General features: G+C 40.6%; 5 protein-coding genes and 1 long non-coding RNA gene across 12 annotated transcripts; 1 reads left to right on the top strand and 5 right to left on the bottom strand.

Moving 5' to 3' along the window:
• Positions 1–4,298: 4,298 nt before the first annotated feature.
• On the bottom strand, positions 4,299–6,908 carry LOC107276663 (transcription factor BHLH156-like). Of its 2 annotated transcripts, XM_015778852.3 has the most exons (3): positions 6,062–6,908; positions 5,513–5,968; positions 4,299–4,733 (listed from the first exon to the last, which is right to left on the bottom strand). In XM_015778852.3, exons 1-3 carry the CDS (start codon positions 6,545–6,547, stop codon positions 4,617–4,619), a joined length of 1,059 nt encoding a protein of 352 aa, XP_015634338.1. In that variant the 5' UTR covers positions 6,548–6,908; the 3' UTR covers positions 4,299–4,616. The 2 variants fall into 2 exon arrangements, with proteins under 2 accessions (XP_015634338.1, XP_066165363.1); XM_066309266.1 differs by having other exon boundaries at positions 5,513–6,908.
• A 12,445-nt stretch (positions 6,909–19,353) lies between these two features.
• Positions 19,354–24,708, bottom strand: LOC4335637 (small ribosomal subunit biogenesis GTPase RsgA 1, mitochondrial). 2 transcript variants are annotated; one of them, XM_066309961.1, is made up of 5 exons: positions 24,016–24,708; positions 22,439–22,660; positions 20,722–20,937; positions 20,366–20,559; positions 19,354–19,785 (listed from the first exon to the last, which is right to left on the bottom strand). In XM_066309961.1, exons 1-5 carry the CDS (start codon positions 24,613–24,615, stop codon positions 19,650–19,652), a joined length of 1,368 nt encoding a protein of 455 aa, XP_066166058.1. In that variant the 5' UTR covers positions 24,616–24,708; the 3' UTR covers positions 19,354–19,649. The 2 variants fall into 2 exon arrangements, with proteins under 2 accessions (XP_066166058.1, XP_015634817.2); XM_015779331.3 differs by having other exon boundaries at positions 20,722–20,910.
• Positions 24,709–28,603: 3,895 nt separating this feature from the next.
• LOC136356352 (uncharacterized) lies at positions 28,604–29,330 on the bottom strand. The gene is made up of 2 exons (XR_010741087.1): positions 29,037–29,330; positions 28,604–28,865 (listed from the first exon to the last, which is right to left on the bottom strand). It is a non-coding gene; the product is annotated as an uncharacterized lncRNA (long non-coding RNA).
• Positions 29,331–32,335: 3,005 nt separating this feature from the next.
• Positions 32,336–36,491, bottom strand: LOC4335635 (uncharacterized). 2 transcript variants are annotated; one of them, XM_015779632.3, is made up of 8 exons: positions 36,063–36,491; positions 35,278–35,322; positions 34,691–34,805; positions 34,267–34,336; positions 34,136–34,184; positions 33,564–33,661; positions 32,858–32,996; positions 32,336–32,719 (listed from the first exon to the last, which is right to left on the bottom strand). In XM_015779632.3, exons 1-8 carry the CDS (start codon positions 36,447–36,449, stop codon positions 32,570–32,572), a joined length of 1,053 nt encoding a protein of 350 aa, XP_015635118.3. In that variant the 5' UTR covers positions 36,450–36,491; the 3' UTR covers positions 32,336–32,569. The 2 variants fall into 2 exon arrangements, with proteins under 2 accessions (XP_015635118.3, XP_066165353.1); XM_066309256.1 differs by having other exon boundaries at positions 34,267–34,330.
• Positions 36,492–46,004: 9,513 nt separating this feature from the next.
• LOC4335634 (probable sodium/metabolite cotransporter BASS1, chloroplastic) lies at positions 46,005–51,153 on the bottom strand. Of its 2 annotated transcripts, none has more exons than XM_015778207.3 (9): positions 50,810–51,131; positions 50,037–50,483; positions 49,255–49,343; positions 48,785–48,878; positions 48,676–48,709; positions 47,766–47,820; positions 47,597–47,680; positions 47,235–47,522; positions 46,005–46,506 (listed from the first exon to the last, which is right to left on the bottom strand). In XM_015778207.3, the coding sequence occupies exons 2-9, from the start codon at positions 50,458–50,460 to the stop codon at positions 46,354–46,356; spliced, it is 1,221 nt and encodes a 406-aa protein (XP_015633693.1). In that variant the 5' UTR covers positions 50,461–50,483; positions 50,810–51,131; the 3' UTR covers positions 46,005–46,353. The 2 variants fall into 2 exon arrangements, with proteins under 2 accessions (XP_015633693.1, NP_001406181.1); NM_001419252.1 differs by having other exon boundaries at positions 46,006–46,506; positions 50,037–50,495; positions 50,810–51,153.
• Positions 51,154–57,154: 6,001 nt separating this feature from the next.
• Positions 57,155–67,618, top strand: LOC4335633 (dynamin-related protein 3B). 3 transcript variants are annotated; one of them, XM_015781667.3, is made up of 20 exons: positions 57,155–57,581; positions 58,248–58,530; positions 58,614–58,642; positions 58,725–58,826; positions 60,025–60,093; positions 60,193–60,252; positions 60,727–60,840; positions 61,490–61,538; positions 61,923–62,029; positions 62,787–62,879; positions 62,988–63,080; positions 63,153–63,290; positions 63,926–64,039; positions 64,675–64,779; positions 64,892–64,916; positions 65,958–66,079; positions 66,170–66,316; positions 66,714–66,766; positions 66,878–66,977; positions 67,047–67,618. In XM_015781667.3, exons 1-20 carry the CDS (start codon positions 57,228–57,230, stop codon positions 67,281–67,283), a joined length of 2,394 nt encoding a protein of 797 aa, XP_015637153.1. In that variant the 5' UTR covers positions 57,155–57,227; the 3' UTR covers positions 67,284–67,618. The 3 variants fall into 3 exon arrangements, with proteins under 3 accessions (XP_015637153.1, XP_015637152.1, XP_066166057.1); XM_015781666.3 differs by having other exon boundaries at positions 65,949–66,079; XM_066309960.1 differs by lacking the exon at positions 64,892–64,916 and having other exon boundaries at positions 64,675–64,792; positions 65,949–66,079.
• Positions 67,619–70,492: the final 2,874 nt, after the last annotated feature.

Below are 70,492 nucleotides of genomic sequence, written 5' to 3'. Positions count from 1 at the left end.
CCACGTGGATGCCACCTCAGCCGCCCGGCCCCGCGGAGACCGGTCAAAGGTTTCCCGGTCCTCCAATCCATCGCGCCGCCTTGCGTGCACCCGGCCCGCGTGAGCCGTGTCGCTGCCTTGTGGGTCCCACCTTGCGCCCGGCACGGTGGACCGCGTCCACCGGCTTGCGTCGCATAGGCCACGCCTCGCTCGGCCTTGGGCCGCCTCCCTCCCGCGCGCCGGCCCGCTTGCCTCGGCCGCGCCGCAAATGCCCTGGGCCGCGCCCTCTTCACTCGGCCCAAGTCTAATATACATCCCTCCTTGATTTCCCTTCCAAAAAGGGATTTAATAAATCCTTTTTCCTTTGTTCCACAAATCAATTCCTTATTCCAAAATTCTATGAATCATTTTCCCTTGGTCCTGCTTGTCAGTGAAATTCAATAATATTCTTGAGAATATTATTTCTATAAATTCCATAGACCATTTCTCATCTTCTAGAAATTCCGATTAAACTTCCAAAATTCATATCTCCTCGACCGCTCGTCCGATTGACTCCGTTCCACTTCCAGTATTTCCATAAAATTGAGATCTATCTAATGGCACTATTATTTAGTCTAAATAGGATCTTTCTTTTGGTCTTTTGTTTAGGTTTTTGATTGCTTGCGTATAGTTGCGGTTACCGGATTTTCGTCGATCGCGGGTTTTCTCGAAGATTCGTGAAGCTTCATGAAGACCTTGAGCAAGGCAAGTCACCCTTTGACCAATTGCTCCTATAATTGGAAAATCATTATTATTTTGTTTGCAACTTGCATTATTAGAATCACACACTCAACTTGCTTGGCCTCAGTATGCGTGCCAAACCGATGGACCTACCCAGTAGTCGCACTAATTCCTGTAGATTGTACTACCCTGATTTCCTTGTCGCTCCACCCTTGTGGTACTTCAGTATCCGTGTTCTCTGAGCGCGTATACCAACTATTCCACATACACCGTTGTCTGTCGAAAATTTGGGAAATGGGTTTGAGAAGCCTTGAAAACCCGACATGTGGCGTCGGTGTGTTTGAAAACAAAATAAATTGTGAAAACTCGCAATGCGGGGGTTGTGCCTGTGTGGCACTGTCCCGTATTCGCATATAAGTACCGATTCCTGTGGGAAATTCATCCGAGCATATAACAAGTGCGACCACACGGGTGCAATGGGACGCCCCTGGCTGAGTAAATAGCAAACCAAGGAAGCCTTGATGCCAAGAGACATGTGGATTCAACGGGGTGGTGTCGGGGAGAACCCTCGGGCTTCCTGGCACAGTATGGTCTGGGACCTAATCTGGTGTTGGTCTGGGACCCCTCTCGTTGGCATATGGTGAACCTGTGTCGGCTTTCGAAATGCCTTGTCATGAAAGCCTTAAGGTCTCCCGACGTGGCTGATCTCATGGGCTGGGTGATCCGGGTTAGTAATGTCGTGTGGGTAACTGACTGTTCGAACAGCCATGCCCACGGTCATGGGCGGATGTGAGGTGTTTCCTGTAGCGTAGATTTGTTTGCCTGTGCTTTGTGAAAAGTTGTTGTGGTGTGGGAATCATTCCCAGAATCAGCCTATGTGGCAGATGGATGACCTGAGTGGTCAAGAAACGAATCTGTGTGATTCGGGATGTCTACGGGCATCATAGACTAGGCTTCCCGAGTGGAAGCGGATTGTTGTGCTGCTGGGTAGCTGGACTCTGGGAGTCCGAGAAAATGAAAAAGGCTCTGGGAGCCGATTAATCAAGTGGAATGGCTTTGGGAGCCGAGAAGTAATGATCTGACCCAGGAGGTCGGTACATTACCAAATGAGCTGTTGAAAAACATCTCTTAAAGTCGAATCGAGACGCAAGTCTCTTTTCGGCCCAAACTTAGAAAGAAATAAATCACTTAGTGATTTCAAAATGATTTCAAAACAAAAGATTTGCAAAAATAACCTTGCCTCTCCTCCAAGCTTGCATTAAACACCTAAATTCCCATGGCTTGCTGAGTACAAAAGTACTCACCCTTGCTCTATATAAATATATATATAGTTCCTCCGCCCGGAAGTTGAAGATGAAGTAAAGTGAAGATTAGGGTTTCGTCCTGGTTCCCAGCCGTCGCCTGTGGTGTTGGGTGTTAGTCCGTTGGTTCCGCTGCTGCCGCTGTTGTTGGTGTTTCCTCGTTCGCGTCGTCGGTTGCAATCTCGGGCTGTTCTGAGCTGCAACCTAAGTTAAGGTAAATAAGTCCTCTATTTATTTTAAGGATTGCAATGATTCATATTTGTCACCGTGGGTACCAGCACTATGTCCTGGGACTGGTACTGAGATCGCGGTTTCATAGGAAGCGGTCCGCGCCGTTTTTCCTACGACACGCTCCTATCAGGTGACGTTGTACGGCGGTGCCAGATTGGGGTGTGACAGGAGAGTTGAGAGAGAAAAATGAGTGGGGGAGAGAGATAGGAAACAAGGTTGTGGAAAAATGAGAGGTGAGGAGATAAGGATGAGACTTAAAAATGCATTTTCCCATCCAACCGTTTAAGTGGTTGTTGACGAAAAAATCGAACACACTGGCTCGGGATATCTGCTTAGCTCCTGTGCAGGTCCAAAGGTTGATGAGATGCGGGCGTGCCAGTCAGTTTGATCCTGCAACTGACAAGATATGCAAATAGTAGATCAAAACAGTCGATCGGCTAACAAGGCGATGGAGTAGTTCCAGCCGATAGCCGATAATAGCCGATGCCGATACCAGCCGATAGCGATAGGGTTGAAGCAATCGGTTATACGTCCAATGTAGATTCTAACACTTTAGTAAATAATGATATATAGGCAATCGGCTACTGATAATAAAATATAACAATAATATAGTCCAGTATAAACCAATCGGCTAGCATTGATATGATAGAATAAGCACCGATCTGAAGGTTAGAGCATACATCGGCTGGAGGTCCGATGTCATGAAATCCACAAGATTAGATTAAATAGTGAAGCCTTTGTTGTCATCGGCTAAATCCAACTTATATGTATATGCAATCCTTATGAGCCGATGCAACGTCCAGATAACTCACCGGCTAAAACCCCGATGAAACCCTTATTGGCAATCAAGAAGTAAGCTAGAGATTATGGTTCTAAGAACGACTTAGTAGATCAAACTTAACTTATGCAGCACTAAGTATGAAAAGAAACATAATATCTAGACAATCAAGCCGTTGACTGAGTTTTCAGGGTGGTAGATGTCTAAGCTAATTTAATCTAGCAACACGATTTAGCCGATACCAGCAGAAACCCTAAAACAAGAAACAGCCGATAGAGCTAGATTGATATGCTAAGACTAGATTAACAGAGACATATGATAAATAGGTAGGCAAATATATCATCCAAACCGGAGTAATCCAAGAGGTCGAATGTACTGATGCAGCCTTGAACGGCGCCGACGTAGACGATACAATTGCCTGGGCTGGCAGAACATTGGACTTACCCCTTAGCCGGAGATCGAACACCGATGCAGCCCCGCGTCAGGTGCCAAGTCCCGCCGGACGATAAAATAAAGTAGAAAAGGTAAAAGGTGGCGATGCGCCGAATTGTATTGATCGTGAGGATAGATTACATAGACCCCGGGTGTACATATTTATACCCATGGGTTGATACAAGTCCTTGTCGGACAAGAAAGAAACTAACCTAAAGATAAAAGGAAAATATAAAGTCCTTATCGGACACTAAACATTGTTTCCTAAAGATAAAAGGAAACTAACAAACTATTCCTAATTAATAGATAAACTGCCATGCCGCATCCTCTTTAAACTCGGTCACTTAGGGATAAGTTTCCTTTAGTAGATTGATTTCCTTAACCGAATATAGCAGGAATCCGACTATTGGCGACTTGATAACTCACATCGGCTGATTCCGAGATGCTACAGCTGATAACGATTCTAAGCCGATGACGTCTTTGCCGATTACCAAATTTCACTGTTAACAGTGGTCCGTCTGCGAAATTATACTTGTTTTTGTTTTCATACTGGTAAGATGTTCGTATGCGAAAATAGATTTTGACATGTGAACCTATAAAGAGCCATATGCAAAAATAAATATCGATTTTTGTAGGTGCAACCAGTTACGGTTAGCCTACAAGCTCACTTCCAATCAGAGATGGTTACTTCTAAACCTGTCCTACTGTGAGTACCATTATTACTCACATACAAGTTTGGTTCAGGTGTGACATCTTGCCATATGTTACTTTCTTCCTAAATTCTTGTCAAAAGTTGCACCGAATCAGTTTTTTTTTTAACTAGTGCATACACGTCAGTCCCCAAGAGAGCTTTTGGCTGCAGAAACAATCTCACTCTTCCTAATCATAATCTTAACCGTGAAAAATATACAACAAGTATTCATTCCTGATCTAATTATCCGAAATACGGTATATGTATACATCATGCACCACTCTTTATTAAAAAGAAGAAGAAGCATTAGGTGGTACGCTAGCCGTTCGATCGGCCGTGGATGGCCAAGATTAACCACTCAATTAACCTCCCAATATACTCTTCACACCATTTGTTAGGATGTTACACATGAAAGAGCAGTAGTTGTATACATAGGGATGGGGCGATGAAATCCAAGGGTTGATATCGGCCGGTGTTGGGTGGATCAGGAGATCTGGACCGTCGGTTGCGGCCGGAACCCCTCCTTGAGAAGAGCCGCCATCACCCAGAGCTTCACCGTGCACTCGCTGATCGCCGACACATCCTCCTCTGCTTCACTAACCTACACACACCACAAGGTAATTAGCGGTTAATCCACATATCCCAATGGAATAATAGTTACTCCCTCCGTAAAAAAAAAGACAAACTCTGATTTCCGTGCCCAACGTTTAACCGTTCGTCTTATTTAAAAAAATTATGAAAAAAAAATAAAAAGACAAGTCACGAATAAAATATTAATCATATTTTATTATCTAACAACAATGAAAATACGAATTATAAAAAAATTTCATATAAGACGGACAGTTAAAATTGAACACGGAAACTGAGGGTTTGTCTTTTTTTTTTAAGAGGGGGAGTACATAATAGAGAAATATCCAGTGAAAAACCACATCAAACAAGTAAAAATATTGAAAATCGGACCTAGGAAACTTCTAGGTTCATAAAAGAAAAACGGAGATAGTATATATAGGCATGAATTGCATTACCACTAAATCTCTAATCCAAAACTAAACTTCTTTTTTCTTACGAAAAATAATTTTCAGGTAAATGGTGCTAATATTTCCCCTTCCAAAATAAAATACCCAATTAACTTAAGAGCAATTTTACAGTTACCGAGTAGTATTAAAAGACCGTAATTTTTAGTGTAACTTCTTTTTTTTTTCTTCTCACGTTGAAGATACCAAGAGATACCTTTTATGTTAGATAATAAGGCACCTTCAATGCCTACTCTGAGGACCGTAAAATCGCTTGTAACTCATCATTAGTTAATTGTAGTTAAGTGACGTGGCAGATGTGATCAAGAGTATAATTACACAGTTAGGTGCATTGGGTGTGACGCACCTTGAGGGTGAGAGTTGCCACGACGCGGTCCGGCGAGCACCCGACGGTGGAGCTCTCCACGGTGAAGCACGACAGCGACTCCACGGCGGCGCAGACCGGCGCCGCCACGCCTCCTCCTCCTCCTCTCGCCGCGGCCGCCGCCGGCTCGCACTCCACCGTCACGAAGAACCGCCCCTCCCCGACCTGCGCCGCGCCGACGTGCGCCACCCTCGCGCCGTGCGGCGCCGCCGCCGCTGTCGTCACGGCGGCGGCGTCCGCGGCCCTCGCCAGCTGGGCAGCCGCCGCCGCCACGCGGCGTGGCTGTCTCTGCGGCCGTTGCGCGGCGGCGGACGGCGGAGGCGGCCTGATCGGGCGCGCCTCCTCGAGCGCGGCGACCTCCTCCTTGAGCTTCCTGGCGTGCGCCTGCAGGTCCTTGACGTACACCACCGCGTCGGCGATGATCGACGCCTTGTCCATCTGCCAAGCAATCATTAAGCTTGTGTTGGCAATGGCGCATGGCGGCGCCGCCATGGCGACGCCGACGCGAGCAATCAAGCACTGAGTACGTACCTTAGTGATGTTGGGGACGAGAGCTCGGAGCTCGTAGAGCTTCTCCTTCATCCGGACCCTCCGCTTCCGCTCCGACACGATCGTCTTCGACCGGTCCCGCCTCTTCCTCGTCGCCGAGTTGTCGCCGTCGCCGTCGCCGAGCTCCCCATCACGAGGGCTCACGTCGCCATCGCCATCGCCATCCCCATCACCGCAGCTAGGCTGGTGGTCCGGCGAGCCGGCGCCCTCGCAATTATTCTGCCACTCTTGCATCCGATCATCACCGCCGCCCACGCCGCCGTCGACACCGCCATTATCATCATCGTCGCCGCCGACGCCGACGCCGAACAGCTCGCCGAGATGCATGAGGTCCTCCATCCAGTCGCCGCCGACATCGGCGAACACGCCGGCGTCGAAGAAGCTCGGGCTCATCATGAGGTGCGCCGCCGGCAGCGGCGGCGGCGGCGGTGGCGGCGAGAGTTGCAGCAGGAGGTGGTGGTGCTCCATGGCTGGTGGTGGGGGGTGCTTATTAAATTAATTGTCTCGCTTTAGGCTTAAGAGAGAGCTAATTAAGCTTATCTAGCCTCAAAGTGGAGGGCTTTTTATATAGAGTGGCTTGCAAGTGTGTGTGAAAGGAATCTGTAACCTGTTTGTGCTGTCTTAAATTACTACTCCATCTTTTCAGAATGTTAGTCATTTTAGCATTTTCCACATTCATATCGATGTTAATGAATCTAGACATATATCTATATCTATCTAGATTCATTAACATCAATATAAATATGGAAAATGCTAAAATGACTTATATTGTGAAACGGAGGAAGTAACAATTTATTGTACTCGGTAATAAACATTTTTAGGATGAGTTCGAATATATAACGTATCATAACTTCTCTCGTTTTTTGTGCGCACATTTTCTAACATGTAAATGATGTATGTTTTTTCTCTTTTTAAAAGAAAATTTATAGAAAAGTTGCTAAAAAAATCACATTGATCTAATTTTTAAATCTATTTAGTTCATACTTAATTAATTATGTACGACTGAATCGTTTCGTTTTGTATACACAGGGAAAAGAAGTTCCCAACCGAGACATGTACACTCAGCATAAGAAAATTAAAGTTTACAACTTTACATACCGAACTTCAAATGAAACCGAGGTATCTGTACTGTGCTTAGCTTCAGACTAGTAAATATACGTTGCCGCACAAAGAATTCGTTAGATAGGGTCATAAGCTCAATGCATAATTGATTACCGAATCATATTCTTGCTATTTTTCATAAAATCAATATTATTTTTCAAAAAGATGGGTATGGACTTTGGATTAATAAACGAAATGTGATGACCAATTGACTAATACTACTTGATATTAAATATATTTGGTTTTAGAAATGCAATAAATTTGTCCATCATCACTGATCACCTCATAGATGAGGAATGGGCTCATCCTACCAAATTTGAGCAAAGATCTCGTGAGGAACCCATCATATAGAGGGTCTGGTTTCTCAAACCAAACTGCCCCCAAGTCTGTAGATCCTCCATCCACAAATTGATCTCTCACATCTGATTGATTGGTTACCTAGGAGTTTAAGTTACTCCTCCTTTTCAATATAAATATAACCTAGCACAAATGTAACATATCTTAGGACACTACTAATCTGAATTTAGAATTGTGATCTCGTATCTATACTAGGGTCCATTTATATTGGGATGAAGGGATTAAGGACTTATTCTGTGTTGTTACGGAACTTGAAATGCGTGTGGCAAGGAAGCAAGGTACATTGAGCCTCTGCCACCCCCTAGCCAATTTAATTGAAATTTGGTTTAAAAAAATTAATTGAAATTTGAATACTGTTCTGTCAGAAGCAAGATGCCAGTCAACACACGTAGGGGGTGTTTAAATCCAGGGGTGTAAAGTTTTGGAGTGTCACATCGGGTACTATATAGGGTGTCGCATGGGGTGATCGGGTACTAATAAAAAAACTAATTATAGTATCTGTCAGTAAACCATGAGACAAATTTATTAAGCCTATTTAATCCGTCATTAGCACATATATATTTACTGTAGCACCATATTGTCAAATCATGTAGCAATATAATTAGGCTTAAAAGATTCGTCTCGCAAAGTAGTCGCAATCTGTGCAATTAGTTATTTTTTTAGCCTATATTTAATACTTTATGCATGTGTTCAAACGTTCGATGTGATAGGGTGTAAAATTTTACAGTGGGATCTAAACATGTTACCGTTTCTGGTCATAAATATATATATGGCGGATTTGACTTTAATTAAGAGATGGTGTTGACATATTTTTCATGTTGGGAAAGAGCAATTAATTAGATGTTGCTTAAGGAAAATAGTGTGTAGTTTGAAGAGTTGTTTTTTTTTCTCTTCGTGGAACTCAATTTTTTTTATTCATCTCCACCGTTTCAAAATATAAGATATAGTTTTGTTTTGTTAGAGTGAGATTTTGATCGACCATTACTTTGTTTGGGTATAATTTCTATGACACGAAATTGAATTTATTAAATTTGTATTCAAAAGTACTACTTAATTATATGGTTAATTATGCTTCTATATCACATAAATGATATAATTGTTGGCCAAAGCCTTATGTGATAATGAAATAAAATAAAAAAAACTTATATTTTTAAACAAAGGGAGTACTTTGAATGCTAGAAGAGCAAAAGTGCCCAGTCAAATAGCACTCAAACCATCCTGATTCTCACTTTACTTAACGGTCTTATTGTCTTACTTCTCTTTTTTTTTTCTTGAAGGATCTGATTCAACATTTGATTATTTAATTAATTAAGCTTCACAGCTTGATATGTCGGCATGGTTGCTTAATGTCCACTTACGATAGGACGGAAGGTACTTAGTTTATTACAACGATAGAGTTGCATTAAAAAGTTGGCTTTGCATGCACATATATCAATTCATAGTTAAAGGAACTAACATAGCAACATGGCTAGGGACTAAGCCGTACCCTCCGTTCCAACAAAAAACCCAATCTTATCATTTTTTTTATGGAGTAGTACATGATAAGAATTATACAATTAGGTTATAATTTAACTTTCTACTTCCTCGGTTCTAAGATATATATAACCATTTCTAGATTATTTAGCAAATAACAAGGACAAGTCAAAATATTTTCTTTCAAACATATCAGTGAGTAAATTATGAGTTTTGAATTATTTAGATTCCCCTCCCAAGTATCTTATGGTTGGGCTGAAAATGTATGAATTTCTGTGCATATGAAGTGACTAAGAAATGCTTATATTGTGGCATAAATTTTGAATGCGAGTAATCTTTATATTTTTGAATAGAGAGAGTATTTGGTATGTATGAGGCGAAGATAATATTCATTTCAATTTTTTCACTAGTGACTAATATCTCAACTCTGCTTATATGTATAGTGAAATGAGGTATCGCAGATCTATAGAATCGTGTATTGGTTCTTATGTAAAACATGCTTCAAATAAGATGATAAATACGAAAAATACTCTTTTTAGATAATAAATACAAAGCCTGAAAACACTCTTTGTTGACTATTGCCATCTTATTTTGAACAAAAATTAGTTTTAAATGATTCGAATATGATATCATGATGAACGAAAGTTGTTTGGTTATATTTGTGAGCACTACACACTTTGGTAATATAGACATTTGAAGTATTTATGATTTTTTTTTAAAAAGAAGTGGTTAAAGTTTCAAAATAAATAATACTACAGTCAGTTATTAAGAATGGATGCAGTAATTTACCAACCCAGAACGACTGTCACTCGAGGAGTAATATTGTGCATTTTCCCTCTGGATGGTCATGCTCAACTGGTAGACTGGTGCAAGCAATATGTAGTGTGTCGTTGGAAATTTAAACGGTTGTATTTAAATACTATAAAAGATTTTGAGAATGTATATGTATTGGTAAAGTCCTTTATTTTTGGGACATAGTATGTAGTTGACGTTAGCTGTCCCGTCCGTAGCGCTTCGGAAGTCACTCTGGCGTAGTGCTGCCAGATACTTCCAATCAATTGGAATAGAGGGAAAAAAAAAAGCTCATGATGAGCATCTATTGGAGTCGATCGTTTTCAAGATCTAATTCTAGTTTCTTATTATGTTTTTTGACTCAAAGTTTCTTATTATGTAGTAGAACACCTCACAATCTTCAGTTTTAAGCTTACACATAAGGGAAGAAATGTTCTTGGTGCATGCAAGCAGCCTTAGTACCCCAAAATTTGTATGCAAGATGAGCTTACAGGACTGCCAATCAAGCGAGCCACCAGGTTTGAGAATAAGCTGGGATATATAGCCATCAATGAGCAACCAAACTGAAAGGTTTGTTCAGATTAGTACCAAAATAAACCTTACCAAAATTTAGCAATTCCAAAATTTTAGGAAATTGACAACATTGCTAAAATTTTAGTAGGATTGGCTTAATAATGTTGTCAAAATTCTATACACATTGTTAATATTTGGTAACAAACTAACATAGCCACATAATTATCAATTTTATTAAATAATAGTATGGTTAAAAAATGCTCTTAATATGAACAGGCCCTTAATTAGTAACCAGATCCAGAAACCCTGAAAGGCTAAGCCTAGTTAAGTTAATTATGTTTACACAGAAACCAAGCAGTAGGTCATTGTCAAATGACAAATTAACATGGCCAAATAGATCAACGTCACTTCTTCTGCCTGTTAAAGATCATTGGTTCAATTGGGATGTAACGTGGCAGTAACTAGGTTTAGTTAAGGTTCACTTAGTTTGACCTCTTTGTCAAAGCATCCATGATCCATGTGGCTCCGGCAGGAAGTACAGCAAGTGAACACCAGTTGGTACGAAAAGATGACTACTTAGTTATCTAAGCTCTTATTTTTACAATTTAATTAGCATTTGATGGAAGGCACTATCCCTACTGGCAATCACGATGAGATAGAACCTTTAAACTAATCACAGAGATCACAATCAATCGACGCTCTGGTCAGGAGTTAGTTATGGGGAATATAGAAGTACATGCATATGCAGCAACCAATTAAGAGAATCTTGTGCTTTCTTAATGCTCCCTCTTAGACTTCTTTATACTCTGCTTATTTTTTGTGTTTTTCTTTTTTTTTCTTTCGAAACATGACATGTTTTATGTTAAATGAAAGAGAGAGAAATATTATTTGGTGGCCACCTTTTTCAATTTAGTGCTGAACAAAAATACTATTGTGTTCCTGATAAATCATTTTCAGAGTGGCTGTGTTCTTTGGGTGACTGTGAGTGAGTTTGTTTCGTTTTCCGTATGCACGCTTCCCGAACTACTAAACGGTGTGTGTTTTGCAAAAATTTTCTATAGGAAAGTTGCTTTAAAAAATCATATTAATCTATTTTTGAAGTTTAAAATAGTTAATACTCAATTAATCATGCGCTAATGGCTCACCTTGTTTTGCGTATCTTCCCAATCTTCTCTATCTCCTTCTCCTCAAACACAGACGTGTTTACTTACATTAAAATTTTATAAAAAAAAATATTCTGAGTTAAGCAGAAAATATATATTTCCCCTATCACTATGGTGAAATGGTGATTAATTACTGAAAATTGTGAAATACTCCTACCTTTTAGTGGATGGAGTTTGAATTTGTTCCATATGCAACAAATTAACCAACAAACAAATGTTTTTAGTTCCGGTCTTGATCACCCTTTCATAATTCAGATGAGCATCCGCTCCAAAGCAGTCTGAGGGCGCCATCGTTTTGCAGTTGCTGCTGCTTTTCAGCAGTACTAGCCTGATGCTTATAAGCATCAACAATTATATTGTTTTGCTTATGGCTGATTACTGGATCTTCTGTGAACTGATGCATTGCCTCTGCTTGCCTACCTCTGTGTGCGTTGTGTGCTCGTCAGCACTGACTATAGATGCGTGGCCGTAGATAGATCCCGACATGTATAGAGCCCACTACCAATAGCTGTTCGCATTTAGGCCGTAACAGCGAACCGATGCGCTTCTGCTGCAAAACAGCAACCGCAAAAGCGAACCGATGGCAGCCTCACAGTTAGTAAGCTCAACCCTTTTCTTAACAATCCTATTGTAACATGGTCAAGAAGCTTTGCAAAATTGGAAAGTTCTGGAATAATTTCATACAAGTAGCGGTAGTTGAAACATATAAACAAACAAAAAAAAGGAGCATGATGCACCCTGAATTTTTAAAATTTTATAAGCTGAAAAATTCTAAACAAGAAAACCATAATAAGTTAAGAAGAAAACTGCAGCAGGGAACAAAATGCATTACTCCTGTTATAGGGTTTAGCTAGTATGGGACACAGAGAAAGAAAAGTATGAAATTAACCCAAAACCAACAGTATTGTTAGTTTTAAAGACAAACGTTGTAATAAGTAATATATTTGATCATGTTACTATATATACCTTCATATTTAATAGAGATTATTGGAAATATAAGCATTTCACCACAATATTTAACTCTGAGATAAACAGACTAAACCATGATAGCGTAAATGTAAATCATGATAACGTGAACCATAGACGGATTACTCTCAATAATAAGAATACACAAAATAGACATGGTATATGTGTAAACCAAAGAAACAAAAATATCTAACTCATTTGCGCATAAAAACTGAATCAACCGAAAGCAACAAAAGAGAAAAATAATATGCGGTGTTGTAACATTATTTGCAATGGTAGTGTAAGGAGAATTTTTCTGTTGCCGTTCCCGCCATCAGAACCGCTACCATTGCACTCCCGTTCTCGCCAACAATAGTTCTCATGAAGAGAAAGTAGTCGATGTAGTCGTTCACTGGAACCAGCGAGCAGTCGCATGATGTGCTCCAAAAACCTAATCCGCCGCCTCCTCTCAGTGCAATATCAAGGAGACAAGGGTTCCCGAGGCCTGCTTTCCTAGTGCTGTGCATACACTCATGGGGATAGGAAGACCTAGCAACGGCATTAGTTTGATTCAAAGGTTTTGGCGTATCCCTCGTGGTGAGTAAACATGATGAGTAATCAGTCCATTTTATAGGATTACTCAAGAATATGAGGAATAGTCAAAGAGAGGGAAAACAATGGACAATTGATTACTCGCGTAACAATCATCCATTTCTCTCCTACTCTAATTGAGTAACAACCGAAGGCGAAGGGCAATGGTCACTTCGTTTATGTCAACAGTAGTTGTGCAATGTAAACCCCATCGTTTACTTCAAAACCAACTGCGTAACTTAAGCTATCCATATACTAGCCGTGCAAAGCAATTATGCATTGATAACGACTTCAGTAATATGTCTGATAGTGTTACTGTATCTTGATATTTATTGGAGATATTGCTATTTAGTGGTAAGAATAGATGCATATAGCAATTATGCATACTGCTTGGGGTTCAGATTTTTTTTTTTGTGAACTTTAGTTCCTGTACAGTTGAGTTCTGCATTTGAGTATGTCATCATATGAGTTGAGTTTCTTTTAATCTAAATCGTAGTACAATATCCATATGAATTTGACAGAACAGTGCATATATTGTTTTTTGCATGATGATGACTTTCTTAACGATAATTAACTGGAAGTTTTTCTTTCGATTTATTGTCTATTTATGTTCTTTAAGATTAATCCCTTGAATTATTATGTTTCACTGTGCTACATATAAATATAAGTGGTCAATCTTACATACCACTAAAGGTTTCAAAAGAAAAAAAAAATGTGACTACCTCTTCATCCTAAGACATTAGGCCCTGTTGGGGCAGCTCCTGATATTAAAGTTTCTCCCAAAATCTCCAGCTCCCCAAACGGTCCAGATTTCAGAATTTATAGTTATAGAATCCAATAAATAAACTAGAAACAATCCAATAAATAAACTAGAAACTAGATTTTCACTAGCTAAAAATTGAATATCATGCTAAAAATTTGTTACACACCCAAAAGCACAGAAATATTAATGCCACGTCTCATTTTTATATAAGAGTCCATGTCATATAATTAATTTTTGCATTCAAAATCAACGTAGAATACATTACACAGTTTACTTACATTAATCTTTTGTAAGTATTCTGAGCCATGCAGTGAAAATTTCTTTTATACGACATGGTGATTACTGAAAATTGTGACATAACTTTTAGGTAATGGAATTTGAGTTTTTGTGGCATCTGCAACAAAACAACAAATGTTTTTAGTTGTTGTGCTGAGTCATCATCCTGTCACATGTTCAACTCTTCTCCAAACCAAGCTAAAAAACAATACTCCAAAGCTCAACTATTTTTTAACAATCCTATCGTGACATGGTCGATGAAGAAGCTTTGCAATGGAAACTTCTAGAATTATTTTGTACAAGTTAGTTGGTGAAGCGTATACATACAAAAAAAAAAGCACAAAATGATGCATATTTGTATGACTTTCTTTTTCATTTTGTCAGAGGCAAGCTGAAAAGTTCTAGCCAGGAACAAACATCAGAAGTTAAGAAGAAAATTCTAGGGACAAATGTGCCCTACTACTATGAAAAAGCAGATGAAAGGATAGGAACAGATCAGAAAGGAAAGCCTAATATCCACAAAAACATAGAATATTATCAATCGTTTAAGAGAAATGAAGTAATATATCTGACAATTTACTATACCTTAAGATTTATCAGAGATGGTGCTATTTAGTGATAAGAATAATAGCATAAACGATGCAGTCATGCATGTCGGCTTGGATTTTAGGATTTTTTTCTGTGTTTGTGAAATTTAGTTTCCACACTATTTGATTTTGCATCTGAGATTGGCATGAAAAATACATGTTGAGTTTTTTTCATCTAAGTTGCTGTCAATCTCCATTTGAATTCGACATTACAATATATATGATAATTGTTCTACATGATGTTGAATAAATTGGAAACTTCTTTGAACTAATATTTTCTAGTTATATGTTCCTCAAGCAAGTCATTCATATACTATCATGGTTCATTATGTTTCATATTAAAAACATAAAAATACTACAAATATACAAAATCAACTGAATTGTATAGACATTCAATTATTCTCTGACTTTGCATTTGTACATAATTGGTCTTACATACTGACTTATCAAGGTCGATCCTGAGCTCCTTTAATTTGTAATGCAGGGATGCAAGATTCATGTTAGAACTGGTTACCAGTTCAATTTTCTACATTCCCTATTTAAACTCACACATTATGAATCAAAAGCATGAGATTGAGCATTATTAATTGTAACAATTATTTAACATGGCCGATATAAGCATCTTCTGAATAGAAAGTTGTTGAACCATACTCCCGATGCATGACACACTATCGACGGTTGAACCTGAAAAAAAAAAAGAACAGGTTGCATGACATCTCTTCATATTAAAGCTCTCATCATAGAAAAGAGACAGACAGATGAACCTCCACCGGAAGCAATGCATACATACCAACTTGAAAAAAATAAATAAAGAGAAAGATGAACTCCAGGTAGCAAAAAATAAAAAATATTCCCTCCTCCTCCCCTGCCACAGCTAACACCACTCAACAACATAAAAGAAAGAGGACAGAGGAATTGAAAAGGACTAGCTAAGCTAGGGCAAGTTGGGAGGAGGAGAGACTACTTCAGGCTTTGGCTAATATATGGCATCACATGATTGGATGTCATGGTTTTTATTCCTCATCTTGTGAAGCGTCAGAGAAGTTTAATAGTATAGCTAACTAATAGCTATTATCTCATGTTATAGCTAACATATACAGTAGATTAATTAACTTATAAGGTTGGCTCAATTTAATTTTTCTCTCATCTTTCTTTCTCACTACGAATTTAGCGTAAATATCTTAAAACATGTGTATAGTTAGTTCTATCATGAAAACCAACTCTCGTCACTTTTCTTTATCTCTCTTTCATATAAGTTTATAGTTATCGTATATCTCACTATATATAATCCTGCATATGCTACCTCAGCAGCTAGCAAATTAAGGAGAGAATAGTTAAACAGCCATAGGGCAGGTCAGCTCCAAGCTAGGGGCGCTGATCGAGCAGCTGGTGGTGGCCACGTTCCGGCGCGTGCTGGCACGGGCACCTCACGCGGCGGCGCGAGCGCTGCCACGCAGCTGTGCTGTCCAAGCTCGCCGTCGAGATTGGCTAGGATTTCGATGGTTTGTTAGAGAATAAAATATGATTAATATTTTATGTGTGACTTGTCATTTTAATTTTTTTTTATATTTTTTTCAAATAAAACGGACGGTCAAACGTTGAATAGAAAATTAGGGTTTGTCGTTTTTTTAATGGAGAGATTACGTCACTTCACCGGCCAGTTTGTTTTAATTTACTGCCAGAATGTATGCGGTACGGTGGCTGCTGTTGCATTGCATCAGGTTAGGAGATTTCATCAGGAAGATAACATATAAGTATATCGTCAGCACTCAGCAAATGGCAAAGTTGCAGCCGTTGTGCTGACCGCGGCCTTCGTTCGACTCTATTCTCGACTGCGTTCACCCAACTTAGCGAGTGTTATCTAGGGGTATAAAGTTTTGGCGTGTCACATTGGGTATTATATAGGGTGTCGTATGGGGTGTTTGGGCGCTAATAAAAAAACTAATTACGGAATCCGTCGGTAAACCGCGAGACGAATTTATTAAGCCTAATTAATCCGTCATTAGCAAATATTTACTGTAGCACCACATTGTCAAATCATGGAGCAATAGGCTTAAAAGATTCGTCTCGCAAATTAGTCGCACTATGTGCAATTAGTTAGCATATATTTAATACTTCATGTAGGTGTTCAAACGTTCGATGCGATATGGTGTAAAATTTTAGTGTGGGATCTAAACACCCCCTTAATAAAATTCACACTGGGGTTTTCCCCATGCCTCTTCATCTAATATCTGTGAAATGGCATCCATTGGTTACCGTGCTCAAGTAGCATCACTGAAAAAAAAATTCACTTGCCGATCCTTATAAAAATACGTGTCAAAATTTGACCTATAGAGGATGGGCCCTCGTGTAGGAGCAGGGGCCTAGGTTTGTGGCTTTACTCAACCGGTTTGGTTAAAAGTTTATTCTTCTTAACAAAAAGCCATGGGGTGGTCATTTCTCCGTTGGTCGAGTTTATTTCTCTAGCAAATTTTAAAATTGTGCATACACCATATGGCAAGATGTAGTAAGTGTGCTGCCTGCGGCCCATACTCAAATCTCCATAACACTCTTACTCTCAATAAAATTATCGTTAGGTTTCTCCTTTTGTACGGGTCTTTTCAAGTAAATTTCACAAAATTGTAGATTCTTTAACCAAACTATCACAAATATATATAGAGAGAGAGAGAAAGATCGAAGATATTGTATCATAAAACTATAGACTTGGTATTAAATTTATTAGAAAACTACGTATTTAAGATGTCTCTGTCGATGGGGAATACCCTAGACCGGATGAATAGGGTATTAGGGTACGTTGGTATGAGGATCTACACGATACGACCTCAAGCAAACAAGAAGACAAGGATTATACTGGTTTAAGCCCCTCGTAAGGTAATAGCCCTAATCCAGTTTATATGAGATTAATATGGAAAGACCATAGATTACAATAGAGAACTGGCGATTCCGAGATTACCGGCGAGATCCCTTGTCGAGATGGTTTCGACGAGATCTCCCGGCGGGTAGGTTTCACGTCCTCTTGTAGGCTATGGTGGTTGTGTTGGCACTATGATTCGATCCCCCAACCCCTTAGGAGGTGTGCCTTTTATACCGTGAATCACCTCAGTTTCCAAGTAGAACTCGGAAACTATGGACCCGTACGATATAATATAAACCTAAACCTAATCCTCTCCGAGAAGGACTATGATATTCACTTGTCTGTGAATATAATTTCCACAATATCTTGTTAATTTCCTTATCATATATGAAAATCATATCATACGCACGAAGGTATACCGTATCCGTATATTCCATAAGTCATATGATAGGAGGTATGCCTTATCCGTAACCATGACAGTATCAGAGAACTACAGATTAAGCATTAACTTTATAAAAAAATTATATTATTTTAAAGCTAAGTATCAGAAAACTACTGACCCTAGAGTATAAAACTCTATCACTACTTCTATGTTGGAGCTATAAACGGTGTAACTTTACAAACTAAACCTGTAGTTTTATTATAACTTTAATATTAAATTTGTAGTTTTATAATACCTCATCTTAATTAAATATGTATTTCCGTGGTAAATTACTACTAAATGTTTAGTACAACACTTTAAACTTATTTTTTTGATAATTTAATTCAAGTATCCGTTAATTTTACGAAATTTATTTTCTCTCTCTCTCGATCATCAGCAAGATAGTAAGGCATGTTTTGTGCATGCAGATTCATGCTGAGCTTGATCTGACAAGAGAACCATCGAATACAGTATACTCGTAGTCGCATCAGATGTTCACATCAGTGATGGCGAGTTAAAGGTTTTGGATGTGTCTGCAGGCTGCAGCTCTGCATGCGTATGATTAACTGAACATTTAAGTATTTGACAGGCTCAAACCATGCCACCAATGTGTTCAGGTAATGGTCCGACGTGTGATCAGTTCCGGCCTGGCCAGACATGCACACATATGATGCCCTTTATTTCTTTTTCAGATGAAAGGCATGGAAAGGTTTCTCTCCAGGATATTGCCGGGTAGAATGTAGCATTTGCTTAGAGTCATTAGAAAATAAAGAAAAGTTTAATCCTTAACAGTCTAGGGATGAAATATGGATGTGCTCTCAAATTAAGTTCAGCTCTTAATGCATGTGCTCGAGTCGCACCTTCAAAATACATGATTAAAAAAATAGAGGAAAGAACACAAAATTATAACACAGAAATGATCATTCGATTAGACCATGGAAAAATACAGGAATTATATGAGAGATACTCTAAGGGGATTGTCCCAGAGATTTGAGCTCTTATTATTTTTCTCCAAAATCTCTATATAATTGTCTATTTCATAGGAATTTCAAACAAAATGATAGAATTCAATCATTTGTTTCAAATATTTATATATGATTTTTTCTATAGGATTAAAATCATCCAAACTCCCTATGCCTTTCCTTTTCCTGCAAATTAAAGGGACCATTATGGAAACCAAATCGATTTCTAGGTTTTCCAGCTGAAAATAATTGGTTTTCTCTACTTCCATCACATCTATAAGATTAATCTGCATAGTCATGTAAATGTGAATCTTTTCTAAAATTCGTATCCTTGGCACTTGTTTGTGCACATGCCCGCTCAACACAGCGGCAGTATGATAACCAAGACACATACGCATATCAGACAAAAAAAAACAGTCTATCCGTACTAAAACAGATAAACAGACCACTCAAGTCTGAAACGAACATTTCCTAAAGATTCAGAAATTCTAGTTCTTTGTTTACTCCTAGCTTCCTTTCATTTCACTGTTCTGTCACAAATCACAGGAAACAAAATACTCATCGCCATTAACAGGAAAATATTTCTACAGTTTCCTTTGCCTACAGATTTCTATTTGCAAGTGTTCACTGTTCAGCATACAAGTTAAAGGGCATGGTGGAGCTACAGATTACGCCAGCTATGTACAACACATACATAGGTTCCCAATGTTTGTAGCCGTTAGATCAGAAAGTAATTAGGTCATCGTTTCCTAGACCGCTGCTTGACATCAAACTAGTTGTCTTCGTCGAGCTCATCATCAATATCATCAAGAATTGACTGGTTAATCTTCTTTCTTGATACCCTTCTGTGCTTTTTGAGTTGAAGACGAGGCTCTGCTTGCTTTACACCCATGACACCTGTTTTGTATCTGAAGCAAGACGTATATGTTTTCATTGTTAGGAACTTAGGATAGCAAGATTTAGCATATCAATATCCCATCTTAAATAGAAACTGTGACACAAGATCAATATCAAGGTGAAAAATCGTATGCGAGTTATGTGATTTTTTTTCTTTTTCAGTTAAGGCCAGTACAGATCAATATATTTTCTCACAAAGTATAGATTGTGGATTTGTGGAGCACCGTCACTCTTGCATAGGTGGAGCTAGCTAGGTGGCACTGTGGTCCATGAAACATATTATGATTTGACTCAAGGTTATAACTATAGTATATATATTGCCTAACATCATAAAAAGTTACATATGGACCACCATTTGATCTGGCTCATTACATCTAGATGGACCACCTTTGCTCTAAATCCAAGCTACGCCACTCTTGGTGGACATAGAATTTGAAAACCATGGCTTAAAGAACATAAACATTGTCATTGGTGTAAAAAGTAAATTTAGCTTCATAAGTCATCAAACCTAACACCGTACTAGTGCAAGAGAAGGCATGAAACATCCATCACGAAAAATAATTAAGAAATAAATACATCTTGATAGCATACCTGACATCACCCTCTCTTTTTGTTCCAAATGTTCTTAACTGGAATGATTCTCTGATTTTGATTTCATCAAGCAACTGTAGATAGTATGGATACCTTTCCCAGTCACCTTTCACAACACATCCACGCTCACCAAGGTGAACACAGTCATTAAATAAACATTTTGAGGGCTCATTCTCTGCAAGCATCTTTCTTATCTGGATAGCCAAATGAACATAATAAGCAATCAAATGACATAACAAACAAAAGATATGGCCTTAAAAGCACATTGTGCAAGCACAGAAGCTAAAATGAAGATCATCTAAAAAGGAAAGCATTCTGTAAAGCATATATCACGACACATAAATAGAATAACATACCTCTGGAAATGTTTCTGCAAGACCCTTCTTGGTCACTTTCATCAGGCTAGGCTGGTTAAATCCTGGAGTATCAGCAAGAAAACCTCCACCAGCTATAGGAAGCAATGAAACATGACGTGTTGTGTGCTTTCCTTTGCCGCTTTTCTTCGACACGGTACCGACCCGTTGTTCACCAAACCATTTACTATTCTGAAAGCGATGTGCGCAAGAAAGAGACTTCAGTGTCCACATCAAGAAAGGATTTGACACTGTTAGATTTTACAGGAACAAACTTGCGTCATTTTATAACAATGATAGGAGAAGAAGATGCCAAATCTAACTGACGTATGATTTCTAAGGTGTCGAGAATTTCTAGGATGTTCATATCAAGTGTGGGTTACGTTACATCATTCTGATTCTTTGCACGATTAGTGCCTCTCCAAGCCAAACTTAACAAATAATGTGTGAATCCCTAACATTATTGTCAGCATTTAACTATTAAGAATGACTAATCGATCACTCTGTAGTAGGGAGCACATGGTTTTTTTTTATTAGCCATGCAACATGGATGGTAAAGTGCATGTCCCAAAATGCAATATACTATCTATTACTTTTAGTTCTAAATTTATGTGTTTTACTCCAATCCAAGATTCAGAATTTCTTTCAAGAATCATCTTCATTACAACAAGACTAAGAAGGTAAATCGATAGCAAATATTAACTGGTTATATTTGTCAACAGCTTGTCCACTTGTTGCACTCAATCTTTCAGTTTGCTGCAAACCATCTTCGTTTTTGTTGCAATGAAGTTTTAGCTTTGCTTCATGAAACATGGCTATATGGGAATGACAGTACTGGGCATATATATATATAAATCGGTTCCGACTGTTGCAGTAGGAATTTTCTTTAGTGCATATCATAACTTCTTTTATTGCTGGAACTATGTTTTGTTGCAATAGCATATTCACCTCTTTATGTGGGAGAGCCCTTTTTTTTTTCTTATTGCAACTAATATGCTATTTGTTGTGGAAGAAATTTCCTTATTTTCTTAGCCTATATGATTTGTTGTTATCATTGTCCCTACATATATTTGTCACAATTGTATATTTGGTTTACTTGTATGGCACATAAAAAGGAGTAGAAAGATAAGGGGAACCTTCTCTGTGATAACATGAAAAAAAAATCATATGTAAACATGCCAGGCCCACCAAAAAAAATCCATCATAATAGTGGAGGCAGAAATATCAATGTTAGACCCATCAGAAAATGTTGAAAACTTGTAGCAGTTATTCGCCCATAAGAAACCTATTACTGAAAGCATGTGCAAAAGGAAGCTCATAAGAAATAACACGAAATTTTAATTGATGAAATATGCAGCAAGTTGCTTTCGTTTTTGCACGAAAAGAAGGCTACAGCTTGCAATTCTATTAACAGAAAGTGCATACTCGTTTTCTCTGCGACACATGTGCACCATAGATAACCTATGATGACACTACATTTGCAAGTCAAAATTAGCCCTCAATTCTTAATAAGATGCAAAGTTTAATAAAATTCATAATCCAATAGGCAGGATCTTGTGGGTAGCTAAAATCCATTAAATGCAGTCCGAGGAGCTCATCACTAATTCGTTACCCAACAAAGAGCAAAGAAACAATCACTAAAAATGTAAAAGGTCAGAGTGGAAGGGTAATTGTTGAAATAATTGAAGCAGGTAAAGGAAATGAATGACATAATAGCTACCTGCTCAACTAGTTTATGTATGGGATCTTCTTCTGAGATGTTCTGGTTGCTTCTCAAAGCATTGATCAGACTGGACTTTCCAACACCGCTTGGACCAACAATTACAGTTGTCTGTCCTTCCAATGTTTCTTCAAGAGCGGATAATCCTGATTTCTGATCAACACTTAAAAATAGTGGATCGTATCCCCAACTCTTCATCCTATCTCTCCAGTATGATATGGTCTGCATACAGATTAATATAAGTAATGATCTGAACTATGTAAATATGAAGTGAGGAAAAACATGAGACAGCACACAATAAATGGACTATCCTGTAAAAAACAAGTGGAACTATGATTCCATCATGATGATTTAAAAAATAATGGAGAAAATTATATAATGTTTAAGTAAAAAAGATGTACTCATGTACAGGCATCTGAGTGTTTTAGTAAACATACCAGCATCAAACTTAGCGCCCATTGTTAGCATTTACCATTATCAGCTAAACACAAAGAACATAAACACTATTGTTTGGTGAATCGAAAGGAACATGGTCCCCAGGATGTCTAGATTAATGTGTACATGTTGGATGAATCAGGGAATCAATATTATGTCCCAACCATGCTTACTATTGGCCTGTTTGGTCTTTTACTCAAAAAGGTTCCCGTAGTGGCACATTTGCATAACAAAGTATTTAGTTGAAAGTCACACGACATCCATCTGATACAGCTAAAATAACATTTCTTTCATTCAACATGAGAACACCAGAGCAACAGAAAAAGGTGGTTGCTGTTCCTGATATACTTTTGTCCCTTCAATTTTTCTTAGAGAAATGAATGTCCAATTCTGATAAAAAGGAAGTTGAACCAGTGATATGTATGCTATTGTGCTGAGCATATTAGTCCCACTGGCTCAGTGAGTCAGTGCAACCATCTTCAATCTTCCTAAGAAGTAAACGCACCAGGCGCCAGGGACAACACCCAATGTCCTATTGAAACTGAAATAAGTTCTTCCTCTACATTTTCAAGACACCTAATGCCCTATTGAAAATAAGTTCTTCCTCTACATTTTCAAGGGCAGCGGTGATCCCAAAACGGGGCACGGTGGGCTCAAGCCCCTCCTACAGTTGGTCAATCGAGCATATAATATATATTTCAATTGTAGACATGTTTATGCTTGCTAGAGAGAAGGAAAGGTAAACAATGAAAACATAATTTGGTTCTCTAATTTTTTTAACAACTACTACCTCTGTTTCAGGTTATAAGATTCATTAACATATATATAAATGTGGACAATGCTAGAAAGTCTTATAATATGAAACGGAGGAAGTACTATATATTCCCATGTATACTTATATTAGTTTACCTCGTTCCATTGGCAACCCCCTAAAATTTGGTCCTACGTTCCCCACTGTTCAGGGGGAAAACATTTCATTTGTCTCTTATATATTGACGATGTCATGGCAAATTACGAAATGAGCATCAGTACATCATAATCCGTAGTTCAATCACCAATGCAATGAAGAATGAACTATACAGCGCAACAAAGAGGTAACAATTTAGTAAGCAATTGAAATCGAAGAAGCAATTGTTGGCTACCTTGTCGTCCACAAGCTCGACCTTGTTGAAGACGAGCACGAAAGGTATCCCGGTGGACTCGGCGTCGACGAGGAACCTGGTGAGCGTAGCGGGCTCGGGCTGGGGCTGGTCGAGGGCGAAGAGGAGGACGAGGCGGTCGACGTTGGCGACGGGCGGGTCGGCCACCTCGGCGCGGCGCTCGAAGACGCCCTCGATCACCCCGCGGCCGCCGGCCCAGTCGACGGCCCCGATGAGCACCCTGTCCCCGACGAGGACGCGGCGGCGGATCTTCTTGAGGAGGGCGCGCACCACGCACAGCAGGTCCCCGCCCGGGCGCGCCCCCTCCACCCCGCGCGGCGCGGCGCCGACGATCACCCGCATGAAGTTGGCCTGCGACGCCGCCACCAGCCCCGTCGCCTGGTCCGGGAGCAGCTCGTCCGGGGATGACGGCGGCGGGGGGAGGGGCGCCGCCGCCGCCGCGGGGAGCAGCCGCAGGTGGAGGGGGCCGTGGTGGGAGGAAGCGCGGCGTGGCAGGAGGACGCGCGGGAGGAGGAGGGGGAGGTGGGGCAGCGTGGCCGCGGCGGCGGCGGTGGCGGGGGAGGGGGAGGGGAGGAGCGGCATTTCGCGGCGGCGCGGCGGGGGGTTTTTGGGTGAGGCGCGGCGCGCACCGCACGCACGCACGCGACGCCGGGGGGCGGATTTTTCTGGTGACGCGGGGGGTTTCGCGGGGGGTCGAGGATTTTCGCGTGATTTCGCGTGGAATTCTCGCGGTGTGCGGTGTGCGGATGCCGTGGGGTAAGGCTGGCTGACAACCGTGGTTTACCAAACATTTCGAAGTAGGTTACCGTCGCCCAGCGGTTCGACGGTTATCGTAATAACCACGTGATTACTGTAAGTTATACCGTAGTTTCAAAAACTGAAAATATTATTGTATATTTTATAAACCCTGGCTGATACGGACCATGATATCGGGGTGCAGGGTGTATCATTGATGGGGCGGAGCTACAACTAGCAGGATTTACAGGAACGTTACTAGACCGAAAGCTATCTTTGCGATGGAGCATAATAAAGCTCCTAAACCAGATGGTTTCCCAGCTGAATTTTACCAAAAATTTTGGGATGTTATTAAGCATGACCTGATGAACCTTTTTAATGTATTCCATACTGGTAGCCTCCCAATTTTCGGACTAAATTTTGGGGTACTTACTCTAGTTCCAAAAGTTAAAGAAGCAAATCAAATCCAACAATACAGACTCATATGCTTCTTAAATGTCAGCTATAAAATATTCACTAAGGTGGCTACAAACCGAATTGGCTCGGTTGCTGACTATTTAGTGAACCCGACCCAAACAGCTTTCATGCGTGGACGAAATATTTTAGATGAAGTCGTCATTATACATGAAACAGTTCATGAAATACATAGGAAGAAGTTGAGTGGGGTGATATTCAAAATTGACTTCGAAAAGGCGTATGACAAGGTTAAATGGCCTTTTCTGCTACAAACTCTGCGTATGAAAGGTTTTTCGCCCAAGTGGATATCTTGGATTGAGTCTTTCATTTCCGAGGGAAGCGTGGCAGTCAAAGTCAATGATGACGTCGGGCCTTTTTTCAGACTAAAAAGGGCCTTCGGCAAGGAGACCCTCTCTCCCCAATCCTATTCAACTTTATCGCTGATATGCTAGCCACATTGATAAACAGAGCCAAAACACAAGGGCAAATTGATGGAGTCATACCACATTTGATTGACGGGGGACTCTCCATTCTACAATATGCCGATGACACGGTGATGTTTATGAATCATGACCTTGAAAAAGCTCATAACATAAAATCAGTGCTTCTAGCTTTCGAGCAGTTGTTGGGCCTTAAGATCAATTTTCATAAAAGTGAACTATATTGTTTTGGTGAAGCACTTGATTATAGTGATCAATACAACCAGCTCTTTGGCTGCCAGGTCGGCAACTTCCCATTCTGTTATCTGGGCATTCCGATCCATTATAGGAAGTTGAGAAATACGGAATGGAAAGAAGTGGTCGAGAGATTTGAGAAGAAATTGAGTAGCTGGAAAGGAAAACTTCTTTCGTTGGGAGGACGACTTACTTTGATTAACTCAGTACTTAGCAGTCTCCCAATGTATATGATGTCATTCCTTGCAATTCCTAGTGAGGTACTTAAAAAACTTGATTACCTTCGATCTAGGTTTTATTGGCAAGGGGATGGACATAAGAAGAAATACCGGCTTGCTAAGTGGGACATTATTTGTCGTCCCAAAGAACAAGGGGGGCTAGGAATTCATGACCTCGAGATAAAGAATAAAGCGTTGATTAGTAAGTGGTTATACAAACTACTTACCACCGATGGAATATGGCAACAACCGCTACGCAATAAATATTTGGGATCACAACATTTATCTCAAGCCTATTGGAAAGCGGGGGGATTCACATTTTTGGGCTAGTCTTATGAAGGTCAAACATGATTTTTTCCGTTTTGGATCCTTCAAGATTAGGGACAGCTCCCAAGTTAGGTTCTGGGAAGACAAATGGTTGGGTAATGCCTCGTTAAGAGAACAGTATCCGTGTCTCTATAACATAGTTAGGCATAAACAGTCGACTATCGCACAGATTTTCCAAACCAATCCCCCGTGCTTTTCATGGCGACGGGATTTAATTGGTGCAAAACTAGCTGCTTGGCATAACCTATTGCCTCGCATAGCTGATTTGGTTCTGGTACAGGAGCAAGATGAGTTTCACTGGAACCTCACCCCGAATGGGGTCTTCTCAGTCAAATCTCATTATCTAGCTCTAACACATACCGAGGTTCTGAATATCAATAGACGGATTTGGAAGGTGAAAGTACCCCTAAAAGTTAAAATCTTCCTTTGGTATTTACGTCGGGGCGTAATTCTCCCCAAGGACAACCTTGCTAACAGAAATTGGAAAGGCAGCAAGACATGTTGTTTCTGTCACAAGGATGAAACTATCCAACATTTATTCTTTCAGTGCCGCTTATCTCGCTTGGTGTGGTCTATAATTCATTTGGCTTCTAATCTGAAACCTCCTCGCAATGTTGGTCATATGTTTGGGAGTTGGCTATCATGTGTCCCCAAAGAAATGAGGAATCTGCTTTTGATGGGTGCAACAGCTCTGTGTTGGTCCATTTGGCTAAGCAGGAATGGAGTAATTTTTGATAACAAGATGGTGTCTTCTCCTTTGCAGGTTATCACCTTAGTTACCCGGTGGCTACGTACCTGGGCTATCCTCCACCAACCGGGACTGCGGGATACTATTATAGTGGTATCTCGACGTTTGGACCAGGTGGCACAGGAGTTTTTTACCCAGGAGCATGGGTGGCAGTTTAGTCTATGGATTGATAGCCACTAAGATATACGGTGGTATCTCGACAGTTGGACCAGGTGGCACAGGAGTTTTTTTTACCTAGGAGCATGGGTGGCGGTCTAGCCTACGGATTGATAGCCACTAAGATATATGTTTCCGTTAAACTTTTGTGCTTGGGAGATGTTCTAGTTATTTCTTTCTTCTTTTTTGGCGGTGTGCATTTTATGCAGAGGCCGGGGGTGACTCAGTTTGATTGTATCATCTTGATGTAATTAACTGAGTCTAAATAAAGCTTCCATTATCTAAAAGACCGAAAGTCATGGGTAAACAGGCAAAAAGTTATGGGTAAACAAGCAAAAATAAAGGGAGAAAATTTGGGATTGTGAACCTTATTGAATTTGATCGGGAAACTGAGTGGTTTGTTTTATCTAGAAGTTCGGTCGGTTTTTGTTCGGATTGTGAACCCTCGCTAGTATTGTCACCTCTCGTAGCTTGAGGTTTACCATGGCCGTTATCTGGTGGGTGGATGGCTGCATGGGTTATGGCTTTTGAGCCAAGCCCATCGGTTGGCTGATTGGATTGAAGCCATTCAACCCAAATTAAGCTGCTCTATTCGCTTAAGATTCTGAGACGTAGTTGGTTGATAAGAATCTGGAAAATGTGGGTTTCCCAGCTTATGACTTCAAGTTTATTTTTTAGATTCTACAACTACAGCTTCTCAATATCTAGATTAAAAGTTGGACTGTTTGGAGGAGCTTCTGATTCTGCCAGAAGTTTCAACAGCTAGAATCTCCCCCCAAGCAAGCCCTTAATCCACTATGGATTCCATTACTGTTTCATATAGGTACCACTTTATTTGGAACCAGCTCCTTCTAACTTATTGTACTCGACTCTGATTTTAAGTAGCTGACATGTGAATCTCACGATTCTGGGGTCATATATCATTAACCCATGTCATAGGACAGTAAGTCAAAGAAGCTTCTTCTCCTTATTTATGTGCTATCTGTTTCTGCTCAACAAAGCCAAATCAATATGTTTCATTTGATATGATTGACATGATATCAAACTTTACTCATAAGGGCACCCACAATTAGGGTTTGCAAAACCGCCGGTAACCACGCGGTTATTGTGAGGGTACGGTAAGAAGAAAACCGTTGTAACCTCCTTAAATTTAAATAAATTTAAAAATAATTTGAAATTTTGATAAATTTTACACGGTTTCATACTGTTTGCCACGGTTACCGCGGTAGCCGTGCTTACCGTCGGGGTGCGGTAACTCTAGCCCCGACGGTTTGGGAAACTCTACCCACAATGTTATAAAAACCCAAGTAGTAAGCACTAAATGACTACTTACTACCTGGTATTAACCATTATGAGAGTGGTACATAGTTACAACCAGGTAGTAGCACTACTACCAGTAGCAAAGGAAAAAAAATGGCATGTGCACAGTGTTTTTGACAACAAATTTAAAACTGCAAGTTGTCGTTGCTCCTCCCCCAGCCAACCGTTGCATGGTATGTGCTTCTTGCCATCTTCATCCTTAACAAAAAAAAAACAGGGATGGCTCAAGATTTCTTTTCAACACAAACACATTTCTGTGAATCTTTGCTAGCTGGGATGGATCCCTCCAAGAGAAGTTTCATGAACTTGTTAAACCAAGGCTCCCCAAACTTTCTCCCAATCATAATTTCCCCAATCCCCACAGTTTACCTATAGTCGGGTAACGGAGATAATGGCGTCGGATGAAGGGATAGCATCGCCTAGTTGCAGAGAAGGAAGGGTTTGCAGCGTCGATGGTGGGGGTGGAGCGGATGCGGCATCGGGTGGCAGATATAGAGGGGATTGCGGCATTGGGTGGCGGGAGAGGAATCCGGTGTTAGTAGAGGGGCGGAGGGGTTTGCGACATCAATTTTTGGGTGAGGGGAGTGGATTGCCGCATGGATAGGTGGGGACGGAGGGGTTGGCAGCGTCGGTGGAAACAACGAGAGGAATTGGGGATCGATCCAGAACTCGCGTGAAGGAATTGAGGAGTGCCGATTTTTTTTACCTTATGGACCCCACCTTACTTCCATCTCGCCAAAATAAGTATTGTGGAGGGGGTCTCCTCCTACTACCGCCTGTCACTTTGTTCCACACTATCTAGCCACTTAGTCGCGCTTTGCGCGACACTGAGCGTTAACCTAACCTACATATATAATTAGATCATTGATCCTGACATTAATTGAAGGTACCAGTTTCATAAGTACGATAATTTATTTGTTCTCAAATATACTCCATTAATTCCTATATATAAGTATTTGTAGTTTGTTTAGTAAATAGTAAGATTAAGAAGGAATGATCTATTTCAGTCACTTACTATTAAATTTTGAACTACGATTGGCTCTTTCTAAACACATGATTTGGTTAAAAATGCTTAAATATGCATTGAAATTGGTGTCCTAGAAATGCTTAGATTTCTATATAAAATTTGAATCATAGAAATACTTATTTTGAGATTGATGCAGTAGCTAGAGATGTAAATGGAGGAATGCTGTAATTGATTGGCATTAAAAAGTAGGCAAAGAAATTAAATAGGATATGACTATGTTGGTTAAGATGGGGGAGTAGATGTAGAAATAGCTATATTTTACGCTAAATTTGAATGTTAAAGATACCTATATTATATTTTAGAACAGAGACAGCAATAACACTAAGTGCTCGCAAGTGTAGGGTGTGCATATGTGCATTGTAGTGCGTACTACTCAGTTGCTGTGTGTTGCTCCAATACCAAGCAAAAGTAGTATAACAGAGCATTTACATGTACACTCCCATACATTATAACTTGCATATAAATTCAACACAAATTTACGACTAAGGCCTCATTTGTTTCCCTTTATTTAGTCAGGAGATTAATTAAGCAAACATATATATAGTGTTAAAAATACTTTTTTGAATGGTAGTGTTAAATAGACTAAGCACATGAGTTCTCTGCTTTTTGAGGTCTTTAGTCTGGAAGCATCCAGATTGGTCCAATGTGTTTCCACTGTCATAGATGAGCATGATGATCTAACTGTGCATTTTCATTTACCAGTTCATCCAACGGTCCATACCATTGTAGATGATGTGGCTCATCCTGCATTCAGAAAGCATGTTGCTTTCATATATTTAGATACCCATGTTGATAATATACATTGTTGTTGCCCTAACTTAGGTCCTTAATCATTCATTATTCATTTGCATTTAACTTTCATCTAAGATATTAGATATGATTGACCATTCCACCATCCACAAACACATTGTCCAATCAATATATATATATCCGGCAAATTTTAGCCAACCAAAACAAAAACATGTTATACTAACAAAAAACAAAATCTTATTCATCATTTCATTCGCCCTCTTTCTGTTACTAATAAAAATTGAATCCACAAACTTAGACCACACGGATTTAACTAATTACTCGGCCCCTCGCGCGCGCGCGCGCGGTACAGGTACAATACAACTAGAAGCACAAGAAGCAGCTGCATTTCTTGAAAAACAAGAAGCCGCCTCGGCAGTGGCCGCCGTTGTTGAGCTCCAGGATGCACGCCGCCGTGCACAGCGCCTCCAGGCACGGCCCCGTGTACAGCGTCTTCTCCATGCACTCGCTCATCGCCTGCGCGCCGCCGGCCACCCCGCCGCCTTCCCATGGTGGCCGACTGATGATCAACGCCTCGGCGACGACGGCGGTGCTCTCGCCGCCGGCCGGCTGGTCACTGGTAGTTGGTACGATTTGCATGTTGTTATTACCTGCGACGGCGGCGGCGAGAGGAACCACGGCGACGGCGACGGCGAGGAGAATGATCGACACGCGGCGTTTCTTGGAGCCATTTTTTTTTTGGCACTGTATATTAGTGATGAAGGTGAAGGGTAGTGTTCTAGGGGGGCAATGGTCTGGGATTTATAGGAGATTTGGATGATGATGTTGCAGGAATGGATATATTCATATGCTCCTAGCAAAAAAAATGAAAAAAAAAGTAGGTGCACATTAATACAAGAGAAGAGGAGTTTTGGATTGCCAAGGCATTTAAAAGGACTATTAAATGGGAAAATATACCTGTGGTTTCAAGCAAATCTTCCAAAGAAATTAATTGTTCGAGTATGTGTAGTTGATTCACTGGCTAAGTGGTATCATATCATTTATACTAGGGTTCTACTATACTAAAAACCAAGGACTTCCTGTTGCAGTAGAAACGCATGTTGCTATGGTAAAAATTTGGAGGCCCCCACTGTTCAAGTTGCTATAGTTGCTCGACGCGCCACTGTTCATGGTGTGGCAATACTCATCGCACCGTTGTCAAGAAATTGTTTTAAATATTTAGTGACTGGGGTTTTGATTTTATAATTGAAATAAAAAAGGGTAAGAAAAACTCTGTCTACCACAGGGCCACAGAAAATTATGCATGCAGACAGCTACTCCTCCGTCCCACTCGATAATATAAAAATTCATATTTGATCAATAGTATTTTATTATAAATTAAATTTTATTTGATAAAAATAATATCATTGCAATGATATTAGAATTTACTTTTATATAATATGAATTTATTTTATACTTTATTTGAGAATTGTAAAGTTAAAGATTAATTTTAAAGACCAAGCTAAGTTTAAGCGAGCCTTAATCAGAGGGACGGAGAGAGTACGACTTAAATGAGTATGGTAAGACCATGGGTTTAATCAACTTCATACTACTAATATGACATGCAAAAGAGAGGAAATTCCATTTGTACATTCTGGATCATAAATGGCACTAGCTGTGTGAATGGTGTGATCCAGAATCACCAAAACAGGAGAACACCGTAGCACAAAGAAGAAAGATAATAGCTATAAACATGAAAGAGTGTCTTTGATTTCCGTCTTTTCATGGCTGAGAGTACTTTCAAGGAAACATATGTTACGGAGTACATGTTTGAACAAAAGTGTTTCTTACCAATTCACATCCATACATCTTTGTTGTATCGCAACACATAACTCTTGCAAATAATAGCCAGTGTTCATGAAGCATTTTAGCATTAAAAATAAAAATAACTAACAGTGACGGGATAAATCAGTCTAGCAATTCATGCAGTATTGTTCACTAAGCATGCTTAAATTTATTCAATCAAATAATAATACAAAAAAAACTGAAGAGCACTAACTAAACTGCCTATCAACCAAAGATTCTACATTTGAAAATGAACAAGGGCTACAAAATGTAGAAACAGGTCTTAAAAAATACAAAAGATTTATCTTGGTGTAAGTTTCTCCAGCCATGACAAGATAATCCCAGCTCCTTTATCCCACGAGCAATCAAGCATCATATCATGGGCTATCCCTTCGATGCAGACTGGTTGCACATTATAAAATCTTGCAGTTTCTGAAAGCCCTTCAGCATCCTAAATCAAGGAAAATGAAACAGTCAAGGTGGAATGCAAACAAGTTTACACTATACAACTGTAAAGAAATAAATACGGTATCTACAGAGAGAAAGAGAGTTTTTTTTTTGGGGGGGGGGGGGTGCGTGTGTCCCTTACAACAATGAAGTCACTGCTGGCGCCCACAACGAGGATGTTTACTGTATTATTTGGCACAGAAGCTACAGGCAATGATGCATTGAGCTTCCTTAGGTCAAATAGTGGTAACTTTGAGCTGTCCTTCATTAGCCCTTGGTACCTTCAAGATATTGACATAGATAATATGTCATTATTGAAAAAAAAAACACATTTCAAATGTAGAAGCTCTTCCATAGATGTCATTATTAACTGGATCTTTGGTGTGTAACTAAGCAGATGGCAGGGGATTGATGGTTGCTTATCGCTGCCAATACACCAAAACAATGTTTGCATGTTATAGAATGGACCAAACTAAAAGATCACCTAGTTCAGATTCTAATTTATTGATTCTTTTTTAATCCATCTAAAAGTCATTATAATAAAATACCAGGTTAACCAGTTCAGGTGACAGTAATAACAACTACTTCATCTGTTTCATATTATAAGACTTTCTAGCATTGCCCACATTCATATATATGTTAATGAATCTAGACATATATGCGTGTCTAGATTCATTAACATCTATATAAATATGTGCAATGCTAGAAAGTCTTATAACCTGAAACGGAGATAGTATCAAGTAATGACTAATGACCAATTCACTAGTACATTACCACCCATATAAAAGATTCCCTCCAGGTATATGGCCTAAATTTACAAAGATGAAGTCATTTACTATGAAGAATACCTTTGGACCAGGTCATCATCCATCTCTGGCGAGAAAAATGTTTCCTTACAGAGGGACAACGAATTTGCAAATCGTTTTGCAGCCAAGCTGAGTGTCACCTGATTCAAAGATGCTTAAGATTTCACATATCATCAACAATGCATAAAGGAATTGCAAACAGCATGAGGAGGCATATACACTTCTGGGTGTGGATGACCATAATTGTGATATCAATAGCAGTCGACTGCTTATTAACATAATAATTTGTAAAATGGAATGATGAATCAGGGGTTCAAAGCTATGAAACAAGGTGAACAGATTACCAGCAAGACGTAAGCATGGTACTACATAGCCAAACCAATCACATTAATATGACAAAGTTTATCTAATTATAGGTTGCTTATATTTCCTTGAACAACAAGGAGGACACATGTTGCATAGTAGTATAAGTAGTTAAGTGACTGGCAGGAAGTTTAAATATATAAAAAAGAGGTGATTGGCAGGAATGGATAAATGTTTCAGCATAATTCCACGAGAGGATAAAATGAATGGAATTTCAAGAGAGCCAAGTGATAAAGATCAGGTTAATTTACCTTGATGGCAGCAACTGGTTTGGTCAAAAGGTAACGCCACACCAACCCACTGTAGATAGATAACACAAAGGAGTTAAACCCAGTTATGTAAGACAAAGATGTAACATTGCAGTGAGTTAGATGAGAAATACCTATTTCCTGAGGGAGGCACAGAGCATACAAGAACAGCACCAGCAAGCTTTGGATGCAGAAGTTCTGAACCTTGGAATAAAAAAGTTAATAATGATTAACTTTTGCATGAAATAAAACAACTATTACTGCCACAAGCTCAGACCATAAGCTGCTACATCAGAACATAGGTACCAGTACCACTACCACTCATTCCCTTCAGTTCACAGAATAACTCACATTTTTTATTACTAATTTAAGTAATCAAGAATCCATTGAGAAACCTTATAGTAATTGGCAGTTTGGCATATCTATGTGATTGGAACTTTTAAGGCTCTTGATGATGAAAATTCAGTTAAGAAGAACTGAAAAATATTAAGAACACAAAGAATCACCAGGTTTAATACATAGGTTACAGGAATTTTTTCGATCATTGAGAGGGCATACCTCCCAAACAAGATATATATTGCTGCACAATCAAGCCTCCAAATGAATGTCCAATCAATACAGGTGGCAGGGAAACCTCCTTCCGGATGAAATCAGCAATATCGCCAGTATGCGTCTACTGCAAGTTAATTTAATATTGGACCAACTATATTGAGATGGTGAAATGGAATACCCTAATAAAAAAATATTTGTTACAACATACTAATTTTCTCAAGTGACACATCTATGCAACTCTGCTGAATGTACTAGCTTGATATCTCCTAATATATTTATTTCATATGATATTTATAATTAACAAAAAACATCTAATGAAAGGTCAGCTGAAATTAATCATATATCTTAGATATATGAAAGTTACTCCAAAGGTGGTGGAAAACGAGGATTTGCCAGTTTGCCACCCTATCTCATTGACAAGTGTGTCCTGGTCCCACAAGTCAATAGACACATGAGTGGCAAATCCCCAATTGCCACCCAGAGGAGTAGAAAAATCCTCAAATGGCATGCATCAACATTAACCATCTAGTACATAACACATAGCAATATTTCAGAGTTGGAGAATTCAGTCCGATTATGTTTCTCAGAATTACCTCAAGTGTGCCAGCCACTTTTTCTGGCGGAACGCTACTTTCACCCTGCAACAGCACAACCAAGTCAATGAAGCATTACATACCAAGGAAAAACAGTCGGACAATCAAAAATCAAGACATGCGATCAGTCATTACTCAAAAACTGAAAGTGTCGAATGCTCTACAGAGCAGAGAGCAGTATCAAGACTGGGCAGCAACAGACACGCTATGATTCATATCCTTAAGATTAAAGTGCACACACATAGACCCCATAGTTGCATAAACTGCATTTTTTTAACTGAAATGTGAGTAATGCCACGCTGTTTTACTTGGCTTGGCTAATATATAGGCATTCTAAAAGAGCGCTGCTACAAAACGGGATCCCGTTGCAACGGGATAGACATATTAACTATTCTCTTGCACGAGTATCACAGATATCAGGTCCTAGATATCATATGTACCGGGTAACAGGTATCAGGGTACCATGCAGCTAGTACCACAATAGGTATCAGGTATTAGGTACTGTCTCATAGAAGGGTATCATATTCCAACGGGATACCGTTGTCTAGGTTTTCTGTTCTCAAACCGTAAAACGATCAATCAATAGGATTATTATTTTTTTGTCAAATGTTTTTAACTTTCGGTTTAGGAGACGGAGATACGCGTGTTTCTGCCAGCGCCTAGAATGGCTAGAAGTAAAATAGTCCAACACCACAGCCATGAGGGCCATGAAGCAATGATCCTCCTCCCCATTAAGACATTTCAACAAACACTTCGCGGGGTGTACACAAGTGACTCCACCTGACCTGGGCGCGGAGGCTGAGCGCGTAGCAGGGGAACCCGGCGCTGGAGAAGAAGGGGAGCCAGTGCTCCGCCCAGCACCACGCCGCGTGGAAGCTCCCGTGCACGAACACCAGCGGCGGCCTCGCGGCGGCGCCGCCACCGCCCGTGGCCGGGGCAGGCGGCTGCTGGGCGATAACCTCGAGGTCGAGGCCGCAGGGCAGGCGGTGGAACCGCTGCGACTGCCCCTCCCGGAGCGCGTAGGCGCACGACGCGCGGAGGAGGAGGGGCCTGCTCCTGCTCGTCCTTGCCGGCGGCCGCCGCGCGCGCAGCCGCATTGGCGGCGAGGCGGGGAGGAGGAGGGTGAGGGTGGCGGAGGCGGCGGGGGTCGCCATGGCCATGGGTGGTGGCATTTTTGGTGAGGAGGATGTGCCGATGCGGATGACGGCTGCTCTGCTCGCGGGGTTGACGACCCAAACATAAATACTTTAATCATTAAAAAAATTAACATATGATTAATTACGTTTTTGGCAAAATTTACTTCAGAACACTCAAAAAGATATGTAATTAGCTATGGGACACCGAAAAAACGTAAATTGGCTATAGGATATCGCAAAAAAGTAGTAATTAGCTACTAGACACGGAATACATTATTTTATTATTTCCAAACAACAGGGAGAGAGAAACAATCGTAAAAGACTAAATTGCCCTATGAGTCTAGCCAGGTCAACGATTATGTGGGTCAAGGATGTCAGCCTCTCTTCTATTTTCTTGTTCTCTTCCTCCCGACGAGACACACCGTGCTGCAGCGCCGCCGACGCCGTCCTTCTCCGCCGCACCGACGCACGCCTCGCCGTCACGCGGTTCGTCTCCGTTGCATGAACGGAGCAGACACAACTTTGGGCGGGCCACATGACGACGAAGAACTGCTGCCCATCGGCTGTGCCTTGCACGGCACTGCACCGCGAGCTGCTGGCCGCTAGCCGCTGCCTGCACCCACGCGCCCCATCGCGGCCACGAGTTGCCGCAAGCTGCTGCACACCCGGCGCGGCGCCATCTCGCACGGCCAGTGCACTACCTAGCCGAGCAGCCCCGCATGACGCCGACCACCGTGCCTGCGTCGCAGCAAGGCCGTCGTCGCCAGCCACACCGCAATCGCGCCGCTTCCGCACCACGCCGCGCACGGGCCCGTAGTCGGCCGTGCCTGCACCCGAATCCAGCGCCGGCAACCCCCTCCTCACCCAGGCATGGTCTCTGCGCACCCGCATCGTGCCGCCCGGCCGCGGTGCTCTTTTCTCGCGCGCACTGTCCTTCTCCGTCGCGCCGTCACGCAGCGTCGCTCCAGCTCCACCTTCTCGTTGTGCTGTGCCGCACTCTCCGCCTGCTCCCTCGCCACCGCCGCCGCGGACACCCGCGCTGCGCAGCAGCTCGACGTCAAGGACCAGAAACTGGAGCAAAACGACACGGGGGCATTTCGGTACTTTTACCATTCTTTAACTTCCCGTTTCCATCAAAAATAATAAAAATAATGTCACCGGTGTCTAGTAGCTAATTATCATTTTTTTCGGTGTCCTACAGCCAATTCACGTTTTTACGGTATCCTACGGTTAATTACACATTTTTTGAGTGTACTATAGCAAATTTTGCCTAAGTTTTAATTATAATAAACTTAAAAAGTAAATTTATCTGATACTTAAAACAACTTCATACATATGGGTGTATATATACGTAGTTTTGGTTGTTGCTAACTGATTTAAATTATCATATGTAGAATAATTTTTTTCCCTCTTTTAGAATTATAAATTATTTGATTGGTAATCTGGTGCAAAGGACTGTTTGGGTCGATCAACTAGGGCAATGAGACCGGGTTTACAAAACCGATGGAATTTCGTGGGGTTTTCGTAAAACCGCTAGATCTCGGTTTGTGAAAATCGATCAGTATTAGCCCGTTTTCATACGGTATTGATGGAAAGTTATCAATTTTTACTGGTTTTCGGTCGGATTTCGGTAAACCGCTGAGGAGCGGTTTTTCTTTGAAATCGAAAAGTTTAACCATGAGGCAATGAGTAGCTTGAAATCGAAAAGTTTAACCCTGACTGTTCCTTCTCTCTCATTGTATTTTACTTCCTCATTTCAATGGCTAGGATTGTTCCTTGCTATTTTGTCATTTTATGGATCCAACTGCCATTATTTAACAGATGACGAAGAATCCTTGCTATTTTGTCATTTTATGGATCCAACTGCCATTATTTAACAGATGACGTGGCTCGTCCTGGTTGCTATTGAGTTTTACTTTCCAATTAGATAGATGTGATTGCAAAACTAATGTAAACTAATGTTACATCTCCTATATCACGTGTAAATCAAATGAATAGCCTACAGAGCTTGATGTTACAATACGAGCATGCCAAACGGCCTCATGGAAGATCGCTTCTTCAATGTTTCGGAAACGAGGGCAGCTACACAATGGGATCCCGTTGCTACGGGATACTTTAAGTGACTTATCCCTTTCCTTTCTTTTGTATAGGTGAGATTCCACGTGTGCTCCCCTGGTACCTGGTACCATGTACTAGAGGTACCAGAGGCACGATACCTATCCGGTTCCTACTCGGTATCGCGCGCGTGATACCTCTGTTGGAATTAATGAATGGGCCTTAGCCCACTCGAAGATTAATTCTTTGGAAAATCACAAAAGCCCACCTCATGGGATGGCATGCATGTGGAGTTTAGTACCACCTTGCTTATTCTAGGAGAGGGGAACCTCCTTAAAAGGGAGGATGCCCTCCTAGCCACTTGAAGCATGTGTGGTGGAGAGAAGAGGGGAAACACGCGCGCGCGCTCGCTCGCCTCGCCTCGCCTGGCAGGGCAGGCGGCGCGCGTGCACGACGTACGCGTCGAATGGTCCGAAAAATTGGCTCCTCACCCTTGCGCAGATGCAGCCTCCTTTTGCAGTTTTGTTTTGCTGCAAATTCGGATTCGTTTTGTTTTGGAAACGTTCCGAAAAATCCGGTGCGTGCAAACGGCGTGGAGTCCGGATAAGTTACGCGCGACTTATCCGGTTCGGTTACGCGCAGTAGAGATCGTGCGGGCGCCCTGATCAAGCGACCCTTCTCTATATAAACCGACCCGCCGTCTTCACGCAATATATGCAAAAATCAATCTAGGGTTTGCCTCCTACTCTGTACTGCGCCGTCGCTCGTAGACTACTCCATCCCGCTCGCCGGCGTGCACCAGCGATCGGGAGAGCAGGTCTCCGGAACCTCTGCCTTTGACGTCCTGCACCGGGAGAAGGCGGCAATAAGGTTTTTGGGAAGCGCTTCGCGCGACTGCTCCCTGTTCGTTCGCGACGGCTCGCCTTTCTCTTCGCTCGCGTGTTTCGTGCCTTCGTAGACACCTGCGAAAAGTTTCGACCAAGCAGCCGGTCTTTTCGTCACCTCGGTACGTGTTCAATATGTTGCGCATATTTGATCTGTTCATGTTATTCTGCGTAGTTTACATGTGTAGATCTAATGATGCGTTCATGCTAGTTTTCATCTGTAATGTCATGATTTATTTATGGAATAAATTAAATCATTATATGCCCATAATCTCAACAATCCAAAAACCTTATTATAGGCACTGTGATTTTACTATGGCTGGTTTTGCCGATGCACTGAGGCCGGATAAATTCACCGGTGTGCATTTTAAGAGATGGCAGATTAGGGTCACTCTGTGGCTGACAGCTATGAAATGCTTCTGGGTGAGTACTGGCAAACCTGAAGGAGTTCTTACTGCTGAACAGCAGAAGCAATTCGAGGAAGCCACTACTCTCTTTGTGGGATGCATTCTTAGCGTTCTTGGCGATCGTCTGGTCGAGGTGTATATGCATATGACCGACGCTAAGGAGTTGTGGGATGCACTGAATACTAAATTCGGTGCTACTGATGCTAGCAATGATCTGTATATCATGGAGCAGTTTCATGACTACAAAATGGCTGACAACCGTTCTGTAGTCGAACAGGCTCATGAGATACAAACCATGGCTAAGGAACTCGAACTCCTTAAGTGTGTCTTACCCGACAAATTTGTGGCCGGGTGCATTATTGCAAAACTACCTCCATCTTGGAGGAGTTTCGGTACTGCACTCAAACACAAGAGACAGGAATACTCCGTTGAGGGGTTGATTGCGTCTCTTGATGTTGAGGAGAAAGCTCGGGAAAAAGATGCCGCGTCTAAGGGCGATGGTGGGCAGTCCAGTGCCAATGTTGTGCACAAGGCCCAGAACAAGAGCAAGGGGAAATACAAAGCTCAGCAGACCACCAACTTCAAGAAGCAGAAGAAGAACAACAACAATCCTAATCAGGATGAGAGGACTTGCTTTGTGTGTGGCCAAGTTGGTCATCTGGCTAGGAAGTGTCCACAACGCAAGGGGATGAAGGCACCTGCAGGGCAGACTTCTAAGTCTGCTAATGTGACCATTGGCAACACTGGAGATGGAAGCGGGTATGGTAATTTACCTACTGTTTTTTCAGTTAATCAATCTACTAATTGGAGGGTTGATATTGGGGCCAATGTACATGTTTGTGCTGACATCTCATTGTTTTCTTCTTATCAGGTCGCACGGGGTTCCACCGTCCTAATGGGGAATGGGTCACATGCTTCTGTTCATGGTGTTGGCACGGTAGATCTGAAGTTTACTTCGGGAAAGATCGTGCAGCTGAAGAACGTGCAGCATGTCCCTTCTATCGACAGGAATCTTGTTAGTGGCTCCCGTCTGACTAGAGACGGATTTAAGTTGGTTTTTGAGTCTAATAAAGTAGTCGTGTCTAAACATGGATATTTTATTGGTAAAGGTTATGAGTGCGGAGGCCTGTTCCGCTTTTCCCTTTCTGATTTCTGCAATAAGTCTGTGAACCATATTTGTGGCAGTGTGGATGATGAGGCTAATGTTTGGCATTCACGTTTATGTCATATTAATTTTGGCTTGATGTCTCGGCTTTCCAGCATGTGTTTAATTTCTAAGTTTTACATTGTCAAAGGTTCTAAGTGCCATAGTTGTGTGCAATCGAAGCAACCTCGCAAGCCTCACAAGGCTGCCGAGGAGAGAAACTTGGCACCACTAGAACTCCTACATTCAGATCTTTGTGAAATGAATGGGGTGTTGACGAAGGGTGGAAAACGATATTTCATGACATTGATTGATGATGCTACTAGATTTTGCTATGTGTACTTGTTGAAAACGAAAGACGAGGCTCTAGACTATTTTAAAATTTATAAGGCAGAAGTTGAAAATCAACTTGACAGAAAGATAAAAAGGCTTAGGTCTGATCGTGGTGGAGAGTTTTTCTCGAACGAGTTTGACTTATTCTGTGAGGAACATGGCATCATACATGAGAGGACGCCTCCCTATTCTCCCGAGTCTAATGGGATTGCTGAAAGGAAGAACCGCACACTGACTGACTTGGTGAATGCCATGTTGGACACCGCGGGACTGCCTAAGGCATGGTGGGGGGAGGCATTGTTGACCTCAAATCATGTGTTAAACAGAGTTCCTAACAGAAATAAGGACAAAACACCATATGAGATATGGATTGGTAGAAAACCATCACTTTCTTATTTGCGCACATGGGGGTGCTTGGCGAAAGTCAATGTACCAATAACGAAGAAGCGCAAACTTGGACCTAAGACTGTGGACTGTGTTTTTCTAGGATATGCTCATCATAGCATTGCCTATAGATTTTTAATAGTTAAATCCGAGGTACCGGACATGCATGTTGGTACAATTATGGAGTCTCGTGATGCTACCTTCTTTGAGAGCTTTTTCCCAATGAAGGATACACATAGTGGTTCGAACCAACCCTCTGAAATAATTCCCAGTTCAATCACACCACCAGAACAAACTGAACATACACATGAACTTGTCTCTGAGGAGGATGTCAGTGAAGCTCCTCGAAGGAGTAAGAGACAAAGGACGGCTAAGTCTTTTGGTGATGATTTCACCGTGTACCTCGTGGATGACACTCCTAAGTCAATTTCAGAAGCATATGCATCTCCTGATGCAGACTACTGGAAGGAGGCTGTCCGTAGTGAAATGGATTCCATTATCGCTAACGGGACTTGGGAGGTGACAGAGCGACCCTATGGGTGTAAACCTGTGGGGTGCAAGTGGGTGTTCAAGAAGAAGCTTAGGCCTGACGGTACTATTGAAAAGTACAAGGCTCGGCTTGTTGCTAAGGGCTATACTCAGAAAGAAGGCGAAGATTTCTTTGACACTTACTCACCTGTTGCTAGATTGACCACAATTCGTGTGCTACTTTCCCTAGCAGCCTCACATGGTCTTCTCGTTCATCAAATGGACGTTAAGACAGCTTTTCTTAATGGAGAGCTGGATGAGGAGATCTATATGGATCAACCTGATGGGTTTGTAGTTGAAGGTCAAGAAGGCAAAGTGTGCAAATTGTTGAAGTCTTTGTATGGTCTGAAACAAGCTCCTAAGCAATGGCATGAGAAATTTGACAAAACATTGACATCTGCAGGCTTTGCAGTCAATGAGGCAGATAAATGTGTGTACTATCGCCATGGTGGGGGTGAGGGAGTTATTTTGTGCTTGTATGTTGACGACATACTGATATTTGGGACAAACCTTGAGGTGATAAATGAGGTTAAATCATTCTTGTCTCAAAATTTTGATATGAAAGATTTGGGAGTAGCTGATGTTATCTTAAACATTAAGCTAATTAGAGGTGAGAATGGGATTACTCTCTTGCAGTCCCATTATGTGGAGAAGATCTTGAATCGCTTTGGCTACATTGATAGTAAGCCTTCTCCAACACCTTATGATCCTAGCTTGTTGCTTCGCAAGAACAAGAGAATTGCTAGGAATCAACTGGAATACTCCCAAATCATTGGCTCGTTGATGTACCTGGCTAGTGCAACTAGGCCTGATATCTCCTTTGCTGTGAGCAAGTTGAGCCGATTTACTTCTAATCCGGGAGATGATCACTGGCGTGCGCTTGAGCGAGTAATGCGCTATCTGAAAGGTACTGTGGAATTGGGGCTTCACTATACTGGGTATCCTGCGGTACTGGAGGGTTATAGTGATTCTAACTGGATCTCTGATGTGGATGAGATCAAAGCCACTAGTGGATATGTATTCACACTGGGTGGTGGTGCTGTTTCATGGAGGTCTTGCAAACAGACAATTTTGACGAGGTCAACCATGGAAGCAGAGCTAACGGCACTGGATACTGCTACTGTTGAGGCAGAATGGCTGCGTGATCTATTAATGGATCTGCCTGTTGTTGAAAAACCGGTGCCGGCTATCCTTATGAACTGTGACAATCAAACGGTAATTGTCAAAGTGAATAGTTCTAAGGATAATATGAAATCGTCTAGACATGTGAAAAGACGATTGAAGTCTGTCAGGAAATTAAGAAACTCCGGAGTTATAACGTTGGATTACATCCAAACAGCGAGAAACCTGGCAGATCCCTTCACGAAGGGACTATCACGAAATGTGATAGACAATGCATCGAAGGAGATGGGTTTGAGACCCATGTGAGTTATACTATGGTGGTAACCCAGTCTATGTGATCGGAGATCCCGTGAATTAGATCCTGGGAAGAACAAACCATTAATAAACTAGAGGAGAGTACCAATATATATACCCTATCCAAGTGAAGATGCATATACTCTCGTGAGCTGCAAGGCAGGTTGGCTATGCCTTAATGAGTTCTGTTGGCTTTAATTAGCAAAGATGTTGTCCTGCAGAGCATTCTTGAAGGAACTCACCTTTGTGAGCTTGACTGTTGGTCGCAGTCTATGAAGATTTTGGGTGAATCTTCTAGGAAGCTTACTAAAGACCTAGGAGTATGACTTATACGCTCCACCCGAGGGGTAGTCTACAGACGGTCTAGTACCAGATAAGACTTTGAGTGAAACTTGCTTGCACAAGACTTGCAATTCAAGGCGTAGTCCATTGTTCAAGTTGTGAGTAAGTGTAGCTTGGAGTTCTAGATGGATGTTCAACCTTAATTGGTCTCCATCGAACCGCTGGTATATAAACAGTACATTGGAAAAGGCAAATCTCAGTGGGATTTTGAGATTTGGTGGGGGATTGTTGGAATTAATGAATGGGCCTTAGCCCACTCGAAGATTAATTCTTTGGAAAATCACAAAAGCCCACCTCATGGGATGGCATGCATGTGGAGTTTAGTACCACCTTGCTTATTCTAGGAGAGGGGGACCTCCTTAAAAGGGAGGATGCCCTCCTAGCCACTTGAAGCATGTGTGGTGGAGAGAAGAGGGGAAACACACGCGCGCGCTCGCTCGCCTCGCCTCGCCTGGCAGGGCAGGGCAGGGCAGGCGGCGCGCGTGCACGACGTACGCGTCGAATGGTCCGAAAAATTGGCTCCTCACCCTTGCGCAGATGCAGCCTCCTTTTGCAGTTTTGTTTTGCTGCAAATTCGGATTCGTTTTGTTTTGGAAACGTTCCGAAAAATCCGGTGCGTGCAAACGGCGTGGAGTCCGGATAAGTTACGCGCGACTTATCCGGTTCGGTTACGCGCAGTAGAGATCGTGCGGGCGCCCTGATCAAGCGACCCTTCTCTATATAAACCGACCCGCCGTCTTCACGCAATATATGCAAAAATCAATCTAGGGTTTGCCTCCTACTCTGTACTGCGCCGTCGCTCGTAGACTACTCCATCCCGCTCGCCGGCGTGCACCAGCGATCAGGAGAGCAGGTCTCCGGAACCTCTGCCTTTGACGTCCTGCACCGGGAGAAGGCGGCAATAAGGTTTTTGGGAAGCGCTTCGCGCGACTGCTCCCTGTTCGTTCGCGACGGCTCGCCTTCCTCTTCGCTCGCGTGTTTCGTGCCTTCGTAGACACCTGCGAAAAGTTTCGACCAAGCAGCCGGTCTTTTCGTCACCTCGGTACGTGTTCAATATGTTGCGCATATTTGATCTGTTCATGTTATTCTGCGTAGTTTACATGTGTAGATCTAATGATGCGTTCATGCTAGTTTTCATCTGTAATGTCATGATTTATTTATGGAATAAATTAAATCATTATATGCCCATAATCTCAACAACCTCATCGCCGGTGTCGCTCCTCTGCAGCCGGAGCAGCACAGCACAGGCTGGTACCTGGTACCTGATACCTAATACTAGCTACCGGATACCTGGTACTCATACCTGATACCTGGTACCTGATACCTGGTATCAGTATGGTACTAACTGCATGGGGCATGGTGTGTGGTACTTGGTACCTATAGAATTGGAGGATTCAAGATGATAGGACAGGGGAATCGATACTGTCCATATAAGCTGGAGAAAAAATCAGCAAGGAAATCACAAGCAAAAAAAATAGAAAAATACACATGAGGAAGGGATGCAAAGCGGCTGTGAAGCACTGCCAACGTGGGGGGAGGGGGGTGGAGAAATCAGTCAGAGTGGAATGGAGTGCGAGAGGTACCTGCAGGTATCGAAGGAAGGGAAGCAAAGTAGCGGCGTAGCACTGGCGGCATGAGGAGGCGGATTGACGGAGGGGAGTGACGATGGAAGGTAGAGGGACGGAGGAGCTCGCGGTCCTCGTCGGCAGGGGCGCGACGACGCGAGAGCTCGCACGCTGCTTTGCCGCTGTGCCGCACGTTCTTGAGCCGGCGGGAGCAGCTCCGCGCGACGCCGTCTTCCCTGTCGCCGGTGGAGGAGGGAGAGCAAGACGCCGGCGAAGCACCGCCGCGCGTAAGCGACGGCGAGGACGACGGAAGCCGCTGGAGATTCGCCGCCGCCGTGAATGGCAACGACACTGATGAAGTCATCTAGAACGCCACCATTTTTCCAAGAGTCACGGGTGGGTGGAGGAAAATGAAGCAGGCACTAAACGCTTCTGTTCAGAAAAACGGTTTATACACTAATTAATCGCGTCGCTATCGGTAATTGCAAGTTTAAGTTCTCCCGTTACAACGGAAAGCCGTGGAGTAGATTCTCTGTTCGGAAATCTCTTCTTTTTCTTTTCATTTCATGCATTCATGGTCTGCGCACAGTATAGCGCGCGTTTATTGCTAGTTCTGTTTAAGGCAACCATGCGCAGGAATATGCCCAAGTTCAAGATTTGAATGCAAAATGATCGAGATAAATGAAGACCTATCTGGTTCAAGCTGGACGCTAAACATGAAGACATGGTGCTTACTGAAGCAGATTGAAAAATAAATACAACACCTATCTGGTTCAAGCTGGACGCTAATCATGAAAGCATGGTGTTTATTGCAGCAGATGGCAGACTAAGAGGGCTTCTGCTGGTGGCATAACAGCTTGACATCTCATGGTCAAGGACGCATTACTGGCCCTTGTCATTTGGGGGCAAAGACCTCCAGATTCCAGCTAAAAGGCTACCATACACCGAATGGCAGACGCTAGAAACAGCACAGGGAACTGCTGTGAGAGGATTTCCAAAATGCTTGCTCGCAAGAACTACACCCAGCACCGAATTCTGCAGGCAGGAAAATCATGCAAAGAAAATGAACTGATACATGAATGATGGTAAGAGTATGACATTTGTTCCATAGGTTGCAATGGGAAAATGATAGGACGTATATGTATGCGCGTATGGCTTTCTAGCAATAGTTCATTTTAATAATATCCTAATACAAGCATGAGTTGCAATCTCAATTGTAACATGGTAAGCTAAATGTCTGTGCTTTGCTGCGGATAAAAGGAAAAATATCACAATATTTTCTAAAATAAATAAATCATATTTTCCATGAAATATGTTACCCACATTCTCCCTATCCACATTAATTTTATATGTGGCCATCTATTTAGATTTAGTTGTTATGTAATATTAAGAAGTTCAAGGGGTAACATGTAAAAATTGCAGCAGGAGTAGATGAAGTGGCAGATTCACTGCCACCACCATTGGAGTCCTTTTAAAGGAGTACAAATAATGAGACTTCCGTTATAGAAATACTCCATCCGTCCCATAACATAAGGGATTTTGGAGGGACGTGACACATCCTAGTACGAATATGGACATGGATTAGTTGCAATGTTAAAACAATCTGGACATGTTTATTCCAAAGGCATGGCATGACAACAGGACAAAATTAATATCTAAGTTAGAAAACCATGGCATGGTTTAGCAACAAGCCACTTTTTTTAATTAGGAAGAGAAGGAACTGTAAATTTGCTTGTAAGTTGCAAACAAAAGGAAGAAATTACCTGCATGCCAACCTCAATAGAGATTGTTCGTGATGAAGAGATATCGATGCCAATCGTTCTAGAAAGAACATAACCAAAGAAAAAGCCAGATGCATGCAACCAACAAACAGACATAACCACTTGTAGACCGGATGATAGAATGGCTGAAGCATTCTGTGCGATAGCATTGCCACAAAGAACAGCTACAGTTGCCACAGCAATGAATGGCATCAAGGGAGAAACTAACTGAACTAAACCGTTGCAGTACTGATTAAGTAGAGCACCAAGTAGCACAGGTGCTAGGACAACCTGCGTTCATGTATATCCAACTTAGCTAGGAGTAAGGAAATTCAGCAGTATAACATCAGATTGATTTCCAGCACCTGAGATGTTGACACAAACAATCCCATTGGATCTACTGCAACATATTGTCCCGCCAGTTTGGATGTCAGAAGAGGAGTTAAGAACTGCATCAGGAAGTTACAAAAGCATAAAAAAGAGCTTTTGGAGTTCAGTTTAAAGATAAAAACAGATCTGAGAGTGGTTCATTACCGCTGCAGCAAAAGTGCTTGCTGCTGTCATCAGTACCGAAAGAGCAACATTTCCCCTGCCACACAGTGATGCTAATTTGTGTTAATTGTGTGCATTTTCATGATACTAAAAAGAACAGAAAGATGTCCTCTCATAGTGCCACAAATTTGTCCACATATTGTGCAGTTAATAATGCATCTTCTAATATTTTTGCTATAGAAATTTGATGCAAATGCTCAATTTCATAGAAAATACATTTGTGTCAAAAGTCAAAGGAGAGAATGAACTCCAGTCTAATTCAAGATACACCTGAAATTTATTACTCAGCTAGAGAACAGGTTATTTTGTTTACATTTCTGTTTTATGCATCACGGGGATCCACTAATTCAACCATATAGTTAGGATACTGGCTGCTGGGGTCCACTTGACAGTAAGAGAGGAAGAAGACAGGGATACTTTGGGTAATTCAAGTGATAATGTGGCAAATGAGAGGATATCCCCCTAGTTACCCTCAACCATGTGGCAAATCTGCAAAGCACCTCAACTTTGTCGAATTCTGGCAATTTTCCCTATTTCATAGGCTTGTGTCATAGTCAGCGTGAAAAATTATCAACAGATTGACACATTTTCCAACATTTTGTAACAAGGCCATGACTAAATGAAGATTGCTACTCCCTCTGTCCCACAATAAGTGCACTTCTAGGATTCAAAAAACATTATCAGGGGTGGGAAATGACCTAGATGCCCCTCATTAAATGAGGTGATTGGGAGCCAAGGGTGCTTGGGGGTAAGATGGGGAGAAATTTGAATGATGGATGATTGGAAGGAAAAGTAGTACTCTAGAAGTACACTCTTTTTGGGACAAAATTCAAATACTAGAAGTGCCCTTATTGTGGGATGGAGAGAGTACATTAATATTTTTTCTCATTACCTTGCTAAATATGTAACAATGTTGCTTGCTGTGCCTGCAAAGAGTATTTGCCTTTCTCAGTTTAAAATCTGGCACCAATATAAACAAAAAGACTAAAGTGTGTGCACACCTCCAGGGCAACAGGACACCAATATCAATCCAGCAGCATAATAGGATGGTAAGTTTAATAGCTTGCTGATGAGAAATCCTGACAGTGGCATCACCTGTACATAAATCATTAGCTCTAGACTTTTGGATATAACATGGAAACAGCAAACCACAAAAACATGCATAATCACAATGAAGTTTAAATGTACGATCCTCTGCACTGGTAGTGTACAAACAAATAAGAATTCGATATGGTTTTTTCTAAATGCATAGCATGTCAGCTGCACATGATAATCTTGATGAATGTATAGAACATCTGTCCATTGATTCAACAAAGGATCTTTTTTTTGACGAAAATGATTCAACAAAGGTTCCTACACCTCTAGTAATAGGCAAGTCCAAAACTGCAGCTATTTTGTTTTTTAATTGAAATGATGATCTCATGGCCTGTAAGGTTATGAAATGAAGTGGCCAGCAAGTTTGGGAACTGACCGAGTATTGAAGTAAAAACCCAGATGCTAACTCCTTGGGCATCAATAGTGCAGTTTTCAGGTCATCTAATGTCAATGTCATTCCCATTCCTGAACAAAATAAATTCAACTATATATCAGTCACAAAATTCAACTAACTTAAACCGCCATGCACAAGAAAATTCAGTTCACAGCACCCTTCTCTCTTCAAGAATAAAATTGACAACAATATAAGGAAAAGAATTTCATGTCTGTCAATGACCAATCTATGTATAACCAGCCATCTCTGATATTTGATGTTTCAGGTGACATGTGCTAAAAATTACTCCCCTCCATTCCAAATTGATCTACATATAGTTTTTTTGAGGTTATTCCTAAATGATCTACATATTTGTGTTCATTTATTAAGTCTATTCGTTATTTGTGCATTGGAGTAAATGGACATTGATGCATGCATCCATGCACACAAGTACTTATAACCCACATGCAATATCTTGATTTGCTATTGGCTAGGAAATATTGGGGATGGTGCATGCATCGAGTTTGTTGCTAAAATAAATATAGTATGAGAGAGTTATTAGCTTTTCTTGATCTTGGTGTACCTATGAAATATGTAGATCAATTTGGAACGGAGGGAGTATATTGAAGAAACCTTTTATGCATATGTAGTAAAGCTAACACTTCCATCTTCAATGTTAGAACCATCACAAACAAAATTGATTTTTTGAGTGCAGGCATGGTGATACAACAACACAGAAGGAAAGTAGAAACTACTAAGTAGTAGAGGGGATGAATAGTACAGACCCAGCATGGTAAAGGAAATGCCGACAATCTGGGCCATGGGACTGACCCAGAGGAAGGCCGGTGGCCGCCAAAGCGCAACGGCGCAAGCGGACGCCACCCACACTGGGAACCCAAGCGACAGCACCTCGCCAACCTGCAAAAGCAGATCCCGCCAACCTACAACTCCAGCCTCCAATGCACCGCTGCCACCTCCTGGTATCTTGGAGGGCGCCGGATCAGCAGCCGCATGGCACCTGCTCGACGGAATGCCACAAAGGTGTCGAACCGGGTTGCTGCTGCTGTATCGGATGCGAAGGCAGGTGACAGGGAGAGATGAGACGGTAGCTCTATGACGGGTGTTGTGTGTACTGAAGAGGTGAAGGCGCTTGTCATGGTGGATCGGGGTGCGGTGGGGAGCAGCCGGCGGCCGGCGGAGGAGAGGCATGACGTGGGATGTTGACCTGTCACCTTCAACGATTACTGGAAACAAATGTGAGTCCAAGATTCAGCAAAGTATATGATATAAATAGTGAACATCTTAGAGAAAATAGTCCATGTTCAGGTTAAGCATTCTCATAGCCACAAATGCAATGCATAAGTAGTCTACATGCTCATTTGCTCGTCCCGTCACATATAGCATGGTTCAAATCCAATGTTCAAACATATGCAATCAACCAACCATCCCTCAATCCCTGGATTCAAATGGTAAAAAAAAATGCTCCTAATCCAAAATCACAGCACTACATACAGTAGGTCAGTAGCAGTCTAGCAAGACAATAGTTAGTACTAGTTACCTTTGGCCGTTGGGAGTTGGGACTTGGGCGTCTCGGCCTCTTGGGGGCGGCGGCACGGCGCGGCGCGGCGCGGGGTGGATTGGATACGAGGCGCGACGGCGCCACCCAAAAGACGCGGCGAGCCGGCGACGGGTGACGGGCGACCACCGACGGCGCGGCGGCACGACGCGAAGGCGGGAGGGATTGGCGGCGGCGGCGTCACGGACGCACGGCACGTCGGCGTCGCGGCGTCGGATGGGCGGCGGCGGCGGCGCGTCTTCCTGTCGAGCGTCGAGAGGAGGTGGAGACTGGAGAGCGAGTGAGCGACCGGGGATCTGGGAATGGGGAGGAGTTGGGGGCAAATTCTATTTTTGGTCTTTCTTTTTTTTTCTTTCCCTAATTGGGCTTATTTATAAGAATGGATATTTTTTTAAAGCATATACTCCTACTAATAGTATATTTATAAGAATGGAGTATATTGGAACATATCAGGATATAACATATCCTATGTATACAATGTGCACACCACATGCACACCAATTAGCAAATATCACGAAAAATTCTAAAAAAAACATTTACTCCTAATAGTATACACATATATGCAAAGTCTCGTATTCAAATTCATTATATTTTAGCCGTAATAAAAAATTAAAAATTTGATAGTTTAAGGCGTAAAAATTTGTCAGAATTATATCTTTTTTGTTACTGCTAAAATATAATAAATTTGAATATAAGATTTTACACGTAGGTGTAATACTATTGAAAATATGTGTCCAATTTTCTGCGACATTTGCTAGTTAATGTACACTGGAAGCTTGTATGCATAGGATATGTTTACATGTACATATGAAATATATATACTTCATTTTCACGTTGCTGACTTCATTTACCATGTATCATGTTCATGGAACATCATGAAGGAATAGGTTAAGCCCTCTTTGTTTACGTTTATAAGTCGGCTTATGAGTTAAAAAGTTCAAGTCTAAACAAATAAGCAGTTTTTTCGTTTGGTTTTTTAAAAGTCATCACTCTTACACTATGAAGCTAAAAGCTAGGTTGGAGAAGCTTTTTTAGCTTATTTGAGATAGAAGTATGACACCACCCTTAAATTTGGGACTTTAAATCCACCAGCTTATAAATCATATAAGCCAAAAAAAACTAATATAAAGATTTAAGCCAATAAGTCTAAGCCTAAACAAAGAGAACCTAAATAGACGTCCTATTTTAGAGTCTTGTTCTTATTGGAGAGGAGACGTAGGAATTTGGTCAATGCTAGGAGCTTGCTCTTCATCTTTGTCATCAGATGATTGCACAACCAGTTTATGTTTCTTTATCTCGGCCTTCTTCATGCTTTGTTCGGAGGCCAACCTATTGTTCTCTTGGGGGGTGGGGGGTTGCCTACTGAAGGTCCTCTAGCAGCCTATCCGGCGCCGCTAATGGTTCTCCTTGGCGAGTGATGAGTAGGCGTAGGAGGGTCAAAGATTATAAGTTTGTTTTCCTGCACAAGTGAATTTTGATGGTTCATATCGATAAAACCGTTGAAACATTTGGATTATAGACAGGGTTCAAAGCTGCATACTGGAGGAGGAGGGTTAAATAAGTGAAAGGGCACCACTAGGAGTTTGTGAGAAACATCTACGGTGATCCCAGAGGAGAACACCTTACATCCTCTTGCATACGAGTTCATAGCCTAGTTATTCTGGATCTTCTTGGTTTGGATCCTTTTGACCCTGGTATTCAAATGTTGACTTGGCTCTGTCTTTGATTGGAGCCAGTCGACACTTGATGAAGTGTCAAGTGACTTGTTCTTCTACTATACCTTTTCTCATTTATGGCATTTATTTTGGAGAGGAATCCTTTCTGCTTCGGCTTTATCCTGGCCTTCAGGCATGGAATTCCAATCGAAGTTGTAGATTGGAGGAAGACCGATGAAATCAAGGCAAGCAAGAAGAGGGTTGGAGATGTAGAACCAATTTTGTGCCAACCATTGTTGGTGGACTTCAAGGGAAGAGCGAGATAAAAATTTCCGGAGGTCACCACACAACTAGAATTTGGAGCTGCCTAGTACACAAGGATTTTCTTTAGTGGGTCGGGTTTTCAGAGAGAACATATACCGGAAGAGGCAGGGCCGGCTCTACATATTTTAGGGCCCTAGGCCAACTCCATGACATGGGCTCTCAGGCATACACTCTCACTATATATACACATATTTGTTTTGAAACACTCTCTCTCTATATACACATATGCACTTTGGATTTTTAAAGTATACTTTTAAAGCATTCATCCGCTAATCACGCTGAAAATAAATATCGATAATATCCTCTATATATGTTGCTAAAAATACAAAAAGAGCATTAAAATGGAATTACTATGGTTACCTTGAATTCTTGACTAAGGATCAAGCTCCAGGGACTTCATTAATAATACTTGACAAAAGATAAGATGACAGACATCCATTTGCTTCTCATAAAAAAATACTTCTTCGAGCATTTCTTGATGCAAAATCATTAATGACGGTATCGAGACCAATATTGTCCAAGACATTCTTCTCAATGCAGCACATAGCCGAGCCATTTAATCTTTCTTGTGACATGGTTGATCTCAAATAGTTTTTCAATAACTTTAATTTTGAGAAGCTTTTTTTTTCAGCTGAGGCTACTGTCACAGGTACGGTTAAGATAGATTCGATAGGCAACTGAAACATTTGGATAGCAATCTGCAGCTGTAATGAATTCAAGAATCTCAGGTACACTATGGTTGCAGCACAACAGTGCGCAAGTACCTGTAAATTGAAACCTGCAGACACTCTGGAAGTTGAGGCAGATTCATGTTGTGTCGGCCGATGTCGAGGGCGAACAGAGTCAACAGACAAAGGCATAAAGCTGTGAAGGGCTAAATGCTGAAGGGATCGCCAACGGTCCGGCGTAGGACGAACTTGTGGAGGCGCCATGGAGAGCGCTGGAGGCGGATTGGCGGAGACTGCCGCCGGCAGAGGAGAGGAGATGAGAAGACAAAAGTTTGGAACTCGGACGGTCGCGTATGCCCGGCGCTTATGCGGGCAACGATTCGACCAGAAACTTGTATACATGCATATGGTATACCTAATACATACCTAGGTCTGGACCCCTACTTTTCCTAGGCCCTAGGCCATCGCACTTCTTGCCGTAGCCCAGAGCCGGCCCTAAGAGGTTAAAATGCGTCACGATTCTAAGAAATATCTCGCACAAATGAATAAAAATGGCGATATGGAGAATTGAATTGGGATTTAGATAATAAATTTTTATCCCATACAAATCAGGAAGACTCCGGAAGAATTTGGAAGTATGAAGACAAATGCCCGCTTTAGAATAAAGGTGTAAATACCACTATTTCTGTGGTGTTAGGTGTCGGGTATTCTTCACCGTGCACCGACTGCCACTTGATGAGTTCCTTCACTGGGTGCACGCCATCTTCTACCATATCGCGCAGGTGCTTCTCCTCCACATCTGAGGTGGCTCGCTGATCAAAGGGGATTTTTCTCTCTTCCACCATGGGCAGAAAAGAGGGAGCTCGGATTAGGGTTTCTTGTTGGAGCTTTGGATGCGGAATGCTAGGACGGATGGAGGGCGCTTGTGCGTAGCAAGATTTGGGAGAGATTTGGTATTGGATTGAGTGGAAAAGGTCAAACCTAGCTTCGACGGCGACAGGTGGTGAACAAAAGCGCAAAAGTTTTCAAGGAAGACAAAGCAGTGGAGAAGACGACAGGTGGTGAACAAAGGCGCTGTTACGCATTTTATTTGCAATGCAGTTGGTTTAGTGCTATGCACTTGATTTTATAAAGTCACGTATACATGTTTTGTTTTTCTTGGACTAGTATCATTGGCTTAATGCTATACAGTATATGGCATTTTGGTTATTTAATTGGCGGTTGGTACTTGGTAACACCACATATGCCGTATTTTTCGTAATATATGAAATCACTCGGATGTTTAATTTCTTATTCTTGACTTTACGTTTTGTTGCTTTCAACTAATCATGTATTCAGGGCTACACCTAATTAGGTGTATCTATTAGTTAGTTTTCATTATTCTCATTTTTTTCAGATAAGAGCTCCACATCCTCTTGCAAGCATCATGATGACGGGATAGGAGAAAAAGCACTCGGAAGATTACAATGAGAATATTGGAGCACTTGGCTTTTTATTGAACAAGCTTGGGATAATATTTTTTTTTCGATTGTAAAGGTCTCGGGGCTGTTGTGGAGATTATGAGTATCCCATACCCACTCGGTCTGCTTATCCGACTAGAGATAGGAGGTGGGCCGGATCTATGTATTATTTAATAGGTTAGGACTTGGGAATTATATTGCCTTGTTTCTTACTGCATGGCCATAGTTCTTATTAGATACAATTATGTAAACATAAAAAGAAACCGATGCCATGTCTGTCTAACTCTTCCTCTTCGTAACTTTGCTCCCAACCTATATAAGATGAACAAGAAGCACGACTAAATCGTCAGATCAATACAACACCTGACGGATTCAATCCTCAAGCAGGAGTAGGGCATTACTTCTCATCGAGAAAGCTTGAACCTGTCTAAACCTCGTTCCCTTTACTCATCCTCTTTTATAGAACTCATGCGCTACTCTTTTTCTTATTGGCGATTTCTATAATCGATAATTCTTTTAGTAGTAGGTTACTTACGTTGACATTGAGGTACCAGTGATGACTTAATCGATCTCAAGATATACTAGTCTGGAGGTGTTTATAGGAGTAGGATGATGTGTGTGTACGTTCATAAAATGGTGAGTCAAACATTATATATAGGCCGTGTTTAGATGAGACTAAAACTTAAGTCCCTATCACATCGGATGTTTGGACACTAATAATAAATATTAAATGTAGACTATTAATAAAACCTATTTATAATCTTGGACTAATTCGCGAGACTAATCTATTGAGGCTAATTAATCCATAATTAGCCTATGTGATGCTACAGTAAACATTCTCTAATTATGGATTAGTTAGGCTTAAAAAGTTTGTCTCGCGAATTAGTTTTTATTTTGTAAGAAGTCTATATTTAATAATTCTAAATTAGTGTCTAAACACAGAGACTAAAGTTAAGTCCCTGGATCCAAACACCACCATAATCGTACTCCCGTAACATAACTCTAAAGATAAACAAATAAAGTAGGTGTTTAGTTCTCTACATAAATAAACCATAAGTTTGAACTGGAACTCGACAAGACAATAATCCAAACATTATCTAAAATTGTATTGTAATATCCTGTAATAATATATAAGTTCAAAAAACAACCTATCACAAAAGGTAAATAAGGCAACAAACCAAAACTTAGTAAAACAAAGGTTGTGTTTTAGATCCAGGTATGAAAATCTTTGTCATGTCACATCGAATATACGGACACGCATTCGAAGTATTAAACACAGTCTAATAATAAAACAAATTATGGATTTCGCATGGAACTGCGAGACGAATTTATTAAGCTTAATTAATCCGTCATTAGTAAATATTTACGGTAGCACCATATTGTCAAATCATGGAGCAATTATACTTAAAAGATTCGTCTCGCAATTTATACGCAATCAGTGTAATTAATTTTTTTTCTATATTTAATACTTTATGCATGTGATGTGATAGGATGAAAAAACTTGCCAGGGATATAAACAGGCCTAAACATCGAAAAAACCAATATCTATCAACGCTAAAAAAAACTTCCTGTAGAAGTTAAATATTGACAAAATTTAGCATCAAAACCGTAGAGACAAAACGACAGAAGTTATAGGGTTGGTTTGGTTTGTGGCCTAAATATGCCTTACCAAATTTTGTCAATGCCAAATTTTGGCAAGACTAATTTTGGTAAGGCAAAGGGCTGGTTTGGTTTGAGGCCTAAATTAGGCTTACCAATATTTAGCAATTTCAATAATATTTAGTGTCTATTTGGTTTGAAGCCAAATTTTGGCATGCCTAAGAAAATAAGTCATTTCAATAGTGAACTTAGGCTATTTTGTCTTCAATCCAAACACAACTTTGCCTTACCAAAATTAGTCATACCAAAACTTGCCAAAATTTAGCATTGACAAAAATTTGGTAAGGCATATTTAGGCCACAAACCAAACCAACCCAAAGTTGTGTATGGATTGAAGCCAAAATAGCCTAAGTTCAATATTGAAATGACCTATTTTCTTAGGTATGCTAAAATTTGGCTTCAAACCAAATAGACATAAAATTACCAAATATTAGTAAGCCTAATTTATGCCTCATACCAAACCAGCCCATAAAATACTCCTCTCAATTCAAAACTTGCACTAAACGGCCAAAATCTTCCATCGTATAGTTACGTCACACCAAACACAACCGTGCAAAAATCACCCAAAAAAAAAAGAGAGGAAAACCCCACATTTTGCTCCGCTCCCCCCAAAAACCCTACTCCATCGGCGGCGATGGCGGAGCCAGCGGCTGCGGCGGCGGCGGCGGAGGCCCCGGCGACGGTGGGGCAGGCGGTGATCCCGCTCGTCAACAGGCTGCAGGACATCGTCGCGCGGCTGGACGGCGGCGGCGGCGGCGGACTGGAGCTGCCGCAGGTGGCGGCGATCGGCGGGCAGAGCAGCGGGAAGTCGAGCGTGCTGGAGGCGCTCGTCGGCCGCGACTTCCTCCCCCGGGGCCCCGACATCTGCACGCGCCGCCCCCTCGTGCTCCAGCTCGTGCGCCACTCCGCCCCCGAGGAGTGGGGGGAGTTCCTCCACGCACCCGCCCGCCGCTTCCACGACTTCGACCAGATCAAGCGCGAGATCCAGGTCAGCCCTGCAGCTTCGCTTGTTTGCTTGCGTATAGTACTACTTTTGGCGCAATGCTTGAGACTTTGAGAGATCTTTAATCTGTGAAATGATGATTGCAAGGTGGATTAGCTTGCAATCCAGAAGAAAAAAAATGTAGGTTGTAGTTTGCAGTTTTAGAAAAAGGGTCTGTTCACTTTGTTGACTTGATACATTACCAGCATTAGTCCAGAAAAAAAGGATACTCCCTCCGTTTCAAAATATTTGACACCGTTGACTTTTTAGCATATGTTTGACCGTTCGTCTTATTCAAAAAAAAATTGTGAAATATGTAAAACTATATGTGTACATGAAAGTATATTTAACAATGAATCAAATGATATGAAAATAATAAATAATTACTTAAATTTTTTGAATAAAACGAATGGTCAAACATGTACTAAAAAGTCAACGGTGTCAAACATTTTGAAACGGAGGGAGTATTATGGTAAAAAAAGCATTTGGGCTAAATTTAGTGGATGGAGATCGTTTGGTACCTTTGCTTTGTTCACTGTATTGTACTGGGCAGTGGGCACTGATACTTTCGCGTACTTATAATAATCCTTCTTTTTTTTGGTTGGGGGGGGGTGGGTCTTGTTTTATGCTTTCGTGATTCTTACGAGATGAATTATGTTGACTGTTTTTCAGTTGGAAACGGATAAAGAAGCTGGGGGCAACAAAGGGGTTTCTGAGAAACAGATTCGTCTGAAAATATTTTCACCAAATGTCCTAGACATCACCTTGGTTGACCTCCCTGGAATAACAAGGGTGCCAGTAGGAGACCAGCCTAGTGATATTGAGTCAAGAATAAGGTCAATGATCATGCAATACATTAAGCATCCAAGTTGTATTATCTTGGCTGTCACTCCGGCTAATGCAGATTTAGCTAATTCGGATGCTCTCCAACTGGCAAAGCTTGCTGATCCTGATGGTACTTAAATAACTCTGGTTGTAGTTATAAGTTTCTTTACCGTGGAATGATTTATGAATGCAAATTTATTGTTGTTCTGGCAGGTTCTCGAACAATTGGTGTTATCACCAAGGTACTTTTGCAATATATAAACAATAGTGCATACCCTTTACTTACTTTGTGATCACTATGTTAACCTTGCTTCAATGGCCTAGTTGGACATCATGGACAGGGGCACTGATGCTCGTAACTTTTTACTGGGAAATGTGATCCCCCTCAAGCTTGGTTATGTAGGTGTTGTAAATCGTAGCCAAGAGGTACCTTCTAAGACAATACCATGAACCTTCATTAGATTGACTATCATCTTGAATTTCTTCTTCGAGTTCCATAGTCTCACATGATATGACAATGTTTTTTCTGCAATTTAGAAAATTATATGGTTTGCTCATGCATCTTCAATTGAAATGAATTTAGTTTCAAAGTTAATTTTTTAATATGTGGTGTTAATAGATTGAACTATTCATTTAAACTTGAATCTTGTCAGATAGCTAAGCCTTATATGCCTTGATAGTTTTGTATTGGTACCAAATGATGGCTTGATACATAGTTAAGTACAAGCAGTGTTCACCTAGACGCTAGACGCTAGACGGACGATGACCCATGGTCTAGAGTCTAGCCAGTCTAAACGCAAGTCTAGACGGTCTAGACGATATACCGTACACTATATTATCGGCATACTCTTTTGGCACACATGTAAATATGCTTAACATTTTTCATAGAATATTAGAGAACTAGCGGTGCTATGATAGGTGTAGCCACTCGAGTAAAGTTGTGGGTTGGAGAGAGGTGGGAGCAAGGTCCTCTGTGACGACTAGTAGAGGAGAGACGACATGATTTTGTTGCAGTGACTGGCCTAGAGTAGAAGAGAACGGTATGGAAATGGGGTCAAAACCATAAACCATAAGGGCTTTGGTCTAGGCTCGAAGTTTCAGCTCTAGCAACACAAAAAATGCATTGGCCTATTGCCTAGACCATAGTCTAAATGACAGGTTTACGGTCTACACTCGTCTAAATGTTGTTTAATTGTGTGGTCTAGGCAGTCTAGAACCATCTTTGACCGACTAGACGGTCAAACAGTCTAATTCACAGTTTAGACTCTAAACTAGACGATAACCCATCGTCTAGCGTCTAGACACGGTCTAGACCGTCTAGACTATGGTCTAGGCAAACACGTGTACAAGATGTCATAACATTGAATTGAGCTTGACATACGAATGAACAAATTGTACACATGAAAATAACAATTACTCTTTTGAAACTTGATAGTTTTGTATTGGTACCAAATTTGGGCGCTTATCTTTTTATTAAGAAGTTCATGATGTCCTTTTCAGACAGTTGCAATTCTGGTTCAGGTTATGATCATGATCTTAAAACTGTTGATGCATTGCTAAGTTGAAATATTTGCACTCAAATGATATACATTTCTAATATCTAACATCTGGATGATTCTAACAGGATATCAACTTTAAGCGGAGCGTCAAAGATGCACTTGCTTTCGAGGAGAAGTTTTTCTCAACTTTACCTGTATGTTAGGGCCTTGATATTTTGTTCAAGCAGTACTACCCATTGTGAAATGACATATTTTGCTAAATTCTTGATTAATATCTTTTGTGCTATTAACAGGCTTATCATGGTCTTACACATTGCTGTGGTGTTCCTCAACTGGCCAAGAAGCTAAATACGGTATATCTGTTAATTATTGCTATCTAGTTTTTTTTTCCTTTATTCATTTTCTCAGCCTCATTAGATTCCTCCTGTCAATATCATAAACAAACATTGGCAACATGGGCTTCATTGGAAATTGTTCGCTAAGACAAACTGACTCAGAATGAATTAGCAGTCATTTAGTGCAAGATTATGAGCCAACGTAAGATGCTTCATGATTAAATTAAAACCTCCAAAGAAGTATTGAGGAGGTCAGAAAATCACTTACACTAAAGGGGCATGCTTAATAATACTCTCAACACCCAGATGAGCATTGGTTTTAAAATAGTAAATGATGAATTTATTCTCTTATAAACCGAACTTACTGCAATGCTTTATCTTTTAATTGAAAATGCGAAAATTTGGTACTGTATTGTAACTTTATCTGCATGTGATTTGCTAATGCATCGTATATCTGCAATTGACTACGGCAGCTCTTGGCTCCTTTTGCAGATTCTACTAAAGCACATTACATATATGCTTCCAGGCTTGAAATCTCGCATCAATTCTCAGTTGGTAGCAGTTGCAAAAGAGCATGCTGCATATGGTGATACTGCAGAATCAACGGTAATAACATTCTCAGCTCATAATTGTAAAGTTGTAACATGTCCCTCATCAACTAACTACGAAAACTATACCTCTAGTCACAAAAGGGTGATGTTTATGACTTTTCAAAGTAAACAAAATGCCATTTCTATCACTAAATTTTATTGTTGTGTATTTTAAAAATATTGATTTTATAGAAGTATTTTTAATCATAACTTTACTCCTACCATTTTTATGTTATCCAAATTATACACTCTAGGTGGTATCTTTGGCTAAAATATCATTTTGGCTGCATCTGTTCATGAGTACTCCCTCCGTTTCATATTATAAGACTTTTTAGCATTGCCCACATTCATATAGATGTTAATGAATCTAAACACATACGTATGTCTAGATTCATTAACATATATATGAATATGTGCAATGCTAGAAAGTCTTATAATATGAAACGGAGGAAGTATCAAATTTTTTATGACTAGAGGGAGTGTGTATTTGCAGTTTATCATCCTTGCAAGAGAACTGCTTGTTGTGTGAATATCACATGCCTGGCTGCCAAGCTTCTTAGAAGCAGCTTTCTTATGTGTGTCCTATTTTATTTTGTAGTTTAAGTTTTAATGGCTTTTGAGCATTTCTACTTTCAGTGTTGATTTTTTCATCCCAATGCATGCAGGCTGGTCAGGGGGTCAAACTGTTGAATATACTCAGAAAATATTGTGAAGGTACAAAAAAAAAAGGAGAGAATAAATTTACCATATTTACTGTAAGACTTGACTTACCAACTGTGCTTTGCTACCAGTTTATCTAGAATTACAGATGGCTCTTGTGCAGTTTTTCTTATATAATCCTTTGCTGCTTCCTGCTTGTAGCAATAACTTGACAGCTCAACAATAAAATCGATAGCTAGAAAATTATCCTTGATTTGTGTAAATTTTCTAGGATAGTTGTGCAAACATTTAGATCACAAAATACTGAGATTTGAGAGTAATCGATTCTTTCATAAGATTGTTGCTCATGTGCATAGTTTTTCGTCCTCTTCAATCTGCCACTTTGATGATTCCCTAAGCTATATTCTTCTAATGTGATTATGTTTTCTCTGTTTCCAGCCTTTTCTTCCATGGTGGAAGGGAAAAATAAAGTGTCAACAGATGAACTATCTGGTGGAGCAAGAATCCACTACATTTTTCAGTCAATTTTTGTCAAGAGCTTGGAGGTAAGCAAAAGCAACAGCTTTACATTATTTAGACATCAGAGACGTGTTAGTGACTTAGTGTAATAAAATTTATATATGTATGATTGTGAGTGATTTTTCTAAAAGAACTTTGGAAGTGAACACCAGATCAAGTCATATGGTTTAAATAGTTTAAAGAAAAAAGAAACCAGATCAAGTCATAGGTCACTCGCTGGTTTCCCTGGTCGGCATGTGTGAACCGACCTGTGGTGGCGTAGCGGGCCCTCGTGTATGGGGCTGGGCCTCAAAGCATGGGTTAAGGCCCAAATCACAGGGGGCAGCATCCCCATGTATGAGGGGGACCAGCTTTCGTGACCTTTATTGGCCGGGCTCCGGTTGAGCTCTTCTTAGTGAAAATACTGTGGGGGCAGTCTTTCCCCTACCGGCCAAGTTTTTTTTTTAATACTTTTTGGGGATTTTCTTGTGATTACCCATCTGCAGTTGTCGGCAGTTTCTCATCCAGAAAATAAATTTGTGCTTTGCATAATTTGACCTTTTTAGTGCTAAAACTTTCTATATTACCTATCTAAACATAATTGTCTAAAAAGAAACCGTGCACTCTGCCATAAAACATTACCCTCTTGCAGCAAAGCACAGTTTCTAGGTAGAAACAATTATATTTCTGTTCAACTGTGACATTGGTAAACTGCATACATCACACACTTACTTGTATTTCTTTTGTTTCCATTCTTTACTTATTTCATCTGCTAGTTTATATTTCAGTTGTCTTAATCCACAGGAAGTGGACCCCTGTAAGAGCATAACTGATGAAGATATCCGTACAGCCATACAGAATTCTGACGGTCCAAAGGGTCCTATGTTTCTGCCAGAGGTTAGTGTTTTTCTGAAATGTCTACTGTTTGAACAATTATGGTATATCTGATTCATGCTTTTTTTAGCTAACTTGCTGCTTGCTCATAAATGTTCTGTGGAATTGTAGTTGCCGTTTGAGATTCTTGTGCGAAGGCAAATAAGTCGTTTGCTTGATCCAAGCCTTCAATGCGCAAATTTTATCTATGACGAGCTAGTCAAGGTATGTCTTTGTACCTCTGTTGTATCATACGAACCTTTAATCAACCTGTTTAAGAATCCCTAAATCATGCAGATTAGCCGTGGTTGCTTAACCAGCGAGCTGCAGAAATACCCGATTCTTAAAAAGCGGATGGGTGAAGCAGTTAGCAATTTCTTGAGAGATGGTCTTCGACCTGCAGAGACAATGATAACCCATATTATTGAGATGGAGGCAAGTGTTTACTTTCCTGAATTCTTATTGTTCAATTGAAGGTTATTGGATTGTTTCTGAAACAAAATTTGTTGTTATGAGTGTTTAATTATATTTATATTATTTTGATACAAGATAATCATTAAACAAGGATTTGTTTATACTGGAAATTTAGTTTCATCAAACACTGGATATATCCTATGATACACTATTGGATATCCATTGCAAAGAAGTTGGCTGTAGATGCTTCTATGAACGGTTTTGTTTTAAACCTTTAACCTGTTGTACTATAGAGGATTGAGTTCGGAAGGATATCTTCATTTTTATTTTATTATGCTCTCAGAATATGCCATGTTCACAATTATCTCACATTTCTTATTCTTTTTAAATTTAAGGAACAATCTAATTTCATTGCCAAGTCTTACACTTACTGATGCTAATAGGGTGTTTTAGATTGTTTACTAGCAGCCTATTTTAACCATGAGCTTTTGTTTGTTTTGAATTTTGGGTATTGCTACATGCTAATGGAATAACATGTAGTGAGCTACATTCTAGTGAAGTACCTGTTGGTTTGTTCAATGATTGTGCATAGTAAAGTATCTGTGTTTTGTTGATTTTCTTATGGGTAATGAGTAATACCACATATCTTGTTACAGATGGATTACATAAATACTTCACATCCAAACTTTGTTGGAGGCAACAAGGTTGTTGAGCTTGCTAGGCAAGAAATTTTACCTCCCAAAGCACCAACCTCTGTAACGATTCCTAAGGTACTTCCTTTTGCATCTTAGATTTGGGTTGCTTCTTCTATTCTTAAAAGAAAAGAAAATAAATGATTTAGTTTTGGAATCCTGTGGTTGTACCTTTGCTGCCAAATAATGAGGATTTGGCTTGTTCATTTAATCTGCATCTCAATAAATTCTACTTTTGTTATCCTGCAAATTGTTTATATTCTCTTTAGTATAATACATCATAGTTTATCTGTAATTAATAATTTAGTACTCCCTCCGTCCCAAAAGTATAAGGGATTTCGGTTGGATGGGAGTCCTAGTACCACGAATCTAGACTATCCAGATTTGTAGTATTAGGATATATTCCATCCAACCGAAATCCCTTATATTTTGGGACGGAGGGAGTAGTTGCTGTCATCCTCAAGTTCCTTTACAAGAAATCAACTAATGGTAAGTGTAGAAAAGGTCAATTTGTATGTTTCATTATTAATCTGAGATCAATGTGAAATTGAAGCCATACATAAGTTACCTCAATTAAACCAGCTAATTCATTTCACCATTTGCATGTAAGATAGTACATAACATATTAACATACGCCAGAATTTTCTATTGACTGTCTTTGCACTCTTGCATTAAAAATTTTACTGCTTACTCTTCTGTTACCCTTACCGTAGGATGGTACTGCTATTAGTCCTGAGATACAATTAACATCTGACAGAAGTCAAAAGTCACGTGCTATTTTTGCAAGAGATGCTACTAGAGGAGCCACCTCTGATCAGGTTTCAAATACTAGTATTTCTTTGTTTTAGATCGTAATTTTCAGACAATGAAATGAAGAGATTAACCTTTCTTTACTTCACTTCATTATCTGCTTCTGTTTCTGCTGGACAGGGAGTGCAGCCTGATGCTGATACAGGTAAACTGGTGTACCTATAATTATACAAGTCATAGACTTAAACCCAGCATGGCTTTACACAAGTTGAACCTGTTAGCAGTGGCATCAGGTTGCCATTGGCATCTTAATGCTGCTTGGCGCTGATACGTACTCTTTCTGTTCCTAAATATGTCCTGTTGGGTCTGTGATAGTGTTTCACAATTTTAAACTTCTACTCTTAGTACATAAGAGTACTTTTATTGGATTTGTCTTTCAGAATACTTCCACAACATATATATGCATATTATTATTTTTTTTACAAGATATCATATGATTATAGTAAAAAAAAAATTAGCCAACACATTGTGGATATAGCGTACTGTAATTTATACAAAATACTGACTTATATTTTTATACTGAAGGAGTATTTAGTGGAGGAACAATAGGAATTAGGACTCTTTAGGCGGAGTGGCTTTCTTGGAGGCCTGTCTTCTTCGAAACTCGAAATTCATTTTTTCAAAAGAAACAGTAGTTTTGATGGAAAAATAATCTTGCCTGTCCAAACTGTTGTATTGATTTGACAAAACACTGAAACATGCTTATGTGCTAATTTGCAGTCTATGCTGCAGCAGTTGATATTTAATTTTGTCTCCTATTCTCCTTCGAATGGGAGTCTTGGATCCACTTTTTATGTATCATGATTCTTAGGAGTGCTAACTTGAAAGCTACATGTTGTGAATACCATTTAGTTGATATTACCTGTCCTTTTTTAATGATTGATGTAATTAGATTGCACATGTACCTACTTTTTCGTGACATAATTAACTAGGAAGGCATTCTAACTCATAATACTTCTGAAGGAAATAATACATGTTTCATGCACCTATATTTTTTTCTTTGAAAAACAGAGTACCTAGCTGTAACCATAAGCTTCATATGCATAGTATTCTACCAGAAAGTATCGACCTGCTTTTCTTTGACTCCTGCAACAAACCATACATTAAACTGTTCATACGTTGTGGCAGCTTTAGATAGGTGATAACTTTTTTGGCTATGATCTGACATATGACTCAGAAAATACAGGAACAAGTGTGGCAGGCAGAAATCAGAGGGGTCACTCACTGGTTGCTGGGAGTTCATCAAGCAAGTCAGTTGCACGAGTTCACAGCCTAGATAACCTTATCTCTATCATCCAGTTAAGAGAGGTGATTTCACTATCGCAAGTCAGTTTTCAAAGATGGAATTCAAAATATTTTAATATTCCATTTCTGATTATTCTCTATATTTCTTACCAGCCACCCATCACTTTGAAGCCATCAGAAAACCAGCCTGCACAGGATGCAACAGAGGTAGCCATTGTGAAACTATTGATCAAATCGTACTATGACATTGTCAGAAAGAGTATTGAAGATGCTGTTCCAAAGGCTATAATGCATTTTCTGGTAAGTTTAGCTTTTTACATCTTGTTATTAGTAAATGAAAGCTTTGACGGTGACTGAGACTTATAGAAGTCATCGTAAACATCAGGTCTGCAGTAATTATTGTTGGTTGTTATGATACTAAACCCTACTTTAGGTTTACCTGTATTGAATCAAAATAATCATGGCACGTATTGAATCAAAAGCTTGTGAAACTCATTATGTTCAACAATAATCTCGTGCCACTTAAGGAGTTAATGCTGTAAGTCACTAACTTCCATGAACTCTGGACTTTGGTCATTGTCCACACAGACTATTATTATTTGTTAATATAGCTTTCTAACTGGTCAATTGTGATCTAACTTATGTATATAATCTTCGGTTGCTGTAACACTGGTTTTTTACTGATATTTTACCTCAGGTGAACCACACAAAGCGTGAGCTGCATAATGTTTTAATCCGGAAACTGTACAGGTGCATGCGTTGTTCTTTGTTTTACTTTTGTGACAAGCAGTTCAATCAAACTGTTAATTTTGAGATTACTTTTACAGAAAGGGTTGTTCTGAATGATGTTATGCTATGCAGAGAAAACCTGCTGGATGAAATGCTGAGGGAAACTGATGAAGTAATTATCAGAAGGCAGCGTATACAAGAAACACTCCAAGTTCTTGAACAGGCTCATAGGGTATCTTCAGTCTCCTAGATGTCCTCATCTATTTGTTCGGCAATCTTTTGATATCTATTTATTTTTCAGACGCTCGAGGAATTTTCCCTTGAAGCTGAAAAGGTTGAGAAGGGATACAGCCCTGCTGAATATGCTACTGGCCTGCCAAAAATCCATGGTCTCAGCAATGGCGACCCCAGCATCATTTACGCATCCTCGCCTAACCACAATCGAAAGAAAGCATCTCACGAAGATCAACATGGGTCGGTAGCGTCATATAGTTCGACTTCCTATCCAGATGCTAATGGTGGGCTTCTTTCCACTTGATCTTGATCAATTTCTCCTATCATTTTCAAGTGACGTGCTTCAGTTTTGTCCTGTAAATTCAATTTTTTGTTAGTGGGCTATTTTTTTCTGCAACTGGCAGCTATTTCTGGTGCCGCACCTTGATCTTGTAATCTAGCAGTTGCACTGAAATAGCAGGACTACAGGAGCCCAAGTACATTCATAGCCAACAGGGGCAATGGAATGGTGGCTGTGTAGATTAACAATGTAACTAGCCCCTTATATCATTTTGCCTTTTTTGTACTTCTGAGAAGCCAGAACGGGAACGGCATATTACGAATAACTTGCAATCACAAAGCTACTTTACTGCACCATAATGGAACTCTCTAGACAGTCTTCCAATTTCCAACGTGCAGTTTGTGAGATTGGAATTTACGTTGAGCAAGAATCATGTACTATATTGTTTGTCCACCGGTTATTTGAACTGGTCCGACTTCTGTCTTCGTATTCAGCATTCTTGTGAATTTTTTTTAGATAATGGATTAAACCGGCCTTTACACCCAAAAAGGATGTACACAGCCCCAACGAAACTTACAAGAGTACAAAGACTCACCCTTACACAAGGTTTAACACCATCACAAGCAACTAGACCTGAGCACTTAGGCTCTAGCAACAGTAATTCTTAAAAAGTTAATACAAAGTTCAACCAAACCACACAAGAAAACAAGAGAGCATTAATCTCCTAATCTTTTCCTTAAGTTCCATCCCTTCATTGCGAAAAAGCCAGAAACTCTCTTCTCTAGAATCAAGCAACATTCTCTCACTTTTTGGCCATTTTCCTCCTTAAGTAGCAAAGACCATTGTCTTGCCCAAAAAGTCCCCCTGAAAATCACCTGCAACAGAAAATTAGTATTGGAGCCATTAAAGACTACATCATTTCGGCATAACCAAACCGCCCAACATAAAGCTGAAATCCCCACAAGGATTTAAGCTCTTAGCTTGGGTTGAACCCCCTTTAGCCAATTGCCGAACATACTAGCAACATTCCTAGGCGGGTGAATTCCAAAAGATATATAGACTGCATTCCACATGAATCTTGCCAAAATACAATCAAAGAAAAGGTGTTGAATTGATTCGTTAGAATCACAAAAACAACACATTACATTACCCTTCCACTTCCTTTTGGCTAAATTATCCTTTGTCAAAATTACTCCATTCTTTAAGTACCACAAGAAAATTTTAATTTTTAGTGGTATTATGAGTTTCCAAATCATGTCCCTTTTAGGAACGACTTCCCTGTACATGATTGCTTTGTACATTGAGTTAACTGAGAAATGCCCATTCTTTTGTATCTCCCACAAAAAGGTATCATTCTGCTCGGTCAATTTTATTGATATAACCTTTGAGACCACTTCCAACCAAGCTTTTAAATTATGACCCACAATAGCCCTCCTAAAGGACACTTTTAGAAGTCTTTTACTCATAACCACTGCAACTGATTCATTTTTGTTTATCACAAGGTTGTATAAGGCCGGGCAACAAGCAGCAAAGGGAGTATTCCCGTTCCATTTATCCTCCCAGAATCTGATCTGAGTCCCATTGTGCACTTTTAACGATCCACAAGAAAGGAGAATGTTCTTAACCATCATGAGTCCTGACCAGAAATGAGAATCCCCTGGTTTTTTCTCTACATGAGTCAAAGTTTTCTTAGATAGATATTTCCTTCTTAACAAGTTTTGCCAAACTCCCTCTTCATTCCAAAGTTTATATAACCATTTGCTTAGCATGCATTTGTTTTGTAGATCTAGGTTCTGTATCCCAAGACCCCCACATTCCTTTGGCTTGCATAAAATGCTCCACTTAGCCAACCTATACTTCTTATGTTCTTCACATTGCCAAAAAAACGTGACATATAATAGTCCAGCTTCTCGATAATACATTTAGGTACCTCAAAAAAAGAGACTATGAACATAGCCAAGCTGCTAAGCACCGAGTTTATCAACACTAATCTACCACCTACCGATAGATGCTTTCCTTTCCAACTACTCATTTTTTTTTGAATTCTCTCTTTGATTGTAAGCCAGTCTTTGTTTGACAATTTTTTGTGATGCATTGGGATCCCTAGATATCTAAAGGGATACCTACCGGAACCGCAGGCAAACAACGTGACATACTCTCTCTCCACTTCCTTAGCCCTACCAAAACAGAACAATTCAATCTTGTGGAAGTTGATCTTTAGACCCGCTAACCTCTCGAATGTACTTAGTACAAGTTTGAGGTTTTTGGCTTCTTCTAAATCATGTTCCATAAAGATGATTGTATCATATGCATATTGCAAGATAGATAGCCCATTATCTACCAGATGCGGTATCACCCCATGAAAGCTCCCTCGTTCATTTGCCCTTTTAATCTAACATGTCAGCCACCAAATTAAAGAGGATTGGTGATAACTGATCCCTTTGTCTTAAGCCTTTTTTTGTTTGAAAGAAGTTTCCAGCTTCATCGTTCACCTTAATTGCTACACTACCCCCTCTGACAATCTTATCTATCCACCAACACCAAAGTGGTGAGAATCCTTTCATTCTCAACGTCTGTTGGAGAAATCTCCAATCTACTTTATCGTAAGCTTTTTCAAAGTCGAGTTTAAAAATTACCCCATCATTCTTCTTCTTATGCATTTCATGAATTGTTTCATGTAAAATAACCACACCTTCCATAATGTTTCTTCCTGGTAAAAAGGCTGTATGAGAAGGTCTAATGACTTTTTGAGCTACTAGAGCTATTCTATTAGCCATTACCTTCGTGAAAATTTTGAAACTCACGTTCAACAGACATATAGGTCTGTACTGCTGAATTTGCTTAGCATCCTTTTGTTTGGGTAATAAAGTTATTGTACCAAAATTCAAACTATGCAGTGGCAACTCTTCTTTGTAAAAGTCATTAAACATGGCCATTAAGTCATTTTTAATGACCTCCCAAAACACTTGAAAGAACTCCGCAGGAAATCCATCAGGACCCGGAGCCTTATTGTGTTCCATTTGGAAAATAGCCTGTTTTAATTCTTGTTATGAGAATTCCTTTGTTAGGATTTCATTTTCCTCACTCGAGACTTGAGGAATGTCCTCTTTTCTAGACTCCATTATGGAAAAATTATTTTCCTCTGGGGGTCCAAAAAGGTTTTTATAATACCTTGTAATGTACTTCCTTAGTTGTACATCACCTTTGATTATACCCTCTTCTTGTTCCAACTG

The sequence above is a fragment of the Oryza sativa genome, chromosome 4 (assembly GCF_034140825.1).
Source record: "Oryza sativa Japonica Group chromosome 4, ASM3414082v1".
Lineage (NCBI taxonomy): Eukaryota > Viridiplantae > Streptophyta > Magnoliopsida > Poales > Poaceae > Oryza > Oryza sativa.
The sequence above is the reverse complement of the archived record's forward strand: the minus strand, read 5'-3'. Positions and strand labels throughout refer to the sequence as shown.

Bases quoted from the DNA above. Each gene is read 5' to 3' on its own strand.
- LOC107276663 (XM_066309266.1), bottom strand. From the start codon at position 6,547: ATGGAGCACCACCACCTCCTGCTGCAACTCTCGCCGCCACCGCCGCCG. The intron at 4,734-5,512 runs GTGCGTCACACC...TGGTGTGTGTAG, and splicing joins TGGCAACTCTCACCCTCAAG to GTTAGTGAAGCAGAGGAGGA.
- LOC4335637 (XM_066309961.1), bottom strand. From the start codon at position 24,615: ATGCCGCTCCTCCCCTCCCCCTCCCCCGCCACCGCCGCCGCCGCGGCC. The intron at 20,938-22,438 runs GTAGCTATTATG...TGGACACTGAAG, and splicing joins TACATAAACTAGTTGAGCAG to TCTCTTTCTTGCGCACATCG. The intron at 19,786-20,365 runs GTATGCTATCAA...GTCTTGCTTCAG, and splicing joins AAAAGAGAGGGTGATGTCAG to ATACAAAACAGGTGTCATGG.
- LOC4335635 (XM_015779632.3), bottom strand. From the start codon at position 36,449: ATGCCACCACCCATGGCCATGGCGACCCCCGCCGCCTCCGCCACCCTC. The intron at 35,323-36,062 runs GTCAGGTGGAGT...GTGCTGTTGCAG, and splicing joins CGCTCAGCCTCCGCGCCCAG to GGTGAAAGTAGCGTTCCGCC. The intron at 32,997-33,563 runs GTATTCTTCATA...AATATCTTGAAG, and splicing joins GATGATGACCTGGTCCAAAG to GTACCAAGGGCTAATGAAGG.
- LOC4335634 (NM_001419252.1), bottom strand. From the start codon at position 50,460: ATGCCTCTCCTCCGCCGGCCGCCGGCTGCTCCCCACCGCACCCCGATC. The intron at 49,344-50,036 runs GTCTGTACTATT...TATTTTGTTCAG, and splicing joins CATTTCCTTTACCATGCTGG to GAATGGGAATGACATTGACA. The intron at 46,507-47,234 runs GTAATTTCTTCC...TCCTGCCTGCAG, and splicing joins CTATTGAGGTTGGCATGCAG to AATTCGGTGCTGGGTGTAGT.
- LOC4335633 (XM_015781666.3), top strand. From the start codon at position 57,228: ATGGCGGAGCCAGCGGCTGCGGCGGCGGCGGCGGAGGCCCCGGCGACG. The intron at 63,291-63,925 runs GCAAGTGTTTAC...ATCTTGTTACAG, and splicing joins CCCATATTATTGAGATGGAG to ATGGATTACATAAATACTTC. The intron at 66,317-66,713 runs GTAAGTTTAGCT...ATTTTACCTCAG, and splicing joins AGGCTATAATGCATTTTCTG to GTGAACCACACAAAGCGTGA.